Raw genomic sequence first — 72,089 nt, 5'->3', positions numbered from 1 at the left:
GGAAAACTGCCTGTGCTAAAGGATAAAAACAATCATCTTTACGTAAAATGTTTCCCTGTCTGTTTACTGTTGACACTGCCATAAATATGTGATTAACTTTTTCTTGAACTCCATTTGAACTCTCGACGTTAACAATATCATTTTATATACTTGAACGTTATGAAAATTTTACTGTTTACATACCCTTATTCTGAAAGTAAATGCTAAGCGAATTTAGTGCAAAACTACACTTTCTTAGGACCAGTTGTGTACCACGTCAGTGATTGACAATTAAATTGCACTATTTTTGGAGTTTTAAGTTTATGGCAATACGTATTATATACCTTGATGATGCACCAAACCACCTTAACATTTTTGAGCTTAAGAGCTTGCTAACATATATTTTAACATTGGAAATGTTTATAGTCTCGTATAGGTATGTGGTATATGGGTACAAAGTTACGAGTTCCGTTCAAATAGAAAAGACAACGGTGTCGCATCAAGTGCCGATTATACCGTACTCAACCGTGATCGGTAGGTGAACGAAAAGTCGCGGATATTGTCGACACGCGACTTACTTAGGACTAGGACTTAGGATTGAATAAGGTTATTTGTGTTTTACTGTACATATGGCGTTATACGGTTGGTATTTCCAATGTCTCCGATGGTTGCATGTATTGCGAAATATGTGAATTTTTTGTAGCTCTACTCCGTTGGAAAAATGGTTACGCGTGTTGTTTCTGTCACCACAAAATAAAGATTGATGCTTTTTCCGGTTGGTAGCTTGAGGTAGAGAGCAGCTATGGAATTTCTGAGGCAGACCTTCCCTGGGAGCCTCATTTCGTTGCGTGGAGATGTGGAGTGGCCTCCTCGGTCACCGGACCTGTCAGCTTATGACTATTTTTTATGGGGCTACCTAAAAGAACGTGTATACATAAACAAACCACATACACTTGAAGCCCTGAGTGAAATAATAACACAAGAAATTCGAGCGGTACCACGTGCAATGCTTCAGAGGAGTATGGACAACTTCTCACAACGTCTACAGGAGTGTATGGACAAAAACGGACAGCATTTAACAGATGTTATTTTTCGTACGTAATCAATGTTTTAATTTTTTCCTCTTTAATTTTTATAATGGCAACATCTAAGCTATTGTGGCCGGTGAACTTGAACTTGAAATAATATATTAAAATCTCGAACGCGTTTCTACAGCAAGGCTGTCATCATCAGCAAACCACTGAACTGTCCGCTACTCCGAATTAGGTTTTCCTGCAGTTTTCCTAATTCGTAAGGTAAAACCGGAGTAGTATAGAACATCTTAAGACCTTCTGCAGAGGCACCTCTAAAAAGCATTATCCGGGCCACTCTGTAATTGGGCACAAGCCTATTGAGGGCCCAGAACAAGAGAGGCGCAATAAATAAATAAGCTGAACAATAATGTACAAATAATACTAAAAAATAAGTTTACGAGCTCTGATTGACCTAAAGGACCTCCTTCATCATTATTCATTAGGAAGCATTTGTTTTTAAACTTTTTGTCGCTGTGCTGTGTTTTATATTCTTCGAGTACGCATGTTATTTATACCTACATGGTGGTTTATATAACAGGGACAGTAATCTATTTTAAACGTATCAGAATCTTCTACTCTACAAATTTCTTATCCAAACGATGCAACTTAACTGTACCTTTTTCTACCCAAACGAAGCGAATTTATTAGGTAAATAAACTAAACAAATATAGAAAACGAGCTCCTGGGTATGGCTATAGCATGTGCAAAACCAAATTTTAAACCTGATGTTAGTTTGGTTTTATTTAAAGTGTATATGTATGAAATTTCATTTAATTGCTTGCATAAATAAGAAAGTTAACACTGCACATCCTGCACAAAACCAAATTTGGAAAATGGCACTACATTTGCTTTTATTTCAAGTGGCTATGCATCAAATTTCATTTGAATGCCTCCATAAATAAGAAAGTTGGCACTGCACATACGTAAAACCAAATTTTGAGACTGGTGTTAAATTTGCTTTTTTGTACTCCGTGGACTAAATCAACGTGTTTTGTCATTCATTTAAGGGACTAAAGTGCAATTTTTTTCCCGGAGGGAGAAAAACATGACGCGGGACAAAAATTGACAGTATACACACATACAGTCAAACACAATTTAATGATTAATGGTTACCTGTATTTTACATATTTATTCTTGCACCATATTTTACACTTATTATACCGTTTTCCATATATCTTTTGAATTTGGAAGGAAGTAGGTTTCCTTATAGCTTGTTCATCAGAGTTTTAAACGATCATTTGTACGCCGTAGTTTTAAACTATATAGAATCTTTAAATCAAACTGACATTTATCGTTATACGATCACAATTTGACATTACCAGGTATATTGATCCTACAATCAATCAAATTTTTTCTTTCAAATTTGCACTTTAACATTGAAATTGCCGTAGCTGATTACCGGAGTACAAAAAATAGCGTAGGAGTAAAGTGCGTTCTAATCCCTCGGGTGCTTGTTGCCCTCAACTACGTTTCGGGCAACAATCTGCACCCTCGGGATTAAAACACACACTTTAGTCCCTCAGTATATAATATACTATTATTCCATGTGGTTATTTATCAAATTTCATTTAAATCCCTCTATAAATAAGAAAGTTGGCACTGCGCATGCGCAAAACAAAATTTTGAAACTGGCGTTAAATGTGCTTTTATTCAAAGTGCATATGTATCAAATTTCATTTAAGTACCTTCATAAATATAAGAAAGTTTGTTATCCGGTTTGTAAATGGTCGTGATGCGAAAAGGGCACTGTGAATGTTGATCGATTGGGCCCAATTTTTGGAATTGCGTTGTATATGGCTAAAGCTATGCGCATATTGAATTTCATGCAATTCGGATCATAACTCACGGAGATGTCAAAAGGCCCTTCCTTATTTTTTGGGCTACATTACCAATTCACGAACTGCGATCTACAAATTTGATAAAGAAGCCACCTGCAAAATGTCGGTCCATTCGTTTATGAGTTATCGTGCTAACGGACGGACAGACGGACAGACACCGCAAAATTATAAACTCGCTAGGAGCTCGTTAATAAAATAATAACCCATTATAGAGTCTCAGCTCTAAACATAATGTGTAAGGATAATAATTATTATTGAAAGTGAAGCATTCATAAGCTCGTTTTTGTGATCCGATTTTGATTTGAAATACTGATGTCCACGCGTTCTGTCCGCATTTTTTTATATGATTGGCATTGGCTTGCGGTCGTAAAATCACCTGGGCACCCCTAACAAGATACGCATCTTTCTCAACCTACGTCCATATTTCATGCTCTCGCACGGACACATATGCGATCGTCTTGATATGTTGTCCCATATGGTTTGTTGATTTGGTTTTTATACTGCACAGCGATCCCACGGGCGCTGAAGTTATACCTTCCCGGATTTACCTATTCATAAAGATGAGGCGATATCTCACGTATACCCCGAATTTATGCCGTGGTCTATGAATACGAGAATAAGCAAACTTGGGAGCATAAAAATAACACAAAAACCGCCTTTTGAGACTCGCTTGTTATTCTTTATATCCTACAGTTAAGTGGGGGAAAAACATAACAAATAAGTTTGAAGTTAAGCAGCGTGTACGATTATCCCACCATTCTGTGTTATATAAAGTAGTAATATTGAAATGATACTTACATTGGCTGCACTCCAACAGGCTGCATTTGGATCAACTTCTGACCCCAGCAGAAGCCTGTCGAGGAATTTGTTTTCTAACGTTACTTATGTATTGTGCACAAACAAGAGTTCTTTACGAATTTTCGCGATATAAATGCGTTATAAACCACGTGAAATTATACCCCCATTTTGCGGCTTCATAAGTCGTTTTCCGCTTGCTCTTTTATAACGCAGACATAGTTAAGAGCCAAAAATATAATAGAAACTTATAAATCCGCAGAAACATTCCCCTTCTTATTTGACATAGATAAACATAACTCAAATAATTTTTTGTATTCTTATACATCGCGTACGTTATCGTTAGATCGCTATATTTGTCGCGGGCTATCAGAAAATTGTCGTTCGATAAAAGTAGCAAATTACAGAAGTGTATAAAAATTACCGATTTATAAGGAATTTCTAACTTTTAGTTACTTTTAGATTACCGCGGGTTTGAAACAGGAAGTCCATTAATTAACCGTAAGAAAAGGAGCAAAAATATTTTATCAACTTAAAGTGTGGTATTGTCAGGGTAATTTTTAAGAGCTCTAGAATAAATGAAAAAGTTTTACGTAAATTAAAAGTTAGCGAGGTTCCTCTTCGTGATTTATTCTAGTCCGTTAATTGTTATTGACTCTAATTACCCACCTAAGCTTCGTATTTTTCTGCGTGTCTCGTCCATGGACAGCGTCTTAACAGACGGGGGAAATGGAACAGAAAATTGTCTTCTCTTCTACGGAGAAATGGTATGCATTTTTTTCTTGCGCGCGTTCTCAATCTTTGAGCATTCCCTATTCCAGCCAACATTTGTTCAACGGTAGACATGGACAAATCACAGTTATTTACAGTTGGCCATGATAAGAATACCGAAACGGGTTTACCTCTCCTAAAAAATTGTTATACTCGGCACAATCCGTTTAATGCATAACTAACTGGACGTATGTTTACATGCAGATGGTTAAAAATAATAGGAATTCATCAAAAGTAATTAATATCTTAACCACAACCAAGGGTTCAAAGCAAATGTTCAATAATAACGTTTACCGCGAATATTATACGTGTCTACCTTCGCCCCTTGTCGGAAAACATCCGGGTTGTAATTGCATATACATGAGCGAATTTCATATTAATTTCTGATTATACTGAAATGAACGACCACAAAGCTTTTATATTGCGATCGCACAGCCTTAATAAGACCTGTAATCCGGACACACATGCATATAATCAGTAATATTACACCGCGTGTTTAGTAAAATTGGTGTCATCCGTGACGTTAGTGTCATGTTAGGCTGGTAATTAACTTTACAAAATGTTCATTTTTTACTTCTTTTTTAATGCATTCATTTTACTTATGCTAGTAATTATAAGAAATTAATTATTCTGCTTTGTTTTTTTTTCATAAGTAATTAAGGTCAGATTATTTACTTTATACAAGGGCAAACCGACATAGGAAAGATGTCAGCTCAGCTACCAAATCTAAGTCACTCTGTTCAACTATACCAGCTGGTAGTAATCTTTCATGTTGTTCGAAGTGACTGACTACTGACTTACTTTTGCTTTGCAGTATAATTCCATAAAATAGTTTCATGGTACCATTCCATATCAAGACGTCCACGTTATTCCGCCAAAAAATTGGGGTTTTCCTTCATATTTCTTCTTATTGTTTAGTTTTTTATTCGATCGAACTGGTCTAGGCTTTTTTCTTTGGTTTCCATATTCTTATACAGACTTCATAATCCCCGGCAATTTTTTGTGAACATCCATGCGAGTAGCAGTTTTTTGCAATTATCTCGAAACGTTGAATTTTGACATGTCGCACATTGCATTTAAAAGCAACTCATATGCTTTCTGTGCCTGACTGAATGCGCTCTTAGTGTGTTTTGCGTGGTTGGTACGATTTAGTTTGTGGAAATGATGACTTTTGCCTTCGTAGTGGGAATGACAGGTTCGTCTTTGCGAATAATATTATATTGAATTGGAAAATGCAGAATCATCACGCTACCGTTCTTTAAATTAATTATTTACGCGTATTAACGCGAATAGGGTGTCGCTAATCTTAATCTAGGTAAGAGTCTTGTTGTACTGCTGTTGTTAAAATATTTTTCATTATTTATAGGTTAGTTTATATCACATGTTCCCGGCAAATTCGAAGTTGATTAATATATCATCTATTCTCTATTGTCTATACAGAGTGGCCCAAGGAGAAGTATACAGAGGGCATATTGTGTGATCAAATTGTGTGATCAAAACTCTCTAAACCTTCCCCATATAGTTTTATTCGTTGAAGTTTTTAAAAGTAAAAGCGACTATAGTTTCGGCGTACTGCCATCATCAGGCGACTAGAAGTGTATCACAATATAGCAAATTTGAAAACATTAAGAGCTAGTAAAAAAAAATATATATATACAGAGGGCTTTTAGGGTATTAAATTTATAAATTTCGAAAAATCCTCGAACACGTCAATTTTGTATTCGAGGGGGACAACTTTTGGCATACAAATCACGAACCCAAGTCTTCACTCCTCTACGTAGGGAGCTTAACCCCTAAAATTTTAAATGGAATCCTATGGCAAATGGCACATTATTTGAAAACCAATTTAATCGTGATTACTAATCTGCTTTGCTTTTTAAATTCTGTTGATTCGTTTCGGAGATATTCGCATTTGAAATGGTTTTTTCTAAAAAAACTAGAACAAATGCGATCTAAGTCACCTTGTATTAAAAAAGGTTTAAATTGTGCAAAAAATAACAAATAACTTTAAACAGACAACATTTATTTCAATAAATGCTCGAATTGTCTTCCGCCTGCTTCCATGCAATAATAAAGATTTGCTTCAAAACCCTGCCGTACATGTTGCAAGATTTCAGGGGTAAGCGCTCGAAATTATTGAGTTACCATAGTGTATTCTATTCTTACACTATGGTTATACGTGCTCGCAACCCTTGTAATGTTCCGGGCGGAGTAGCATAAACTTTATTCTTTAAATATCCCCACAAGAAGTAATCTAAAGGACTTAAATCAGGGGAAAAAAACATTTCAAATGCGAATATCTCCGAAACGAATCAATAGAATTTAAAAAGCAAAGCAGATTAGTAATCACGATTAAATTGGCTTTCAATAACGTGCCATTTGGCATAGGATTCCATTTAAAATTTTAGGGGTTAAGCTTCCTACGTAGAGGGATGAAGAGTTGGGTTCGTGATTTGTTGTCCCCCTCGAATACAAAATTGACGTGTTCGAGGATTTTTCGAAATTTCTAAATTTAATACCCTAAAAGCCCCCTGTATACTTCTCGTTGGGCCACTCTGTATATGGGAACCCAGTTATTGGGGTAAGCAGGGATTATGGTTTTAGCATATGTTTGATTTCCCCATTTTAGTTTCTTTCCCGGATATCTTATCTGCACCAAAACGGTATCGTTAACACCTGAGTAGTCGACAAATAAGTAGCTCGATCTTTTAAGACACCGTCAAATTGAGCAAATCCATCCATCCATCCATCTTATATGCGTTGGCCATTCAACATTAATTTAAGCTTACTTTCTTTATGTACTTTATTGCCTTGGTTGTATCGTTGCATGTAATTACTGTAGCGGGGATTCCGCTTGTCCCTATTAATTACTCGATAAAGAGTTATTACATTTATCGATTTGATTACAAAGCTACTTCCGTTACTATATTGGTTACTTTAATATTTTGTTATGGAAATTAAATATTTATATGTTAGGCGTTAGCTATTCCTAATTATTCAGACAAGAAGCCAGAACCCTCTTGTGCCAGAGCTTTGCAATCTCGTATGGTCCTTCATTTTTAGTTTCATTTTAGCAGGATTTTGTGCCTGTCTGGCGCCCACCCCATACAGGTTTGCATTCGCTCTGCAGTGTTTCACTGGGACACCTACTCTTCCCTGACTAGCGGGTCAGTCCCGTTTGCTATCCCTCAACGCCAACGTGGGGCCACACCACCCAATCTCAAAATTTTTTTATATTACTGAACTACTTCGTCATCATCGATGTCAGAGGGCTCAGAATCATATGAACATAAATCGGCTTTAAGATCTTTGACATGCCAAGCACCCAAATTATATTGTGATTATCTCGCAACTGATAAACTAAATAGAAATAACCTTAGTAAACGATACAGGGAATGTATTTTGGAGCTAGTTTAGAAGAATAATAGACAGCCGCATTAGATAACGTATAATTTCTCTTCCAGGCACGATCGCTAACTTTGAAAGTTAATGGCCTCTTACTCAAATTATAATATTTTCTACTTGTATTATAGGCTTTCTTAAGACGACACTGGCCATCATTAAATAGATCAGACATGCCTTCAACATCACCCACTCTTTGCAGTTTCTGATTAATATTCAAAACATCATCATTATCTCCCACTTCACCATAAAAATCACCTTGTATCGAAATTTAACGAGCAAACAGTAGAAAATTACGACTGTAACCAGTGGCATCGTGCTTAGATAACCGTAGAGCCTGAGCAATTTTAGAACACACCAGTCACGGTGGTTTGTTTGCAGATACGAAGATATGGCGGTAATAAGGTAATAAGAACCCGATTAACCCTTTCATTGTGATTCATTTGAGGGTGATAACGAGCTGTTAACCCATGTTTTTGCACTTTGTAATCCAAGAGGAATTGCTTAAACTGACTACCATTGTTCGATAAAAGTATTTGAGGTACAATATTTGGTTTTCAAGAAATCTAATAGCGACGGCCGAAGTGGCTTTCGGGCAAGGAAATACAAAGACACATTTAGTAAATCAATCGACCGCGACCAAAAGATACGAATTTCCTTTCTTAGATCTGGGAAAAGAGCCCAACCAATCGATACTCAACATTTGAAGTGGAAAATTACTATACTTATAACTTCCCATCAAACCAGGGCGAGAAGTATTAGGCCTCTTATACGCAGCACAAATTTTGCACTGCCACACAATTTATAAACATCCTGTTTCATGCGGGGCCATTAATATAATTCTGAGATACGATATAACGTTTTAACTATTCCACAATAAGCGGCAGTAGGGTCGGAATGGAATTGATTAATAATATTTAAACGATTCGCAGTAGAGACAACTAATTTCCATTCTATCAAATTGGGTCGTAACGGGACACGGTTTTTTGGTATGCTTATAGAGAATGTCATTGGAAAGGTTTGAAATCAGGATAATTTTCAGGGTTGGTCTTAACTTTGTCACGCATACTTGTGTACCATTCCTCAGGGTCAAGATCCTTCACGACTAAGACATCAGTCGAAGGGACGTCACGCGATAAATAGTCGGGTATGATCATTTGACTTCCGGGATGATGACGTATTTCCATATCATATTCAGATTATTACATGGTCCAACGAGCTAAACGACCCACAAGATCTTTCAAATTGTGCAGCCAAGATAATCTCGCATGATCAGTATAAACAATAAGTCGTGGTGCTCTTGGAACAGGACACTACCTACACGAGATTACTCGCATCACATTGAATAATAAAGGGTGTAGAAAAATTGGGACTATCCAAGACACGAGCAGAAGTTAAACGTTTCTTAAGTTCATTAAAAGCAGATTCAGTTTCCTTGTTCCAAGAAAGTAACATCGTTCTAAATGTTGTAATGATCTTAACGGTCCTCCATCCGGCACTGCAATTTGGTCATACTCTATAGCTATAGTTACAGTTGGCAACTCTGGGGAAATCTACGGACAGAGCCATCTAACTTTCAAGTCGATACGACGGACGTTTCGCGGCACTTTCGAATCTCAGTAGTAGTCAGTTCGGACTGGGTAGTACCATAGGCTACGTTGTGTTATATGTATACCTACTAGGGGTAGGTATGTGTTGGTACATGAGACACAATCGGCGAGAGAATCGAATAAAACTTAAAGTTTTGTGCATAAGAAAAGACAAGAACAAATGAAATATATTACGCAAACACGAAAACCTTCTCTGGATAAAAAATGTAGGATAGCTAAAAAAATACACGAAATAAATCAAATATATCCAGCGTCTTAAATAAACAAGTATGTAATAAAACGAGATACATGTGGCATAAATCGAGTATGGCCCCAAAATGCAAAAGAGAAATACAAAAATCAAACGTCCCAAATTGCACATAAAAATCAGGTATTCGACTCAAATGTAAAACAAATCAATATAAACAATCACAAAGACACTAGAAATGCAATGGGAAATAAATCAATTTAGTACGATTAAAATGGTAAATTGCATGTAGCACAAAAAACACATCAAAATGGCATGGCTGTACTCCAACCTCTGCTACCATTAATTTAACACGAACAGTACAGGTGAGAACCCAAGCAGTATTCATGTGAAAGTTGATTACCCTAACCAGAACCACATAGGAAACGGAATAAAAGTTAATTAGAGCGCCACCCTTCTCGTGCTGCCGTGCGCACGAGATAAGGAAGCAACGTATACAGCGGAGAATCGGAACTGTTTAGGTACTCCTTCCACGCAGGAAACGATTAGTCGAACATCCAGGGCAACATCATACAGTAAATACACTCCTACGTGAATAGAAGTCGGAGCTTTTAACCCCAAAATAATAATGACAGGAGTGGACGCCGGCTATACGGACGATATGTTAAAGGAGAGTTTGCTCACGCAAAACGAGGAAGTGTGTGAGAAAGGAGCTAGAAGCGACCGGGTGAAGATTGTAGGCAAAAGGCGATGTTCCCGAAATCCCCACCGTGAGAATTGGGTTATTGAGGTCAGATCCAAAGATTTTAAGGGAATACCAAAAAGCGGGCACTTATCAGAAAACGGCTTGAGAAGCATATCCATGTCAGGCGTTGCTACAGATGCCACAACTTCGGGCATGTAACGGTAAACTTCCCGGAAAAAGAGGACATACGTCCACGATATGCTGAATAACATCGACTGGAGAACTGCACCTCGGAGACCCGTAGAGCCAAAGATACGGCGCATACGGCTATGCACGGATGTGATGCCCAGCATACCAGAAACTAATTCAACTCGCCATAAATAAGGTTGACTAATGACTATATGGCAGAGCGCCTTAATAACAGCCTACGCTCAGGTACTTCTTGCACCCTCCCTCACCACAACAAATTATTTGCGATGACCTCTTCGACCTACTAAACGCAGTGAGAGCAATAATGTGGAATGACTCACACTCCAGTCCCACCTGACTAATGGGAGATCATGGGTGGACATAGCCGCCAGTCTAGGCGCATCGGGAGCAAAGGAATGGCGTATCCTGGATAAAGAGTCGTCAAGCGACCATAAGATTAATAGAATGGGCAATAAGGCAAATAATGGCCACAATCAAATTCCTACAATTCCAGAAGGATTACTTACACAAATTTTGATAACATCGGAAATGATACATAGGTAAGTACATATTATTAAAATTGATGTTATTGATTCTAAACAATAAACATTCTGAGTATTTATTGTTCCCCAAACTAATTCACGTTACATGGCCTTCATCTTCAGTTATCTTGATCTCGAAACCGTGAAAGCTATCGCCCATGAAACCAAACTTGATATTGTATTTCCAAACTTATTCTCCATCTTATTGAGCATAAGAAGTCACAAAAAAATCAGCTGCCTTACACACATAAAAAATACTATAATATATGCGATATAGTATACTATAAGCATTAACTGAACTAAACGCTGGTTGGCGAGTTTTTGAATAATGCATCAAAAAGACATTTTTGGCTTGTGTACTCTACAATACTTGATACTTTGGCATATGCCTGGCGCAGCCGCCTCTTATCTTAAAATTAAAATTGGTAAAAGACTCCGGCAAAAAAGTGGAGAGTTCCGCTCAACCCAGTTTATTTCCCAGCGAATCAGACTAGAAATCCAAAAAGGCAATGCCGAATGCATTTTAGGAACCTTACTTTTTTTGTAATTCTTTTGACGAAATTTTCTATGATTTAAAACCCCGTTCTTATAATGTAATTTGTTCCTGTTCTATTATTTTCATTAAACGTTTACTTATCTTAAAATTGGGATTTATAGGAATACATACATTAGTACCTAATGAAAATTACGAAATTTGACAACCAGTCGCCTAATATTCATACGAAAAGTACTTTCGTAACGTTGCGTCCATCAATTTTCAAAGATGTAGCTACTTGCCAGCTATAGCTATCAGCTATCAGATAGGTATAGGTACCTAGCTTGAAATTTGCACTGAAAACATTATAAAAACTTGTAACTAGAGGCTGCAGTAACTACATTTAAACTGTAGTATTTTTTTAAAGTCAAAATCGAAGTTTATTTTCTTCTTCCACAAAGAATCTAATAAAACGTTGTAGTTACGGTGAGTAATTTTGGAAAGTCATCAATTTTACTCTTTCGATAGATTAAACTCATAATTTAGGTAATATATAAATAATACAAAAATAAAAGGTTTTATGGTTGTTTAACGTTCCGCGGCAATTTCCGTAGAGTTAGTTGTTGGCAATGAGCGTTTGATGTTTTTCAATGCTCCACCATCAATTAAAAACTTATTCCTTGAAAGTTGATTGGTAAAACGTACTTGGGGACGGCCTGTTTTTTTATTCGTTGGATGTAAAACGAGCACGATTAATTATTGTGATGTAGTAAATTTGTACATAGACGAGTAACTGGAGCTGCATTACAAACACCAAAGCGCGCGCTTTTTTGCGGTAACATGAAGCAGCGAATAAGATTCACTTGTTAAACATGTCTACATTTATATAAAAGCTTCACCTGCTTTAATTTAAAATTGTACAACATTAGGTAGAGTTACATTATTTTGTCTCTTTTAATTTTGCCAAATTTCAACATGTGCATATTTCTACGTTTGTGTCTGCCGCTGATGTTGACACTGAGTTATTTGTACGTCTTTCATGAAATGCAAAAGTTACGAATGTACGGCGTGTTTTACAGGAACTCATGTTAGCTAATCCTTTCCTTCTTTATTAATATGACGTTTGGTTTTATTTACATACTTTGCATGCTATGGCAGTATTACATTCTGTTTGGAGTAATATTTTTCGACCTTCTCCAGAAGCGGTCGTTAAACTATTGGCTAAATTATACCTGGAAAAGCGCGTGGGTTGCAACATGCGTAGAGAAAGGGGGAGAAAGTTTCATAGTGAACAAAGTTACGTTTTCACTTAACGAAAAATTAGACGTTAATAATGCTCCCGAAGTTATTAATTTCTTTTGTATTATGGTAATAGCGCTGTAGTGACCTCTTATTATACGTGTCCAGGCAGCAGGATATGAAGCCAGGTTATTGAAACGTAACCCCCATGTTAATGAAAGAAGCAGGTTTAAGCTATCCACCCCCCTCGGTTGGCAAACAAAGCGGTGGTCAAATGAGTTTTTAGATCACGCCTCTTTTTACTACAAATCTTTGTCCAACCTTGTGTAAAGTGATTCATTATGTGTGGTTTCCTGTCAGATACTAATTATTTTTGTATTTTCTTTTCACTCGTGTTCTTTTAATGATAAATATTGTTTTAATGGAATTTAATAACAAAAACAAATTTAAACGACGATCGGACGGCGGAAATTTAAAAATTATCCTCAACGATTGCGTGGGTTCTATAAGGTAAACAGCAAGACCGCATTGTGTAGTGGCTTTTTGTATGCTACCGCTTTCATATCAATACCAACAACAGTGCATACTGTTTGATATCAGATTTTCGGCGTTATTTTTATTTGTTAGATTACTTCCAACATTTAATTTCGTCCTGGATCTATCCAATCCTTCATGCTTCTTTACAAAAAAAAGCATTCCAAGTTCCTTTCTTCAATGTTTTTACTGTGTTTCTAATACACCATTTGGTTAGTGTATTTAATAACACTATTTCAATTTTTTTCATGTTGTAGTGCGCTGCATCTTTGTTTACCTTACAAACACATGATCTCATACCTAAAACAAAAAGGTTTATTTTCAAACTGCACATACGGGCCGACATAACATTTTAAAAAGTGTCTAAATGTCTAATGTTACTGTCGGGTAAGATCCTTTCATTATGGATCTAGATACAGATCCAGATACATTTAAATATTGTGATCTAGATCCAGATAAAAGATCCACACTTAAGAAAGGATCTAGGTCAAGATTCAAGATCCACCCAAAATCTAGATCTTTTATAGATCCTTTATAGGTAAATCTGATTTACAAGGGGGGATTTGTCATTACTCCAAATACAGCAATTTTCACATTTTTCCATATTATAACAAGAATTTTGTAGCATTGTTATTGTTTTGTATTTTCACATTATTTTTAAAATGTGAATAATAAAAAGATTTAGATATTAACAATCTGCACCGCTAAATTGCAAATTCAAACAAATTTGCATTAAATGTATAGAAGACTTTATGTACGACTAATATATAATGTGAGTATTATAATTTTTTTTTTGTATAAAGCCATATATTATTCCCTTAGGGATTAATGACCAGGGATTAATAGCTCTTACGCCTTCTTGTACTCCAATTAGAAAATTTCCTTAAATTTAATATCATTCATGGAAACAAAACAAATGTCAAAAGTGTAAATGTCAAGTGGGTTGTGTATTGCTTGTGTATTTGTATTAATTAATATGGATAAAATCTCAAGTTATTAAATTAGTCGTAGATAAAGTAGAGTAACTCGGAATATTATTCTATCATTATTAACTCGTGATATAATCTATTCTTATACCTTCAGATTTCGCCTAAAATTCCCTGTTGACGTTAACGGTGTCTTTTATTCGAGAAGGGCAGTGTTGACACTGAGTTACTATTTTATTCTCACATTTTAAAATAATCTTATAAAATTTATCACTTAACATAAACGGAGCATCAATTGATTCATTTTTTTCATCTATGATTGTACCTACACTCAATTCTTACTTTCACCGGCTAGCCTCTGACTTAAAAAAAACCTTGAAAGTTTCAATTGACCCTCATTTGCGAGATAGAGATGTCTCTTCCAGACGATACATTTTGCCTTCATGAGTACACTCCTCCGGCACATCGCTTTCTAGATATGCGCGATATGCGCTTTGTGATTACCCTCCTCCGACACTCCACTCTTGAGACATGAGGGCCGAGGAGGAGAACTGTTATTAGTACCATGAAGGGTATGGTCAGTTTCCCTACCACAGCCTCTGGATTTTGATAAAAGATGAGGACGAAGGGCGGTAGTTTGTAAAAAGCAGTTCCTTTCGTTAATACCTTTAGAGTACTTGGAAAGATAAAACCAATTTATACCACTTCCCCCCTCCCTCCAGGCTACCCCGTGATATCGAAAAGGAGTGGCACAACAAAGTTAGTTTGTTGAAACCAATTCCATTGTGTTTACTCCCCCCTCCTCTAACCGAAATAAATTTTTCGCACAGAAGCAGAGCACAGAAGACACAAGCACTTTTTAATTTCACAAAACTACGACGACGTACATTTCAAAAACTGTGATACAACTCCTCCAGCGTACTTGGGGCATCCAGACCAGACCAGACCAAAGAAGATCTCCTTCACTTCTTTTATAAACGAGCGCTCACACGAATCACTGGTTTTTAAAAATGCAAATTTTCATCGTAAAACACTCAAATCAAATCACGCAAACAAAATGTTGTCAATTATTTTCTAATCCAAAATAAGTCAAAAATCATTTTTAAATGGCATATCTCCGTTATATTCTTTTCATTCAATCTAAAAAATATTGTCAGGCGCCTATTTCTTATATCTCAAGAACCTTTAACACACGTGCGGTGCCTAATCGGACTACAACGTATTTTCTAAGTTTTAAAGCTGTTTTGTGAAGAATTCGATTATGAGATGAGCCAATTATAAAATTTAGCCACATAGCCGTTATCTCTTTCCTTCCGAATTTTATGGTGAAATAACCATATTTTTCATCTACACCATTGATATCCTTACATATTGCTGACAAGGACATACGTAGGTACTAACGAATAATTTTTGCTGGGATTTGTTTTGTTCCTATTAATATAACGCATCAGTAAGTCCATTTAAATAAACAGTGGATATTCTCCAATAATTTTGATCGTGCTCCAAAGCACCCATCTCCATTTTATGCACAGCATTTCCTTTATTCACTATTTTCATGTTATGTATATTTCATTGTTCACTAATTTTCGCGTGTGCAAATGCAGATTCTCAAAGTTGTTTAGATGCTTAGAACATATTACGGTCTTGCGGTTCATACTAAGCGCATTTGAAATTCTTACTGGTCTTGTGTATTAACAAATGTGTTTTAAAATTGGATTTGGACTGACAAGTGCTGATGTCTTGACAAATGTAAGATGTGCTTTAAGACTGGGTTTATGTTTGGGGACGAAAGCACGCTGGACACAGTTTAAATTGTTGGTAGTCTTGTGTGGTAAAATGCTAGTAGTGTGTGTTTACACGGAATTACGTTTCCGATCATATCCCTGTGTGATGTTGCAGTGCGTTTGTATTATGATCACAAAGGACAAGCCGTCTGTTTGTATTCGAATAAATTGTAAATCAGCTATCAACAGTGTAAACGTGTATAAAAGTGACAAATGCCAATATTTTTGGGTTAGATCGTATATTTGCCTTTGTACCAAAATTGGTTTCTGCGCAATCATCTTTTAGTTTTGGAACGCTATCTGAACTGATTACCAACGAGTACTAGAAGTCAACCAATCACAAAAAATTTTTTGCTAACAGCATGAAGAAATTTTAAGCTTTTCTCTGTAGTAGAGGTGAAAAACTGTACTTCGACTCGCTAGGATTGTGTTGATCATGGTGTAAAACATTACACCTTGGTGTCGATGAACCAGGTAAGCATTTAATGAAATAAAAGCATTCTATGATAACGTTATATTATTCTAATAAAAGTATGTGTTGTTTACTATAAAGGAGTTAACCTCAAAATAATACTACATGAACCCTCAAGCAGAAAAGAGCAGTGGTCGCCAACACATTTGGAGTGAAAGCAACTTACAATAAATCATGCAACATATTTCTGTTTACACAGATTTGATTGCGAACAATTTTCCATGGGCATGAGGCCACTTTAAATATCTCTACGTCGACCTTCTTCATTATTTTCAGAAGCAGTTTTTCGTCATCAAACATGTAGGTACTATATCATAGATTTGAATGAATCAAAACGCAAACAGCCGATAACAAAAAATGAAACTACACCAATAGATATACTGATTGTTATAAACAACCTTAATATAATAATAAAAAGTTGACACTGGCCCCTTTGAGATAACCTCACGTTGTAAATACATGTATTTTTGATATCCTTATTAGTGCAATAAAGAATTTGTTTTTATTAGTTCGCATTGATTGATATCAGAACGTTAATCAAAGGACCGCTTCGAATGGATCGCGACGATTATAAATGGGAACATCAGAGTAGTACGGTTATTGTTATCAAATTTTACTAATACGGAAGCAAACTAATTCGCGGAGCGATGCTCTGTCGTTGACCCAAATGCGAATTTAACTTTGATCGCACGTTTTGTCCGATAATGTTCTTTTCTGGTCGTAAATGTTAAGAAAAGTAAAAAAGAAACGATAAGTTATGTTTGTTAATTTCTGTTACGTCAGGTATTTACCGTGTCAATGGCCAAAAACCGTGCGATGGTGTTATCTCGGAGGTCACGAAATTGGAGTGGAAGGCATAAAAAGTATTTAATATTGAGAATAAACCGATTTTATATCTAAAATTTAAATCGTACAAAACAGTTGTACACTTATCAATTTTTAATGACGTCTTTATGATTCGGTGTTGGAGTTTTGAGATTACAGTAGGTATTAATGTTTGTGTGGATTTTTATCGGCAACGGAAGTGTGTGTGTGACTAATTTCATTTGGCATGAAGAGTATACAATCCCCCTGGTGACTGTTAATTTAGTGATCCCATGGTTTCCAATCAGGTGAGCATCAATGCATGATTTTTCAATTGAACCATTCAAATGGACTCAATTTAGGTTGACGAGTAGTTCAAAGTATACTGTAGTTTAAGGTAAATTTATTGGTGCGCAAAACATCGATTAGCTACCGGGCAGGGAATTGGCTTTGACCCTAAATTCCGTTGAATCTGATTATCTCACTATTTAGTATCTTGTTTTGTAGAGACTGCCTCTATAAAAATTTCGAAATTGTTTACAAACTATTAACAATTACTGTACCAACTATGTTCCGGTTCGGTTGCTTAAGTTATAATATGGAATTATTGTTACCATAGTTGCCTCTTTAATTTGCATCCTTAATCGTTTAGGGCCATCTGTGCCGGCCTCGGATCATTTTCGCACCACAATTAGGACAAAATTGATAATAATATTGTACCTACCACTCTCACACAAATGGTTTGGCACAATTTTTCCATTGGACTGGAAGTGCTAGCAATGAATGCGTTTATCTTTCCATATGTAGATTTCGTTTTTTATTTGGCAAAACGTATCAAAACGTAATTAACGGAAGAAGAACTGACAGCACGATACAATAAATATCGAGACTTCGCTATGGCAGCGTTTGTGTACCCTATCGATACCCCGAACAACTATAACCAATCCGAACCAAGAAATTTCTTCGAAGATAACTGTGCCCAATCGAAGAGGAGATATTCAACATTTCCTTCATAATAATGGAGTTTAACCGAATTAGCAGATTTTGCTATGGTTACAATAACGCTATCACAATTGTGTCTAGTAAGATAAATTCACCACCTCGGTTTCCAGGTTAACTTCTACCAATTCAGTGTATTTGGCCCAACTACTAAAAAAAATAACCACCGTATGACCACACTGTCTCTATACTCTATAAGTCTATAGGGTCACTGTAGTACACAGAAAATATTACAGTCTGTTTTGTTTAAATTCATGTGTATTGTGCCTTAACTCTTAAATCTTGTCTGGTGAAGTCTAACACACTACCATTTTCAAATACAGTGTGTTCTAGATCGGGTGGGATTGCATGGGTAACTTTGTTATTATTAAGGATAGAGAATTGGTTAAATGGGCAATGTTTTGCAGTTTTAGATGCTTATTTAAAATTTCCTTTTGGAAATTCAAAATGTCGCATAGGTTCGACGTAAATTGAAAAAAACTAAAATTGGTCATTTCCTTGAATGTCTTATATCATCGAAAGTATAAGAGATATAAAAAAAGTTTTATATAAAAGTTACTGTCTTTGATACGTTTAATTTAGAATTGATGTCAAAAAAAATTCAAGATGGCTACTTTTGAGGAACATTTACCAACTTCCTAATGTTAAATAGGCGCCATATGGGATTTTTAGATTACTTGATAGATTTTTTAATTCTCTTTTCAACGAGCCATCATAACATATGATTGAAAATAAGATATCAGTTATAACAACGGTTTTTATATTTTAATCAAGTAGGCTATGATGAATTAAAAAAAACAAAACAAAATCTATTCGAGGCAACAAAACAATGAAAATAATTACATCAGATTTTTAAAAACTCAGGGACGCACTCATGAGAGGGGGGGTTTGGGCATTACAACTCCCTCCAAAATTTTATATAAGCATTAGGTCTAGAAAAATTTAATTTTTATAACATCACTTATTGACTTATTATCCATACTTACATACCTACAAATGGTGGTATAACTATAAACTATCCCCTCGAAAAAGTCATGCCATTATCCAGTTAAACACATTTCAAGACACTTCGCTTAATTTTACACAATGTATTACCATTGATGCATTGTCCCAGGTAACATTTTGTAGGTGGTTTATCCGCAAGAATATCGAAACTAATAGTTTTACCAGTCCAAGTATATGGACAGATGAATCTTATTCTTCTAACTGCGAAGTGTTCAAATCGACATTATGAACACTACTCATCACAGGAAAACCTACATGTTGTAGTTTCACACCAAAATCAAGTAATATTTTTTTTAATTAATGTATTTTATGGTATAATGGAAGTCATGTAATTGGACCGGTAATCTTCGATGGATCTGTAACTGCTCACCATTATTTACAAATTCTCCAATAAACTTCCTTAAAGGATTTTTCTCGACAACGTATGTTTCGAAGGAAGGGTTAGTTTATACTACCTACCAACAAACTGGCTGCTCAGGTCACAATTCACGAATTATGTACAGTACATTAAATTATAAAAGTAAGTACTTAATTAAAAAATAAAAGTAAAGTGGAAGTAGCTACCATTACAATAATAATAATAATCATCAATAGCAACACGTTGCCTAAACTAAACTGTCTTGAAGTGTGTTTCACTAATATAATGGCCAGTATTTTAAACATCTGGTGTAATTATTTTCATTGTTTTGTTGCCTCGAATAGATTTGTTTTGTTTTTTTTTATTCGTCACAGACTACTTGATTAAAATACAAAAACCGTTAATATGACTGGTATCTTATTTTCAATCTTATGTTATAATAGCTCGTTGAAAAGAGAATTTAAAAATCTATCAAGTAATCTAAAAATCCAATATGGCGCCCATTTAACTTTAGGAAGTTGGTAAATGTTCCTCAAAAGTGGCCATCTTGAATTTTTTTTGACATCAATTCTAAATTAAGCGTATCAAAGACAGTCACTTTTATATAAAACTTTTTTTTATATCTCTTATACTTTCGGTGATATCAGACATTCAAGGAAATGACCAATTTTAGTTTTTTTCAATTTACGTCGAACCTATGCGACATTTTGAATTTCCATAAGGAAATTTTAAAAAAGCATCCAAAACTGCCAAACATTGCCCATTTAACCAATTCTCTATCTTTAATAATAACAAAGTTACCCATGCAATCCCACCCGATTTGGGACACACTGTATATGCTCCAAGAAAGGAATCAAGCGGAGTCCATTCGCCAAATGCTAAAATTAAAGTCACTTTGTTTTTGCAATTTTTGTTTTCAAATGAAAAAGCTCTGTATGAGTCCCAAATTATTTTGTTTGATAATTAATTTATAGTAATTTTTCAGGAAGTTATCGGCAATCAAACATTGTTATCATATACATAAACAAAGTGTAAATTTGAAATCATTCACACATAAAACTTGAGATAAGATTTTATCCGTTCTTCTTATTTACAATTAAAATAGCATGCAAAAAATGAATCTTACATAAACAAACAAGGGTACTTAAACTCAAGGGGTCGGTGTACCACACTGGTTCAAGCGGAATGCAGAAATTTAATTGGTATAAATTCAAAAATTATCTAATCAAGGTTATGTCAACTGAATTGACTTTGAACTAACGTGGTCTAAGTGACCTTAAATTATTAACAATTGTCTAAAGAATAAATGAAGATTAAAGAAAGGTATCCATTAGGCAAATAGCAGAGATATTATAATCAAAAAGATATTATTGCGTTTATATTGCCCAAATTAAAGTTACCATATACGTGTAGCAACATTATTGTTAAAGTAGATAAATCCTCTGATAAATCAAACCAGTTCGCGCGCTATGCCTGGGGATCGCACTAGTATTTTATGCGGCTGAAGGGATGTTACTGAAAAACAGTTTATTGAAGTTAAAGCGATACGAACTGGTTTCAAGCGGATAAACCTTTCCTGGAAGGTAGATCAAATGTCTCCGATCTGGCTGTCGTGACTTTAATATATTGACATCTCACGTGAAACTTAACCAGCTCTCAAAATAAAGAAGCTGGAAAATATGTGAATTTAGGTCCCAAATTAGGTACCTATATGAAATTATAAAAATAATAATTTTGTTACCTGCAACCCAATTTACCTCCTATACGTAACAAGAGGCAGAGAGCAGCGCATTTTCAGACTGCCAAAAGTAAATAAATCATTTTTTAGACAATCGCTTCAATATATAGGGCCTAAGTATTTCAATCAACTGCCCAGTGATATAAAATCCTCCCATAATATTACCGCTTTTTTGTAATAAGGTTAAATCATGGCTATTATCCCAAGAAAACATCAATGTACTGAATTATGTGTTGTCCCAATGCTGTTATATTCAGTGTTATCTTTTGTTTAGAAATTATTCAGTTTTTCAAATCCAGAAGCCAAATTAATATCTTTTGTTGTTGTGATTTGTTAAATACATAAAATATGCATGTACCTCATTTTTTATAGCATAAGATTAGCTTAATCTCTGTTAGACGCCATGTGGAGAGGCATTTTGTTTTCTGTTTTTTACCTTAGTGAACTGGACTCTGTACTTTTTATTTTTATATACTTAAATATTATTTAGCGTCGGTCACTTACTACTGGTATCTGTGACCAACGTAATTCCGAATTTCTATACCTTTATATATTTTGTAAACGATTAATGGCGGAATAAATTCATTATTTCATTATTAAATATTTCATTTCATTTGGTTTTTTTGCAAAATAGCTAGTGTGTAACAGCCTTGTTTCTTAAACTGTATGTGTTCGGTCATTGTAATGAAAAAAATTCACAGATTTCGAAATCCTTGCAGTTAAATTAATTCTCTTGAATGCGGTCTTAAAGCACTCGCTCATTAAAATTTTTACGTTCCAATTAGAGCTTCTCAAATAGATACCTATAACATTTAATGGATAAAAGGTAAACGAAAAGAATGTTTGAAAACCTGTGACGCTGACGCACTAAATTACTCCACTCACAATGGAAATACACATGTAATTTCAATTAGCCTGCACAATTTGAATCGAGGCGAAACCAACCTACAAGCAACATTCAAAACTTTGGTAGTTTTGTTACAAATTGCATTGCAGGTACCAATAAAAGTGTCGCCTATACTAACAAATATTGGTTTGCTCTAGAATCCGAGCAATATGAATATGTAAACCATATTATTACGAATTGTTTTTGTACACTAATAAAATTTTAATATTAGTACCGTGAACGACATTAGTTTGTCTTAATGAATATTGCGGGCATGAGATCTGTCTAACGATAAACTTATCGACTGATCATTTAAAACATAAGAGTAATAATATATGACTTATTGACCTTGCTATTTCATTGAAATAATAGTAATGAAGGAACAGAATAATAACAAGAATATACTTTACTCAATCATGGAACTAGAAATTATGTTTGGAAAAATATGTTTGACCATTTCCAATTCTATTATAAAACAGCATTTGTGTGTTGACTAAATTTTGCAAGGCATATTACCTTAAGTGTACATTTAATAGCGGATGACATGATGGCTTGTGCAGGCGGTGAGAAAAACAGCAATATATATGATCACACGCGGGCCCGATATCAATGTCGAAATAATGACGATTATATAGGAAAAGTAATTTTCCCCTTCATTTGCATACTTGATGAAAATCTCATAGCCCCTGCCTGCGTGCGGTAATAAGCATACTGAAAGAACTATTTAGTCGACAACGAAATAATTTGTTAGGGGTTTACATGCGGAGCGTTTAAAATAAAATGGTATTCATTGAATAATACACATGAAAAAAACCTCTTGTTTGGCTACTCTAATGACTTACGACTCTTAAATTCAATCAAGGAACAGGAGACATTTCTTGACGTAGTTTAATTTTTTCATCTAATTTCTTACAAATCAAAATGGTACATTTTAGTCGGAACCTTTTATAGCTTGTCATAAAATTATGATTTTTATTATCAAGCTGGCCGCCTTATCTCGGTTGCTTTCATCGTTAAGTCCCTGCGTCACGTATCTAAGGATATTTCCTAGCAGTTGGTAGTTGTTTGGGTCATTAGTGTGTCTTGGGATGGGGTGGAAGGATAGATATCGTTATTTATCTTAAGTCTGTCTTGCTCCTCTGACCGCAAGTGGGCCGTGATCTGTGTGGTCTGCTAACGGATGTCCCCTTTTCCTAAGTCAACTCTGTTTGTCTTCGACAAGTTCCCGCAACCGGATCTGATATGAGGGATGAAGGGTTGTTCTTAGTTTCATCAATTTCTCTCCGACTTCTGTAACTTATCTTTATTGTTATAGTAATGACTTCTGTATCTTGTGAAACGTTTAAGATGACGGACGTGTTACAAACTATTTCCGTTTTCACTGAATGAAAACATATTTAGCGAAAAGGAGTTAAGCAAAGTAATTCACCACTAAAATCTTTTATTACTCGTCCTCATTTTCTTCCTAGAAATCACGAACCGGACTAATCTTTTAGTACTTACGCTTTTAAGAAACCTATTCGATCGTTTATATTCCAATTAAGGACGGACAACGTGTTGGTTTGCGTTATAGTTAATAATATTCAGTCATATACAGTGAATTTTTTTAAAATCGAACATAGGAGTTTGCATACAATGTAGTTTCCCTATGTTCGATTTTAAAAAAAAACACATCAATCTATTGAGTAGTTCAAATGAGTAGTAGATACAATTGACAGCTGTCACATTTTTAAAAATATCGCCGTCCAATTTAATTTCGAAATCGATTAGGTGATTGCTTAGAATGTCAAGGAGGACACTTTGAACATTTATTGTAGTTGTTTTCGTTATTTATTTTCGTCATTTATGTATTGAATAGATCAAATTAGTAGAATACCAGGTGCACATGACCTACAAATAATTGAAGGTTGGTTCACAATGAATTGTGGTGACAGCGCTTGTTCTGTGAGGTCAAGTTATCGTAAGTTTAAGAAAAATTTATCCTAAAGTTACTATGGCCTCACATGGCTTCTTTAAAAAAAATGTTCCAAAACCCACTCGTGGGTATTGCCGCGTAACACAAAGTATTGAAACGACGCATCGTCACCAAAAGCACACAAAATGTCGAATCTGCATATTGAAGCACGTCCGAGAAAGAGAGGAGTTAAATAAGTAAAATAAAGTTTCAAAGAAATATCTCCATAAATAAGACAGTTAGCATTGCGCAGTCACTGCGCATGCCCAAATAATTTTTACTATATGCGAAATGTTTACCTTTACTAGAAGCGCCTGTGATTAAAATTTCAAACAAATATCTCCATAAATAAGAAATTTGGCATTGCGCAGTATGCCCACACATCACTGCGCATGCCCACACATTCTTTTTACTATGTGCGAAATGTTTGCCTTTACTAGAAGCGCCTGTGGTTAAAATTTCAAAGCAATATCTCCATAAATAAGAAAGTTGGCATTGCGCAGTCACTGCGCATGCCCACATAATTTTTACTATGCGCGAAATGTTTATCTTTACTAGAAGCGTCTGTGGTTAAAATTTCAAAGAAATATCCCCATAAATATGAAAGTTGGCATTGCGCAGTCTGCGCAAAATATGGAGTTAAATGAAACTGATCGAATTGGGCAAATATAGACCATAACAGCTATCAATTAGCGAAAACCCGAAGTCTCTAGGTGGCCCAGGGACCGAGATCTCGATGGAACGGACGGACGGACGGAAACACGAGCACATAAGCTTTATCCTCAACTTCCTTGTTTACGCTAAAAAATCTTATCGAGTGCTCTTCATCATGAAGACTATAGAAACCGTTGTTGTTTAGTCATGCAAGTTGCGCGTTTTGGTGGTGGGAATGTGAACCGCGCACACTACATAGATAATGCGTTTTTTTAAATCGAACATAGGGAAATTACATTGCATACAAAAGCGTATGTTCGCATTTAAAGAAAACTCACTGTATAGTATCCAATATACATACATCTTCAGCTTCAATCAATTAATATAATAATAGATTGTTTAGAACGACTGACATTCGTTCGTTCGTCTGTCGAAGTGTCGACATCTCGACATTCTCGAAAATTACAGTATTTATAGTTTCTGCCTTAGATGTTATTTTCTGAAAGTATTGATTTGTACGAAAATAAGTTATATCTATATCAAAAACGAAGAAAAGGGATTGTTCCAGTAGACTAGGAGAATTCCGCTCGCTCATTCGTTCAATGACTTATTAATACTATAACATTCATTATCCGAAGAATGGATTGTTGTTACCCCCCCCCCCCCCCCCCCCCCCCATACCCCTTTTAAATATTGATCCGAGCGAAAAAATGTATTGAACCTTTTGTGTGGAGGATTTTATGTAGATTGCATTAGTATAAGAACATTTTTTATGGGCCAACATTTATGAGTGATTTACGAAAAACTAAACTAAACTTGTTGTTTAAGACCCTTCACCTACAACTGTACCAAAATCACCACGTTAGTATATCACGCTCGGGAATGGCGCCCGGATGTCGCCGACCCCACGTCATGTAGCCCAGTCCCTAAAGTTGTTAATTACACGGCTCCGGTAAGTACATGTACACTCCTCGTCTTTCTACAAGCGTTATTCTACCGACCCGCATTTGCTGCCAGCCCGCCAGCCGGCCAAAGTGAAATTAAAAGCTACCTTTTACAAATAAATTTGGGCAAAAAAACTGTTCTATTCGATTTGCGCATCACAGGCATTATCACATCATTATCGAAGAGTTTTAGGTATTAAAAAAATCGCCAAGTTCATTTTCGTATCATCTTTCTGATATGAGCTCGTAGAAACTTTGCTTTGGTGTCAATTACACTGCTTCGAATTTCATGCCATCCAATTTCAGTTCTACTTAGGTAATGCAATATGCTAATATTCATCTCGTTTAAATTTTATAAAATGGAATGCTGCTACCACTTTACGATAGCTTTAGCACCTATTTCTTCATATGCTGCCTACCTACACCATTGAAATGAATTTTTTAATAATTCCACATTCGAGTAGTCACGTTTTTAATACTAATGAACAGTATAACACCTTCGCGCAAAACAGAATTAAATTTTTATTATGAAAAATACCTCTAAAGCGCTAAACTACGTGAACTGCAAATTTATTAAAGTACCTTTAATAGGATATAGGAAAAGCAGTAAAATGAGTCGTAAACTGGTAGGTCGAGGATAATCGAGAGAACGTACAGAATAACTGGTGTAGAAAAATTCCCAGCATATATTCACCAGTATAGACAAGTCCTACTTTAATTTTTAATTTTTATGATGGTTGGGACTAACCCAACTTGAAACGAATTATACAGGGGGTGATCAAGCACGATCTAAGTACTTAATATGGATTTCTCAAAAATTGAGGATTATATCAAAAGTGAAAAGAATATGTTTCAGTTAATAAAATACGGCTTCTGATTGTACCGAAAAATTGATCCGCATTTCATTATTGTATATTTGAATTAAATTAGGCATAAGTCACAATGTGCTTAAATCGGATAATTTTTTGATTGTATGAGCTTTTAATTTTTAGCATTTTACCGCACCCCCTTAGGTCTTATGTATAAAAAATTTAGCGGTGATTTCCCGTGTAATAATGGAACTGGTCGTTGGATCTTGGACATTCTATGTATATTGTATACAGTGCGCCCCCCGATTGTTTGGTCGCCTCTTGTAAAAGCCAAAAAATTCGAATTGAATCTTGAGCTTCTGGGGATAGCCCTGCTTGGTTAGAGACTAATATGTTACATAATTTTAGTTTCGAAAAATCAAGGGCGCCTTTGAAATTTTCAAAAAGGTTTTAAGCATACCAGCAAAGTGCTATGAGCAAAATTTCAAAGTCCGAAGCCTACTTTGATTTTTGTTGTTTTTATTTTTTAGCTGGATTTGTGTAGGAAATTCGAAAAAATGTTACTTAAAAAAACTGTTCAAAATAGAATATAATGACCGTGTAGCAAATGTGAACACTTTTATATTTTATGTACAATATTGAAGGTAAGCATTTAAATATAAAAATGCTACAAGGTCATTACATTTTAATTGAACAGTTTTTAAGTAAGTAACATTTTTTGGGATTTCCTAAAAAAAATTTTTTTAATGTCAAAAGACACTCTTGATTTTTCGAAACTAAAATTATGTTACAAATTAGCTTGCAACCAAGCATGGCCGATCCCCAGAAGATCAAAATTCAATTTGAAAATGTTTGTTTTACAAGAGACGACCAAACAATCAGGGGACACTTCCTAAACAGCAACTACGAAAAAAAGACGTTTTTTCCATACTTCGAAAGTTGGAAACTTCATATTTTAAAACTTGTCGTATATGTCGCTTACAGTCAAGTTAAAAGTTTCTCTCAATTAGGTCACTTCGACGAACGACATACCTGACAATGATAGATAATTAAAACTAACTTGATATTGATCTCACACTTCGCAGTGCAATTCTACGGGCGTAAAGTTTCGTATTTTTACTTTAATAATATGTAGTTCCAATACATTAAACAACATCCGTTAGACTCACAGCATCCATCAACTAAAACGATTTGATGCGTAACTGTTATCGTATAGACGCCGGTGTTTTTTCAAGAATGCGTGTTTGTTTTAAGCCCATCAAAACTTGTGTTTTGACATAAAAGAAATGTATTGTTTCCTTCTGAAAGGTATAATTTAATGTAATGGAACGAAACCATATTTTTGAAACATCAAACCGTAACCCCATTTCCTAGCTAGGAAACGCGTTTCCTTCGGTGTCTACTATTGCAAGTGGCGCTAATGCAGTTCTTTCTCTGCAGCCATTCTTCATCTCCTTTGTTCGTCCGAGGTGATAATGACACAGCACCGACGTATCCGGCCAACTTTGCGCCAATGTTGTTTTCAGAAGCTTTCAGAGCTCGCTGACCAGTCGTTGATTTAATATAATAGGGATATTGTGGCCGCTGCTCGAGGTAACTTGAGCAACTTTTGATTCACACTTATGTGGCGCCTTGAGCTACTTCTATTGTTGCCTTACCGGGTATAATTCACCGGATTACCCTCATTACAGTTTCATTGCAACTGTATCATACTGAACGTAACGAATCTTATTTTATTGTTATAACTTTTAATTGTTATTAATTTGTAGACATTTATTGTGTAAACGCTACACGAAATGTCTACAATTAATCTCAGTTCCGAAATCGCATTATACTTCAGTTCAGTTCATCAGAAGGTACGATTGACAATATGCAAGATTTTCACCTACGGATACAGGTTATGAAGCGCACTTCAATGCCCTCGATCTTAAAATGACAAAATCATACGCGATCACCGACAGAATAAAAATTAAGGAATATGAGTAAATACTAAAAATCTAACTGAAACACTTTCTTTAACTCAGACGTCATACATATCGCATATTTTTATTGAAAACTACACGTAAAAATCGATTCGAATTAATTTCAGCTCTCATGTACAATGCAATATTTGATCAACCGGAGTGTTTCATATTTCCCTTCCAAATTTTAAGGAAATATCCGAATAGGTACAATAAGCTATAGCCTAGAGGCCTAATGGGTTACTGATGCTATTGCAGTAATGTAGACAGAAATTAGCTTGCTCCACAAACGGGTGGGTGACAGTGTACATTTTATTAACGAATTATTTATAGGTACATTCACTTAAATGTTTAAGTTTTTGTCAAAGTTTCATCAAATGTCGTTTTAGATCATTTAAAGCAATGTTTAAAGAGTACATTTTTTTTACTCTGATGCATATACGTACGTTGGTAATTTTCCGAGATAACGGCTCGACGGATTTTGTTAAAATTTTGGATATAAGTATTGGGCATACGGAAACGAAAAATAACGGGTCGGATTTTTGAGCAAATTTTTGGAGCGCTGCAACGTCATCGAACTTTTTGTTTCAAAATGTAACTCAACATTTGTAATTATTCGAAAAACTTAATTTTTCTGTGTACAACCTACAAAAATTGTGCCAGGTTTTATTACAAAAACAAAATAGAAAACTAAAGGTCATATATTTTTTTTCTGCAAAACATTAATTTTGATTTCGTTAATATTTTGCAAATGTACATCAGGCTCAGGCATAAAGGATGTAGGACTGTTAAAAACGTTTTAGCATTGGAAATGCTTATGTTTTGTGTATTAAGTTTCAAACTCCAAAATGTACAGCCTGATTCGTATGAAAAAATGTAATTTGGGATCGTATAAAAAAACCAAACACTGTGTGTGTATACATAAAAAAGTGCTCCAAGAAAGATTTTGCCAAAATCAATTACCTTTAATAATAAGAAACAATGGACATTAAAGAAATCGACTAAATTCGAGAAACGTCCCCTAGTGGCCAAACGATTGGAGAAGCAGAATTCTGTTTGCGCCAGTGATTGTCTCTTTAAAATAGAGCGTCAGATACCTAGATCCTTTTTTCTATCTTTTAAATGAAGGGTGTTTCCATAAGAAAGTGTCCAATTTGGACCACCCTGTACAATTCTAAATTTCACAAATGTCGCGCTAAAAAAACAATTAATTTGAAGTGTATATCAGGGGCGTTTTTGTTTCGTCCTCCTCTTCGGCAACTCCCTAATCAGCGATTAAACAATTTCATTAAAAAATATGAATCTGAAATATTGGCTTATTTTAATTTTTTATATAGGTACGTCGAATAAGAAATCTAGCGTCTACATTCTAGTCCTTTTGCTACCGCTAAACGTTTTTAGTATTCAAATCCCGTAAATCGGTATATTCACCGAGTAGTTTTATATTGAACTAAAAAGATAGAAAAAAATGTAATTGATAAATACAATCGAAACAATTGAGCGTAAATGGATTTATTTTTTAAACCCTCTGGTGTGTATGAAATAATACCAAATCTAATTACAAAAATAAATTGCACACTGATGCGTTTATCACAAAAGCCAACCGTGTTTCAACCCCACGTAGGATCTGTGGGAATCAGAACGTAAATATAAATGAATCATTGTGCAAGGATTTCGCGCCACGTGTACGTTGAATTAGACTGCAATCGCCACGTGCTTCAAGGTACGCGATTAGTGCAACTTCAACGACATCAATCAACGGTAAAATGCAGATAAGCGACCAAAGCTGCGATTTACTCACTTTCATTTGTGAGTTGGCAACCGTGGCATTTTACGTGTACATTTAATCGATTGTTTCTTATTATTCGGACCTCCTTCCCTTTTGGCAACTGCTTAGGCGTTTAATAATGAAATTATATGCCTGATACGGCCCTATTTTTTTTTGGTTTGAACACTATTTCATATTCTCAATGTCAATTTTTTTATAGCACTTCGAGATATTATATATAAATCTAACATTTATTGTTTGAAAGTGTCCCAGTTTCTTTTTCTATATATACTCTTACGCCTTATAAAAACATAGTACCTATACGAATGAACAGAACTAGCTTATTCAACTCCATTTGAAATCCTACATTTTTATCTCGTAAAACTTATTTTCTGAACGGACAATACAAAAAAAAAGAACTTTGCGGAACTTATTTTCTGTCTTCAAAATAAGATCGTCAAACGTATACTATTTGTAGCAAAACACTATTTTTTGCTGAATGTTATGCTGCAGCAATTGAAAATGTGTGTACAGCAAAAAAATACATCCCCAATATATATGCTTATCTAGATTCTTAAACGAAATTGTAAATGTCCTACAAATAAATCAGATCCGTTACGCATTTGATGATAATGGTGCGTGTTGTCTGAAAGGTAATGCATCGATTCACATGCATAAATTTTCAAACGCGTTTAGTAATTCGGCCCCCATTTTATACGTTCTGGAAGTTGCATTTCGTTTAATGTAAGAATATTTAAAATGAAACTCGTACGATAAATCTAAATAAATTGATAAATCCATAAATTCTCCTACGCCTTTTACACTCAGATAAAACAACCCTAACCCCTGCATGACATGTCACACGCATCCACCCCCTGATGGTGTGCTTATCGGACCACGTGCACTAGAATACTCCTTAATTGTTCACCTATTCTTCCTAGGAGCACATGATCAACATTTACCGTTCTAACTATATGCACCCTTCGATATTATTTTTAGGGATCTCTCTATCCTCTTTCGATTATTTTTTATAAACTCATGTACGTGTATCGTGTGGTTTGGCTTTAACCCGTTTCACACGTAGGTAAGTTGGGCATTACCTACGTTCACTTATTGTGTTGGTTATATTAAGCGTTGGGGAAAGATAACGATCAATAAAATAAAACATTCTCAATCGTGGTATACACATCTCTTTTAATTTATTCTTTGTATCAATGCAAGAATCAAAATTTACCTTTTCAATTTCGCCAAACCTAACTACTATTAAGAGGTTTGACGAAATTTGTCGTATTTTATAATATGCCCGATCATGTACAGTCATGGTAATGTCTTCCCTCAGGCAGGTACCTCAACTTTAGAAAAAGTACTAATATGTCCGCGATTTAGTTCAATCTCATTTCAATCTTAGGGATTTTGAAAAGAAGCTCACAACTCATAGGAGATCTGGTATATTAATCAAGTGTACATGTAAATAATAATATAAATAATAAATAATGTAAATCGAGGGACATTACTTCTGACTTGAACTGTACCTACAGGGTAAAAAAAACAATTCGTAGGGACCTGTATCAGAAAGTAAGAAAGATTTTCATTTCCCTATGTGAATGCTACTGCCCTCTCTTGTACCAATTGTACTACATGAACCACCTTTTCGAGCGGCGGAATACATGTTGCTGCTTCGTTGATGCAGTTTAAAGGATTGAGATCGAGAACTGTCAGTGAAATAACTAAGCGCAAGGCCAAGATTTGAGAACAATTTGCAGAATGTAAATTTCCCTATGGTCTATTTTAAATAACTCAACGCATTTACATTGTATTACGCTAGGTGTGTACTTTCTATGGCCCATCTTTAAAAAAACACCCTGTATAAGCTATGTTAAACCTCGGTGGTTGTTACACTGGAAGACCCGTTTCCCCTCGCTAGCCTTGGCCAATTCCCTTTTCCTTCTCGGGGTTCGCTGAAAAATACACAAACATATAAGCGTCCGTTTTTATTGAAAAACAAAAACTTATCATAACGGAAAATAAAATTAATCAAGTACGATTAGGATCGCTTCAAAAATGCGAAAATATTGCACTCAATTCAATTCAATTCAATTTTATTGTTACCTTTTGACAATGGATTAACATTGTGTAAGGGCTAGTCAGGACAGTAAAAAAAATAAGATTACATAGTAACATAGCAATTTACAAAGTTTAAATTAAAAAGTAAATAAATTTATTTGCAGATGTTTACGAATTCGTCGATTTTATAGATTGCATTTTGAACTAATAATTTTTTTAAATTTGAACCTGAATTCCCTGAAAGTCTTTATATTTTTCATGGTGCTGGGGAGGTTGTTGAAGAGCTTAATGCTATTGGGTGACTGTTGGGATACTTTGAGTTTTGATACCGGCACAGAGAAATCTCGTTGCCTTCTTGTGTTGTAATGGTGTAAGTCCCCATTTATGCTGATTTTTATATATGTACAGTAAAACCTCCAGTACGAAAATAGACGGCAGAGTGAGAAGACCAAGCTGAATAAAGTGGGTTTTGCATGATTCCCATTTCTTAATACCCACCAAGCAGCGCAGTATTCTTTTCTATAATGATTAATGAACATTTTTTGGTAAGCAGCACCTAAACTTCAATTTTCGTCCTTTCCAAGCACCAATAATATTTGAAGAAGCGTAAAGACGCATGCCGAATGAGCAAATGACCTAGAAAAATTAATTCCTTGGCGCGGGCCAATCTAAGAACGTACTTTTATATCTTTTGAGATACACATGTGATGGGCGGATAGCTGGACAATCGAATAAACCAACTCCATTTAATTTTTGAAAATGTACTAAAGACTAAAACTAAAAATTGTTCGCTCCCGTCGCGGCCGTCCGGAAAACGGACCGTGACATGGATAAAATATGCATCTGTATAGGGGGAACATTTCTCGCTGGTTTAATTAATTTGAATTTATATTACTTTTTCATAAAGAGTACGTTCATCCAATGCCTTTAGAATTTAGAATTATGAAATTCTGATTGAAAAAATCACGAAATCTGTATTTTGTGGGAATTTTCTACCTCTACTTTGACCTCCCCTCCACCTCCTCTCTCAGAAGCTGCTTCATTGTAAAGAGGATATTCGTCACTGGACATTTTTCGTGTGATCTAATTTTCTTTTGTGGGAAATCGGAGAAATTTTGGTAAAAATCACTCTTTCCGTGAAATTATTGAAACAAAAATTCGTCCATCCCAGCGCACTAGAAAATTACAAAGCAAATACTAAATTCTAATTTAATTTTTCCGGTTTCTCGAATTGAAAAATAATAAATGTCCAGGACATGGGCAGACGAAGAATTTTTCAAGCTACCAGAAACTTATTTCCAACTTTGCTCTAAATGAACTAGGGGACAAAATATTTCGATGGATCTAAAGGAATTAGCATTGAAATCCCCATGGTGCGTAAACCGTTTCTACACCCTGTATGTTTAATTGGACCGTGTCAAAATTTGGTTGAAATGCGATAAAAAGTACCATCCTATCACCTTTATAAATTGATTTCTCAACTGAGAATTATGCACACATTATTGTGGTAGCCCTTTCGAGACAAAGTACCTATACTTGAAAAAGGGCACAAACGCAATGCAGTCCACATATTGTGTATATATTATTTATAAAATATAGATTCAAAGTATTCATTCTTAATAGTAAATATTACTTCATAAGGTTGTAATAGGGCGTATTACAGGTGAGTAGAAAAATTGCAATTGTACGAACTTGTAATACGCAAACTACAAACCGAATTACGTACCATACTTTTTCTACGACCCCCGTGAATTTAGAAATGAAAATAAGGCAAACCCCAAAACGACGTATGTTGACCGTTACCGTTTTGTAATTTGTAGACCACCACCATAAAATGTGGTAGTCAACTACCATTGAAATTCTTTAATTTTTTTCCTTTGCTGATAAAATGACGAACTGCCGATCGAAATTTTTCTTTGGGTGCGTTTAGTATTTACCAGTACCAGTGGTATGCCATGCCAAAAATCATCTCATAGTTTAGAGCTGATTCTATTTTACATAAATTACATAAATCACTTGAAAAACGTAGTTTTACTTGTGTACTCTTCCCAAATAACTTGAGCATCGTTTCAAAGAATAGTTACAAATAAAACCAACGGTGTTACTGTGATTTTTTTGCCATTTGTACAAACACACATAATCTCGTATTGTTAGCATTAGGTGAGCATGCTATTGAAATCTGTTTATAAAGGGACCATTCATATCAACTCAACTGTACTCGCCGTGACAGCACGCGCGTGCACTCGTCCATTGCAAACATATAAAATAAACCAGTTTCTTTAGGCACCCCATCTGATTTAATTGTGATTTATGACAAAATGCTTAGAAATATTAATTGCCGTAGGTGCTCTAATTGTCTACAATATCATTGTGCCACTGTACCTATCTTTTATAAATTACCCTATCCTATATTTAAACTGACCCACATTTTTAAACACGAAACGGAAGTATTTTTATTAGCTTTAATTAAACCCGACTTTACTATCGAAAAATCTACCCCAAATTGAATTTCGAGAGAGACATTCTCTTATATCACGTGAACTAAGGTGCTGTTTGTCACCCGATCCTCTCTATATGAACGTGATGCTATCGAGGTGCCCCTATACAGCATACGGGCACAGGAGCTAATAGAACTTAAATTGATTCTGATTAGTTCACATACCTGCAGCTGTCGTTTTGGTGTCTTCATTGTCCTCTTTACCTCCGTTGATTGCCTCAATTGCTACGCATACGGGTCGCCTCGTCATTTCTGGCATTCTCTAGGTAATTTGTTTTGTTCTTTTCAGCTTTTAACGGTCGAATTTAGTCTAGCGTGTAGTTTTCGCATCTTAATTACGCAAAAATTGATCAATTCAAACGCACACGAACGATCAATGCAAAATAGACCGTAACCACGTAAAGGTGCAGGTGCTTAATTACCGTAGAATGCGCGTTTAATTGTCGGTAATATAAAGTCAATATAATTTGACTAAAATATCACTTCTGTATCTCGGTTGGGGTTGTTTTCACCGTCGCGCCGGTATCAGCACGCGTCCCGACGACCTGCAGAGAGCGTCACCAGTAATTAATTGATTGTATTGTCTGGAAAGTAATTACCTGGCTCTGGAACGGGCTTTCTGCTTTACTGCTCGCCCTGGGATATATTTCATCCTTCTGTTTCTGGTCACTGGGCAACTGAACAATGACCGTGTTTATCTTTTTGTAAAACTACTCTTGAACTAGACGCTATTCCAACTAGTCCTTAAAATGCGCTTTTTTTTACTAAGGTTTCCTGTTCATTTCTTATATTGCCAGTGCCTTTTAAATTCTAAATAAGCCGTAAAATCGATCTAAAAAAATAGAAAAAATACCTCTGTCGTAATTATATTCCTAATCTTAACAGTAAGGAAACATTCGTACAAAAGAGTTCTACCATACTAAATTGTTATCTACTGTCGTCCACTATACTTATTTGGGTTAATTAAATTTCTTTGCAGTTTTACTTCATAGCGATATAAATAGAAAACTAAGTACACTCGCAGAATGATACAGAGACACAGAATATATCTTTATAACTACGTTTCTTTAAAAGAACCTTTTTATTATATCCACAATTATAAAAAGTTTGCTACCAATGTACTTACTTTCGTACGTCAATCAAGGGGGCATATTTTTTAATAGCCGCCATCTTTTATGACATATACTGCTATATCCAAAAAAGTGTACTCTTTAATAATATGTAATGAAAACTAGTAGTTTCCATTGAAAAAGTGTCCTCCTTTACCATGCTGAAGTACGCTACTCACCATACATTTAAATGTAGATTGGTAGCAAACTTTTTTATAATTTTGTTGTTTGTTGTTGTGTTTTCCTAGAAGTTGTACAATATTTTTCTTCAGTTTAAAAGATCTTCAAGGTCACGTCCGGTTATCACTTCCGGTCATACATTCCATATTTGGAACACCAAATTTGGATTTATGAGAAAATTCTAAGGCAAGTTTCATCAGGTTTGCCTTGATTTTTTTAACATAACATTTTCGCTGTAGAACTAAAATTAAACTCAAAAATTTTTACAAGTTCTGAAATAAAGTTGAAAACTTCAACATTATTGTTTTTGCTTGAACGCTTTGCTTTTAAAATTTGAAATGCATAATTTGTCAATTTTAAAAATAGCTTAGGTTTGCAATATGGCCTCTATTTTTTTTAGTTGAACGCTTTGCTTTTGCTTGTTGGACTCCATCGTGTAGATTGAATAATAGTAATAGGAATTGACCCCGATCCTAGAATGTTATTTAAATCGCGTGCCAGAATTAATTATTTGATCAAAATCAAAGTGTAATTTCAAAGAAATAAAAAAATTAAATGTATTAAATTTCCGCGAAACGGCCAAAATAATCGATCAATCAAAGCGCAAGTCCGCGAATTATTTCCATCTATTAAAAGCACAATCGCTATTTCAATTAAAAACCGCCAATAAATCCACCAATGTTATATGATTGAATTAATCAATTAAAATCTCAACGAAAATAGTTACATTAATTTAATTAAAGCCATTAATCAAGTTATGCGAATAAATCCATCAATAAATTAAATGGACAAAAATCCTTTATATAATATCAAAAATTAAATCAAACAAGTTCTGAAATAAAGTTGAAAACGTCAACCTTTCTGTTTTTGCTTGAACGCTTTGCTTTTAAAATTTGAAATGCATAATTTGTCAATTTTAAAAATATCTTCAATATGCCCCATGTAATAAGGCTATTGAAAATGGGTTAAATCCAATGACCTCGTGGAGTCACGCTTCTCTGTCCCTCCCAAACGCTTGAACCTATTCGGTTCTAAACTTTGCACAGTTAACATACATCGGATGGTGCACGGTAAGTGCATCTATATTCTCGAGGCTGTTTGCTATGCAAAACGTAACATTTCAAAAAATCTACGTCAATGTGAAATACATGCACATAACACCCGAAATAAAACAAGTATTCGAAATGAATTTTACAGATTATGCAAATCCCAAGATGGTGTCCAGTACCAATCGAATTTTATTTATTGTAAAAGTAATCTGTGATATTTTTCTGTTTGTATATTTTGTATTTTTTATTTGTATTATCTATTCAGTGTAAGTGAAGCATCGCATGAGCACAATAAAATTGTTATTAGTAGCAGTTCATAAAACAACAAAAGTCATAGCTATTGCTACTAATAACAGAAATGTTGAAATTTCTTTTATTTTTCATTTGACTATTATATGCCAATTACCTCTGTCATATGAGACATATAAAGCAATCTATGACCCCCGAGGGCATAATGAGAGGGCATAATGAGATGACAATCCATTATGCATTCTCATTATGCCCTCAAACTGCCTGTCAAATATATTGATGGAGTTATGTAATAAAAAAAGATGCTACTTGATTCGTATGAGGCACTAACAATGATCATTACATTTGTATATTGGAAATACATTATTTGGAACGATGAAAAATAAAATTTTGTATGCACCTCAGGCATTACTCGATATTTAACCCTCGGGCGACTTACAATCCCTCGGGCCAGAGGCCCTCGGGCTCTGTCGCGCTCGGCATAAATATCGCCTTAATGCCCTTGATCAGGGCCGGACTGGCCTAGGCCGCTAGGCTGCCCGAGCGACCGGGGCCCCGCGCCAGCGGGGATCCTGGACGGGGCCCTCTTTGGGTCAGGCAATTTTTGAAGCATTAATGTTTGTAAATGTTGAGCGTATTGTTAGTTTAAATTTGGAGAAGGATAAATTAATTGATAAATTTGCCAATACGTCATTGTAATTACAGCACCTTCTCCTTTAATTTAATGTTCAATACTGTTCAGCAAGTTATTTGAAATGCAATTTAAAAAATCTGCAAATCCCTTGTCTTTTTTTCGGGGGGGGGCATGAGTTTGGGGGCCTCTTGCTCATGGAGCGCCCGGGGCCCTTACCCACCCAGTCCGGCCCTGCCCTTCATACATAAATAACTATTTAAATTTGCGAGTATACCAAAAGCTTAATAAAACATGTAAAAACAGTTTTGCATGCACCTTTTAATTCTGAACAACTTTAAACTCGACAGTTTTTTCTGTAAAATGTACAGGAGGGCATGATATTGCGTAAAACTAATTTCCCATGTTAAATCCTTATGTTCCTACTTACCGCGCACCAAAAATCGGTTAGCTGATCCAATTTTTTTAAAACATGCAAATTTGAGGAGTGTTGATACATGCGTCAACTGCCCATCAATAAAGTGTGACGCTTTCCACATGATATTTGGATGTCCAAATACATTACGTGTTTGGGACCTAGTATCAAAAATGGTGAAAGGGTTGCTAAAGATTAATACCGTCGAGGACACTTTTTTTTTATGCGGAATAAAAGGTCGCACGAGCGCTCATACGGTAGCAAATTACATAATAAATTTGTCGAAGTTTACTATATACCACCTGACCATTGATGCCATGAAAAATGTACCACCCGGTATAATAGGTACCACATGTAACAAGCCAATTGAAAATGGCTCAAATCCAATGACCCCGTACGGTCACGTCGAGGTGCTCTGTCGCTTTTTTAGATGCTCTTTAGGAGTTGATTGCAACAACCCTCAACCATATCATTTGATACGATGGTATAATTATTTGTAAAACTTTAATTTATTCACACTTTTCTAAAACTAACCTCTACCTGTTTTTTTGCCTTTCCCTTTTAGGTTCTATTTGTCTTTGGAAAACTGTAACTTGCGTATCTAATATGAAAATGCCGAAAATTGAATTATCGAGTAGACATTATTACTACTAATACGATCCAATGAAGAAGTAATTAGGTTTAGATATAAACGTACGCACATCCTGGATAGAGTTAGTTACAAGAGCAACTCGGAAAGCAGTCAGAATCTACGTTTCATGTCACTAGTGTGTAGCATGTCAGGGTACATAATGTCAGATGGGGATGCGGTGACAGTGTTTACAGACCAATGCACATTGCATCGAATGGACATTGCCGATGCCGTGTCAAACTGTGTGTCATAACGCACTCTGCAGAGCTATGAGCTCTTGATAATATTACATTTGTATATTCATATTCTGTTTATTGTACACCACTTACCTTATTACACGTCATAAATAGATACGAAGAATCGAAACCGTAACGTATACATTTTCATGGAATTTCCCTTTTTTGTGAGAAGGAAAACTTGTTTTTCTCCGTTTCTATACAATTTTTTGGTATTTACTGTCAACGTATTATAATGTATGTTTGAGAAAGGTGACGTAGATCAATGAATGCATCATGGGTTGCCATTAGGCCATCACTGACCAACCATTCAGGAAGGAAATCTCAATATGCCGGTCATTATGTGCCGGACACAAGCAAGATAGGAGCATCATCAATCAGAACTATCTTACCCAAACACACATCAATTTTATATCTGACTACTCACTACTTTCTTGTCGTATTTCCCCTATTATTCTCTAAACTAAACCGAAGATAACAATTAGGATTTCTGTAATAGGAGATTGATTTATTTAGAAACCTTAAAATTGGTTTATCGATTAAATTTTAAACGTAATTAACACGAAAATTTTCGTGTATTACGTATTTGGCCAGATCTACCTCTTGTGAGAAATATGGGGAAAGATTCTTTTTCGTGTTCGAAAATTGATTAAAAGTTTGAGACGCTTCGGCGTATTTAAGAGCATAAATTTTATGCATACTTCGGTATTGAATTAAAGTGTTGTAATCAAACTCGGGCGTATTTTCATTCGACTGGGAAATTTATTTATGTGTTGTTCTTCCCTTCTGAAAGAGATATAAAAGTGCAATTGACATAGCGCTTTCTTGCACGTCCGTGTTACTTCTCCACTACAAAATAGGATTTGCTAAAGTTTAGCGATACCTTACATTTTTGTTTTGGTAGCTTTCCGTTTATCTACGACGTGTGTGTTTAGGTTTAAGTATATAATATAGGGACATATATCCAAAAATGTCGCCAAAATTTGATGGTTTGTAGGTGTAGGTGCGGTTATGAGATGATCGCAGGAGGCCGGTGAGTTATGGTTATGGACTTGGGGATATCGGGAGAGCTCGTATGCGGGGAAGTGGCGCAATGTAGTTTTATTGGAGTTTTCGACGGGAAGTGGGTGCGAACGGGACGCACCGGGACGCTTTTACAATCACAGATCTATATTTCACATTTATGCCTTCTTACTGATTCACAACTGTCATATTTGAAACTCCTATTTCTTATTTCGTCTGTTGCGGGTAAATTCAGATTTCACCGCCATAAAAATAATTTGACTCTAGAAACGCATTTTCCAATAAATCAGATTTGAAATATTTTACGACGATTTTCTCTGCGTGGAAAAATTTAATAGTAGTCTAAATGGCTAATAGTTAGCTTGATGGATCGATTTTATATCAATTCCAGGAAGAAGTTGGAATATAATATTGATAACTGTATGAGTGTGATTGATTTTTTACTCGTAACTATTACAAGCGGCGTCGGTTATTTGATCTTTTTTCGGACGTTTCCCTGCACGCATGCCGTCGCATAATCAAATAGGATTCGGAACGACTCTACGGTGCATTCGGACAAAAGGTTTAGCGGCGATTCCCTCGCCATCATATAGATCTGACATAAAGGTTATTAAGCTTCAAAATTGGGGGGAAAATCTTTATACTTACTGCAACCCAAATTTTGTATTATACCCACTTACTGAATTACTTATGCGCATCATTTCATTCCAGTGGACGTGGATGTGCTTGGTTCGTCAAATACAGAACAATTCACAACTACACTGACTGAAATTGCCGCAACCGCTTCTTCCATGAGTCCTGACACGAATTCAAACGAAACATCCGAAGAAATTCACAAGAGGATGAACGGAATTCACAAACAAGGCGCCGTCCCAGAAGAAGTTCTTAGTAATAACGGCCTAAGTTTGCACAGTTTGCAACGAATTGTTAAGACTGGAGGAACAGCTGACGATGTACTGAACGACTCCACTTCAGCTAAAGCGGCAATTGGAGAGCCATCTGAAGATGACAAATTACGAGAGCTTCTTCAACGGAGAGATACCGCTGTAATATACGCCGTACCTGTTGGACGTACAGATAGTGGTAAGCTAGATTTGATTTTATTTCGATATATCGCGATGTGGCGTTTTATCGGAGCGCTTTTCGGATATAATTACTCATTTTAATGGTTTGTTAGAGTGTATAGATGTTCTTGATTAAGACCCTTGTGCGATTACCCCAAGTAAACTGAGTTTAATCATGTACAATTTATTAAAGTGTGTAATCCCTGAATGACCATCGGGATATTTCTTGCGTCCTTTGAGATGGTCATTCACGAATTTCTCCCTAAAGGCTTCTCAATTTACACGCACTTAATGACGTTAATTCGACATAAATTTTAATTATTCTATATTGCATTTGACACCGAAATCTAGCATTTATACGACGACGCTTTTTCATGTGTTTTATACCGTGTTTAGATACGCAAACGAGAATATCTTTATGGTCGATTAGCTATTGTTTATTGGGTCCTATAGAATTTTTAAGTGCAGTACTGACTTCCATTTGCCAAGTCGAGCTATGAAACATAAGGTTACTAGCTGGATTTCAACCAAATACATGGTCGTTTATCAGGACTAATGTTTGCTAGGCCGCCGCTTGTATCAGTCGTCTGGGACGCGTTAGCCTTCTGCATATACAAACTGACATGCAAGATACATGCATATTAAATTTATTGTGGAGTATTTCAAGAGTGAATGGCTTAACGTAGCTATAAGCTAATATTACCAGCACGCCTACGTTACAATACTGCACATACGACATTTTATTGGCAATACATAAATTTTCTTTTAAAAATATATAGACTAGACTGGAAGAGAATCTCGTAAGTAGTTTACATCGTGAATTTTCATTCATTTATATAATGTGTTTGGAAATTACTACTATTATTATTACTTTAGTGTGGGATATCACTTTGTACAGAATTAATCTGAGTGGGCCCAAGAAATGCATTACAATAATTTAGCCATCTGAAGTATGTAGCAAATTAATTAAGAAACTGAATAATCTATCTGAGGGTATGACGTCATATAAGTTTTAAAAAAATGAAAAGGTGAGTAACTAGCGCATTTTCCATGAATTAATCAGTACTCCCGAACGGTCATGTAAGGGACTATTTATGTGTACAAAGGAATAAGTTATGGCGCAAATATCCTTGTAAATAAGTAACTTAGTATTGCGCAGTCTGCGCATGCGCCCACCGGATGTTTATGATATGCGCTATTTTTTTCCTTTTGTAAAATCATCTGTGGTTAAAATTTGAAAAAAAAATATCTCCATAAATAACAAAGATAACAGTGCTCAGTGTGCGCACGCGCACATTTTATTAGTGCAACAAATATGTTTGTCTTTACTAGAAGAATCTTTGGTTAACATTAAAAAAAATCTATAAATAAGAAAGGACGGACGGACGGACGGAAAAAGTGGCAATAATAGAATATAGCGCCTTCCATCTTCAAATGGAAAATGCGCTAAAAACACAGGTCATATCAACAAACTCTTTAGATAGTTTATCTAAACATTGTCTAGCTAGGGTTCTGCAACTATTCTGACGGCCGTATTATAGGGTATAGTGAGTTAGGTAGGTACAGCAGCGTTAGCTGAAACCCCGCCCACCCAAAAATAAAGGCGAAAAAATAAAATAAAATAAAACCTCAATAAATAAAGAACGATAAATATTTTTAGCGCATTTTCCAACGAAGTTGGGTGCGCTATTGCAGTCACTTTCGCTGTCCGTCCGTCTGTCGGTCCGCCCGAGACCAACTACTTCTACAGTTTGCGATTTATTTAGTTCGATCTTTTTGAATTCGATAGCTTAAGTCTCTGGCACCTGAACCAAGAAAAATCTTGACGATTAATGTGCGCATGCGCAGGCTGCCCAATATCAACTTTCTTATTTATTAATATATTTTGTTGAAATTTTAATAACAGATGTTTCTAATAAAGGCAAACATATCGCATATTGGAAAAATAAGATACGCTAATGCGTAGATTGCCCAATATCAACTTTTTTCTTCGCCCGGAAGGAAACAGAAGTCCGTATTATTATAATTAGGGTTTGTAGTTTTTTACTTTTTTTTTCTTGGGCACGAATAGAAAAAACTTCAACATGACATGGATCCCACAAAGGATGCGAATAAACACATAAAACAAGATCCCTACATGAATGAAAAGCTCATAATTGTTTGGGCATAATACCTCTCACGTAGGTGGTCGGCAGATAACATAAAAAAATCTTAAAATTACTTAGTTTTTTTAAGAATCCAAATAATTTGACCGTGAGAGATTTGCGATATTTAGGCACACTTATTTACGAGCCTCGACATCGTTTATAATTTTGTACTGCTGCCTGTCTGTCCGTCTCTCCCTCTGTCTGTTCGTGTGTACGATAACTTTGTTTAGAAACGCCCGATCGCTTTGAAAATTGGCGCAGATGTTCCTAAGTTACCTAGACTAACGGACCAAAAAGTTACAGCCCAAAACTGCCCGAACTTCCAAAAAAGGGCATCTTTTATAATTCTTGTAACAAAGAACATATGAATGCCCGGTTTTATAATATTCCTTAAACCTCAAGCAACTATTAGATGCAAAAAAATATTGCGCATGCGGATTCCAATTCCTCAAGTAAAAGAAAAACGAATATCGAATCAAAAATTTTGTTTTGTTTTTATTAGGTTATTTAAATAAAAGTATATAGGCCTTGAATAAAAGTAAAACTAATGCCTATTCAAAAAATATGTTTTAAGAGCTATGCTGATTTGGTGCGACAGAATCAACCCCTTAATGTATTGTAAAAAAAAATGATAGATGCGTGAAGATCTCGAGGGTCGTTCTGTATTCAGTTGTATCGGATTTTTAAATAAACTTTTAACGGTTAATAATAAACAAACAGTCTTTAAAAGCATTCCACAAACTTTACTACTTGACCATAACGTAACTTTTTCTGCACACCATTTCCAAACCGATGAACTGCGTCTTCCACAAAGCAACTAGGGCGAACTACCCGCAATTCAGCGTAAACAAATTTACACGCTCTTAAACTTTCGCGAAAACTAACAGCCGCAGCAGCCGCATTTTTACGTATATTCCCGTATTTAACGGAACACTATCCGCTATTCTTCAAGTGTTTCAAAAAACACCGCCAAACACAATTACACTTGATACCGCCAGCTTCAAAGGGTACGCGCCAAACGTCCCCACTTACGCCGATATAATGCGCACATCGAAAACACCTACAGCACCTACAACACGTACCGTTAATTAAATTTCGTCTCTCCTCCGTATCGGAAACGACCAGATGTATCTTACATTTTAACACGCAAATTTCATGTTTTACCATTACATACACAAATCTAAATAAACCATTTACAGAAACGATAAAATGTAAACAAAAAATTACGCAATTACACTGACACACTGACTGACACCGAGACACAAATTCAAATACAATAAACCAGCTCTGTGCTTATTCGTAGATAATCCCCCAGATTTACTTAATAAATAGAAACGTTCTCATATACAGGCTGTCCCGTTCAAATTTTGTTGGTCGCACCTCATTCGTCGGTATTTGAAATATAAATCTTATTTTGCCTGTCTGGCTACCATACTAACTTTTTCATATTTTGTGAAAAGATTTTCTGTACTATGGACACTACGTAACGCCAGATAAAAAAATGCATATGACATAAGTCAAGTCCTATGCGCAAAATCATGTTTTAATTAGTATAACAATATACTATTTTCTGATATGTTGACTGATGGTTCTTCAAATAATAGCAAACCGAGTAGCAAACAGATCGCATATCTCAACAGTCGAAATGATACGAAAGTTAAACCGCGAAAGCAAAGCTGGTGGTGGTTTAAACATACTTCACAATTTTAATGTTGGCAATCTGTTTGTTAACACTTTACGACCATGCTAATACTTTGTGTTTATAATATTTATAAAATGAGCAGAAAGGGTTAAAGTTGTTGCGGGTAACATACAATTAGCACCTGGTACCTACAAGGTAGGTAGTTTTTCTAATATGTATTTTGAAATGGACTTATTCCTCGTATCCATAATAACAGACTATACAAGTAATCCCAAATAAAAATACCGATTTTTGCGAAGTGTAGTGAGTGTAGGAAATTGAAAAGATGCGATGTACCAAAGTGCTATCTCTACAAAATAAAAAATTAAAAACGTTCAGTATAAAAAAAAGTACTTTGCGGAAAAATTATTCTTTAGTTTTCACTTCTTATCTCTTATTAATCTGTAACAGCTTACACGATGGAAAATCCCGGAGTACTTTATTACTTAAAAATCCGGGAAAACTTTTCAGGCCTTACAAAGTTAGTACAGCATGCAGGTTACCCATGTAAGTGCTATAAATATTGCAGACTTATCTCAATTTACACTCATAATCAGCTTAAGAAAAGTGGGCGCTTTAAAATGTACTCGCTTGGATTACGACGGAGTTTTTATTATCAGCGGGATCAGAACTCGGGTCCGTATATCATGTTTAACTGGCGTTTTTAACGTGAAAAACTTCTTTAACGTAATCCTCTTGCATAACACAAAGGTATTTGCTGGGGAATTGCTTAACTACAGATTTTAAATTAAAAAAGCGATCTATACTTTGTTGTAGTTGTGAGTTGTTGTGCGCCCTTTATTTATTGCTTGCTACCTCGAATTATCTGTATCGGAGGACGCCCTAAATCACAATATTATGTTTAACTGACTATATTTTCATTTCGTTTGTTGTCGTAAAATTTTAGTGAACATATCAAACTTATCGTTAATCCTTTATTACTTCCAAATGCCTTTCTCTTTTACCGAGTGACTAAGTTTAACGTCGTGGGGAAGCGAGCATAGTTTGTGGAAAGATATTATGATACACAGCCGCAACAATTTCTTCGTCGGTCGAGTGGACATTAATCTGCATCTTGGCAAAAGGGCGTAATCCGCACGGAAGGGAATCACCTTCAGGAATATGCTCGAATAACCGAGGTCCGACACATAAGGAAATGAGACAGTGCTGTCCCCGAATTCCTCAAGCGTTTAATTTTCCAGTAAAGGGATGTTACGTTATGGGTCTTAGCTGTAGAGAATGTCATATTAAAATTAATTACACAACTCATTGTCGTTGCGGATGTAATCTGATTGTACTAAACGGTATCTAATAAATCTATACGCAAATACCATGGAACTTATGGGAAATGTTAGCTGCAATTTTTTGCCGAACTATATGAATTTAAGGCATGGAACGTAATATATAAGTGATAGTTGCTGCGATGAAAGGAGTTTTGCATGTATCTAGAACCCTAAGTTGGAGGGTCAACCACATAAACTTTCAAAGCTGGCAGATAGCCGGGACTTGCTCACCGAAGGCATTTCGCTGTTGTGTAGTTGGTTGTTGGAACTCGCCGAACTCTGCATCTTAGAAGTGGAGCCTCCAGCAATTGTAAGCAACTATGTTAAACATTTTATTACTTTTAGTATCCTGCATCTTCAGGTTTACAGAGAACTTGCGCGATAGTGGTAAAATATTTATGATATCTACCCTTACGAGGATGGACCGCCATTAATTTGTACGGAGGTGGATTATTTCAAAATTGGCCACGGCCACAGTAGTCACAAATACGTGTTTATTGTGTGTTTCCCATTTTTGTTCAACCGTCCTCCGTAGGATAATGCTCTAAATAAGAGCCTTCCAACTTCATAATACGCATTATATCCAAATGTCTAAAGGCAAGGATAATACATTACAATTTCTAACAATCCGAAGATGTTTGAATTTAATAGCGGCATACATCATGAGCGCGAAGTTCACGTAACAAACTGTAAGTTGTGAGAAGTTGGGGGTGGATATGAAGCGGAATGGATGTTGTGGCGACCGCAGACCTCTCGGGACGGTCTAGAGACTGCAACACGGCCCAAGAATTTCTCCTGTAGCAATATTACGCCCGTGTTATAAACTTCCTATTCCTTAATAATACAGAACCGTAATGTCTAAATGCCGATCCGAAAAGCGGATTACGCCAGAAAAAAGCAATTGAAATTATTGCAACAGTGAAGCTTATGCAAATGCCTACCGTTCGAGCATCACATAAACCACCACGATCCGGAAATAGCTAACGTGTAAGAGAATAAACGTGCTCAACTTCGCACCAACATCGTACACTTTGAAAATACATAAAGATGAAACAAAGCGATATGTGAAACTGAGTCCGCACGTTATCATTCCATTTGTCGCGTTTCCTCCGGGAAGATGCTACCGAGGTTTCCGGAGGGTTTCTTGCGAATGTTTGCAAGTACGGTTTGTAATGGTTTTGTTCATCATTTGGATTGGCTACTGTTATACTATTATCCTTTACGAAGAACCTACATATTTGCAATTAATTCTGTTGCCGCAGCGCGCCTCATAATCAAATTAAAGCAAAATTTAATTTTGGAAATTAGAAAGTAAAGTTTATATAAAGTGAATTATGTCCACTGGATTACAACACATGACAATTATTGTTTTAGATTCTATCTGCTTAAAAAGCATTATAAAGTTTGCTAATATCCTTAACGGTGTCGTCACGAAAATTATAGCCGCCGTATATCGTATAAATTACTGCGTTAACGCCGTTCATCGATTAATTATTCAAATTATAAATTTTCTCTTCTCTTATCACCAAGTTTTCCTTAATTTTTTGCAAGTTTTATGCCGTTTGTGGAACTCGTATGCATATACTCGTAGATACGCATCATATCAATTGAGTTATTGTTTAATGCCCTGTACGTATGAGAATTGTATTAACGTCAATCAGAGTTTGTATATATAAACAACATTTGTGGTAACGCTTGTATGTTTTCCCAACGAAATTGATGCTTACACATAAATATTTTGGTCACAATAAACTTTCAGACTAATCGATGAACGGAATAGCAACCTGTCTCAGATCGACCGGGAAACTGTTCTCTTATAGATTTTGCTCTGGGGAACAAAAAAACGGTTACCGTAAAAAGACCGATTTTAAAAAGATTATAGAGCCTTGGTTGGAAATTTGTTCTGAAATTGAGCTGAATAAGTACATATGGATCGAAGAAGACAGACATTTTGTTTTTGTTTTGTTAACAAAGTCTGTGGCTGGGAACAAAATTCAACTTTCCTCTAACTGTTTCGGTTGTTTCGGATGGCTGGTAAGAATTAGAAAGGATAGCGTCTCCACCCATTGGTTCCATTGCCTGGGCCGAGCAGACATAGCCAAACAAAATTTGGTGGATAAAACAAAATTACGGAAGAACTCCATAGGAGAATGGAACAACAAGACACAAATCAGCGAAAAGAAATGCGGGAAAGTAAAACAAAGCTTACCTGAAATTAACGGAGCGGTAAAACAAAAAAAATTCACTAAAAAGCAATTCCAATAAATACGGTGCGGTAACTAATGGCAAAGGCAAAAAGATTTGAATATGTTTAAATACCAAAAGCAAAAGCTAATGACTAAAGAGGTACGGTTGCAAAAATTAAATTTCACGGCAAAGCTCAAAATTTCGTAAGTACTTACCAAGAATTTAGCTTGGCGGAAATTCAGAGGCAAAAAGGATCACTATTTCATAGTGCGTTTTTCTATTTAAAGCGCCATCTTGATGCATGAACTCGATTCCTTATCTAAAATCAACCATTTCTACTAAGAATACAATTTTTTCTTAATCATTAAAATATCCCGTTATCTCTAACAATTACCTTTATCTTTGTCAATAAACGAAAAAGTTTAATAAATCATAATTGGAACTTCACATTCGCTTTAAAGAGTACCTAGATTAACAGTAGCCATATATAGCCGATACTAACTCAACTCCATGTAAAATCCCATAAGACGATTTTCAAATCTCCTGAAGGTCATCTTCCTCTGGCGGCGATTTTGAAAACTAGAGCTCTCAAAGGGTAACGACCTTAATGGAGCCTCTGGTAGTCACTTTGAGGTCAGCGATTTACCAGAGGGAGGGGATGTCTTAAGAGGGCGTGGTTAACTACTTGGGGGAATATAAAGTGGTCGGTTGTTAGACGTAATTGATAGACAGCAAGATGACAAAAACCACTGAATCAGTTGCGAGAAAAGCAAAGGTATCGCCAGTGTATATATCACAAAAGAAGAGGCTTGAGAAGTTACTCATAAATTTGAAAAAATTAAAGTGGGATATTGAAGTATTTCAATGCCAACGACAAATTAATAAGTTAAATTTAAAATGATTGATGTGTTGGAAGAAATTTCGCTTATGGAGTTTTCGGGCTGGAAGACCTTCTGTAGAGATTAATGGAAACTAAGGAGCTACCTATCTATAATTGAATATGTTTTGTGAAAAGTTACTCGCTAAACAAAGAATTTGTTACAATTTTTGTAAACATGCAACCAATAAATTTTGTTTGAATGCATCTAATTTAATTTGCCAAATCCATTAGGTATCTAAACCCACCTACCAAGTAAATATTAAGAAAATTAAGTAGTTTGAGAGTAAGTAGGAGTAAATGTGTTCCGGTTAAAGTACTTATTAATGGAAAGGCATAATGGTTAATGCACGGTGGATAATTTTTGAAGCCCTTTGTAATTTAGGGGAAGGAAAAAGCCGTCCCTACACTCAATGGAATTAACGAATTTAAACGAATCGTTCCAGATGTTATTGTGCACTTTTTGACCTTATTATCATAAATGTAGGTACTATGTAAAAATAGACATTTTATCTCCGCCTATAAGAATGTATTCTCAATCTTCTTTTCACCTTTATATTGGGAATATTAGAGTAGGTACTTAATTTTCATTAACGAGTTACATCTTTAAAACGTAATCCTAGTAAAAGTATATTTTGTCGTATTATAAGAAATTTTGATAAGGTACACGAACTTAATTGTACATTTATTCAGAAAAGTGGTACCTACTTTAAGTAAAGCACAATGTTAAACAATATTTTGTTTAAAAACTTTAAAAAAATTGCTCTGATGCCGTAAGTAAATTCAGCGGGATTTATTGCGGTGGTTTTCCATACAGCGAAAGCGAATGATATCACAATGCGAGAGCGGCTTCTAATGAGACAATGTACCACGGTCTATCGCTGTAAGCCGCCGAGTTCCCCTGAAACATACTCGTCTATTATAGGGAATGATGTTTAGCGCGGGCGACCGTAAAAGCGCGGTGTATTAAAAGTATACGGTCGGTACCTTATTAGAGAATGTATTAAGTCAATCTCATTAAGATCCGCCGTGTTCCCCAGCTACTCTCATTCTTCACATTTATGCAAAGATCGTGGAAGTTACACTTCTTTCTATGCGATCACCTACGTATTATGAACTGGTAAATCGAACTCTCATACCCAAACGAATTGAGTTGCTCGTTTTATCATTCTCAACATATGCAAGATCGTGGAAGTTAGCAGACTTTCTCTATGCGATCACTAATAAACTTACGATATTATGTACTGGTAAAATCGAACTCTCATATTCAGACGAATTATGAGTTGCTCGTTTTACTATGCTCCAGGTCCAGAGATTGTGGAAGTACGCTTTACGCTTCTTTCTATACGATTAACGTTAAATGGAACTATTTACTCTCATAGTTAATACTCAAGGAGGGAAGTTATGGGTTGCTCGTTTTACCATTTTAAATAAAATTATCCATCTAAACTACATTTATTATTTACAATTTGTTATTTCAAAAAATTAATAAATTTGTTCATATAAGTCATTTCTTCGCCCAGCCGTCGTTCGGTGAGGCGCGCTGCATCGAGCTCCTCTTCCAGCCTCCTCGTTGCCTTTTGCGCGTCTTCGTACCGCTGCATGTATTCAGGAGCCTTCTGTTGCAACCATGCAAGCGACGCCTTCGCCAATTCACGGGGTGTTGCAGGTTCAATCCATGAGGGAACGACGGCTGTTGGAAGTTGGATCGGTGGAATTATTTCTCCAGTTTCTGAAGGAGGCTGGGAGATCGTCTCATAGAAGCTTTGTTCGAACACCTCCCTCAGAAGCTTCATGTCCTTTTGTGCATGCCTGTAACAAAGAGAATAGGAATGTTAGAACTTTCTTTTCATTACACTTTCAAAATAACTTACTGAGATTGACCGACGGTACTCGTCTGTTGTTGTGCTCCTTGTAGTCTGAAAGCAAAATAAATTCATAGAAGTCGTTTTTCTTTTAAGAGAATGCAACTTACTGCGGCTCTGCCGGTGGTGGTGGCGGTGGTATTATAATATGTTGTAGCACACGGGCGGTCCCCTCTGGAATACTGAAATAAATATTAAAGTTAGGTTAATTACACTTCTTTAATGCAACTTACTGTAACTGGTAACTTGTCGATTGCGGTGCTGTTTGAGCAGGCTGTAGGCTGGTGGTGGTTTGATAATGTCTGCAAATATAAGTTAAAGGTATTAAAAGTTTCTTCGGTGCGCTTTTAACTTACTGCATGTTATTGATGGTACCTTTTATGTTGTTGTCCACTCTAAAAGGAAAAAAATATTAATTTCATGTTATTTTGACAAAGTTAGGTTAATTACTCTTCTTCAATGCAACTTACTGTAACTGGTAACTTGTCGATTGCGGTGCTGTTTGAGCCGGCTGTAGGCTGGTGGTGGTTTGATAATGTCTGCAAATATAAGTTAAAGGTATAAAAAAATACTTCGGTGCGCTTTTAACTTACTGCATGTTATTGACGGTGCCTTTTATGTTGTTGTCCACTCTAAAAGGAAAAAAAATATTAATTTCATGTTATTTTGGTATTGCGAATGTTTTACCTTTGGGGAGCGTACACGTGGTGGATGTTTCCATCCAACTGATCCAGCAACTCATCCAAGGTATTAAACGCGCTGTTTCTTAGATGAGTCGTTGTTGTTGTTATTCTAAAAAATAAAAGTTCATTTTAGTATCTTCATGAAATAATTGCACAAAAATCATATTTACCTCTCAGTTGGACCATCCTCGTCCACTAAATTAATGATAGCTTCTTGCGGAAGAGGTTTTTCGGCAGTTTTTGTATTTTTCGGTACTGTCGTTGTTGAAGAACTACCACTCGCTTTTGGTGCACTCTTTTTCGTAGATAATTTTACACGTTTTGCCGCCGACATGATAGCGATTTGCATCGAACTCTAAACTGATTCATGTAAGACATGTACGGGTATATACCGAGAATATTTTGTTAACGTTAGCATAAACTCTCCCGCGGGAACGTAAACTTTGCTCAGACGGGTTGACAGTCAAAGTCCACATCTGCCGATGAGAAAATTCTAAGTAACAGTAGGGCATGCACCTGAAGTAACCTTTCCATCTTTTTATGAAAGGGAATCCGTTTCTGTTCTCAGGTTTACACTTACGAGAAAATGTTAACGTTATCATAAACTCTCGTGGGAACGTAGACTTTTTCTCAGGCAGGTTGACGGTCAAAGCGCACACCTGCCGATAAGAAAATTCTAAGTAACAGAAAAAGTGGAGCATTCACCTGCAATAACATTTGCAATACACCTTATAAAGAGAATTTGTTCCTGTTCTCAGGTTCACTTACGTATACAGTATCATTCGAGCAGTATCTCAGTTGTGACATCTAGGATCGTGGTCAGCTAATCGCACTAGTGTCGGATAACTTATGAGTGCAACATTTCTAGGATTTACACAGATTAAAATCTTGGATAATTAAAACCCTTTGATCAGCATAGTAAGTATGGAATCTGTTTCGAGTATAAGCAGTGAGATCGTTAACCTAACCCGACATTCGGCAAATCTCTTAAAAAAGAAATCTGAAATTGTTAAACACATTTCAATCGCGAAAACCAACATTCGAATATTGCAAAGAGCTATTGTCAATCAAGTTCATTTCAATAATCCGAATGAAAATTCTTCGAGACTTGAATCTAATTTGGCGCTCTTGAAAAGCTATTTGGCTACGTTACAAGAGCGATTAAAGAATTTTTCCACGAAAAAAAGGGGTTGTGGGATCGATGTCATCAATAAAAGTCGATCACGTAAACTAGCGTGGTACACATTAGACTCCTGCTTCAATGGCCGTTTAATTACTGGTGTTATTGTTAATTTTGGTTATAAGGATCCCCTAATTTTTCTAAATCATGCGTACGATAGTTTTTTACGCCAAATTAAGATAGCGTTAGCAAGATCCATGTTAAAAGTAAACGTCATTTTAACTTGCAATTTTATTCATCCTCAAACTAGCATTATAGACTTGAAAACATTCCAGACCAAAAATGCTCCGATTGACATCGGTACTAATCTTAGGGAATGGTACAATGAAAACGTTTTCGATAAAATTCAAACAAAGTTGGAGAATTTCTCCGAAAAGAACTCTGGGTGGGCCTTATCGGATATAGTAAATCTGAAAATCAATATTAATCAGTACGTACCCATTAAGGGAGGGTTTTCAACATACGTCAAAGTTCCTCCTTTTATAGCCGCTAAGAGAGCAGTTATTAACGTAAAGAATAATGATCAGTTTTGTTTTCTGTGGTCAATAGTCGCAGCATTGCATCCCGTTAATAAAAATGCCGATAGAGTAAGTAGTTATCCTCATTTTGACCAAGTATTAAATCGTGGATCTATCAAATTCCCCATTAAACTAACAGATATTAAAAAATTTGAGAACATGAATGATATCTCCATTAACTTATATTGCATAGTTAAGAGAAATATATTTCCTTTTATGTTAAGTGGTAAAGTTGATAATAGAAAAACTATCAATTTATTGGTGTTGGTTTCTGATCAAAGGAATAAAGTCCTCAATACCAATAACTGTTACTATCATTTTGCATGGATTAAAAATATGTCAGCGTTGTTATCTTCCCAACTATCTCGTAGAGGACATAAGAAATTCTTCTGCAATATTTGTCTGAACCACTTTTCAACGAGTGATTTATTAGAAAAGCATACGCTTAAATGTCATCAAGTCAATAAGTGCTCCATTCGACTGCCTAATGACTCGGAAAGGATTCTAAAATTCACACATTATTCTAACATGGAGAAGGTGGCATTTACTATTTATTCAGACCTTGAGTGCATCTTGGAAAAATGTGATAAAGTCAATCTTCCAAATGCTAACACAACATTTTACCAAAAGCATACTCCCTTTAGTATTGCCTTTTACCTTAAGTGTTCGTATGATGAGTCGCTTTCGAAATTGTTTTCATACAGAGGACCTGATTGTATTCAATGGTTTATTAAACGATTGCGCGAGATTGCCGATTGGGCAAATGAAATTGTGAATACTATTGTTCCCATGGAAGTTCTTAGTCCTCATCAGATGCAAAACTATTTGAACGCTATAGTGTGTCACATTTGCGAGAAACCTTTTACCGAAGATCAAATTAAAGTACGCGATCACCATCATATGACGGGGCGGTACAGAGGGGCGGCTCACCAGGCATGTAATTTGAACTTTAACCACTCCCATGTTATACCAGTCGTTTTCCATAACTTAAGCGGATACGATGCCCATTTTTTTATTCGAGAACTCGCTATCGGCTTTCCTGGCGGAATTAAACTCTTACCTTTAAACAAAGAAAAATATATTTCTTTCACGAAGCATGTGCAGAACACTAACATAGATTTTCGATTTATCGATTCCTTTAGATTTATGAGCAGTAGTATAGATAAGCTATCTTCGTATTTAGATAATGAGCAGAAAACTATTACTAGAGCGCATTGTCGTAATGCAAATGAATTCCATTTGTTAACTCGAAAGGGAGTGTTTCCATATGATTACGTTGATTCGTGGGAGAAATTAAATGAGACAGTGTTACCAACTCGAGATGCATTTTTTAGTCAATTAAAAAATGAAGCTGTGAGCGAAGCGGACTATGAACATGCGAATCACATTTGGAACGCGTTCGAAATTAAAACCTTAGGTCAATATTCTGATCTCTATTTGATGACGGACGTTCTCCTTTTGGCGGATATCTTTGAAAATTTTAGGGAGACTTGTTTGCGTACCTATCGCTTAGATCCGTTACATTATTACACCGCCCCGGGTTTGGCATTTGACGCAATGCTTAAAGTCACCGACGTTAAATTAGAACTTTTAAGTGACATTGATCAAATGATGTTTATTGAAAGTGGTATAAGAGGAGGTGTAGCACAATGTTCAATGAGATACGCGAAGGCCAATAACCCGTACATGAAAGAAAAATATAATCCTAACCTGGAGACGACCTATTTAATGTATTATGATATTAATAACCTTTATGGTGCCTCAATGTGTGAATTCTTGCCTTGCAGCGATTTTTCCTTTGTAGATGACATTCAAAATTTAGATATTCTAAACCATCCTGATGATTCAGACGTTGGTTATATTGTAGACTGTGATTTAGAGTATCCTTTGGAATGCCACAGATTACATTCTGATTTACCTTTGGCCCCAGAGCATCTAGTGCCAAATAACTCAAAATTAAAGAAACTAATGCTTACCTTGTACCCAAAGCACAACTACGTAGTTCATTATAGAAATTTAAAGATGTACGTACAACATGGGTTAAAGTTGATAAAAATAAATAGAGTATTACAGTTTAAGCAATCACCGTGGCTGAAAAAGTATATTGAATTAAACACTCGCATGAGGCAACAAGCGAAAAATATGTTTGAAATAGAATTTTACAAATTAATGATTAATTGCGTCTATGGTAAACTTATGGAGAACGTGCGAAAATACAAAGATGTGAAACTATTAACCAAATGGGAGGGAAGGTATGGAGCCCGTGCGTATATAGCGAAGCCAAACTTTAGCAGTTGTACCATTTTTGATAAGGATATGGTTATAATAGAGATGGATAGGTTAGAGATATTTTTCAATAAACCAATATACGCGGGATTTGCCGTTTTAGATATATCAAAAACGTTTCTCTATGACTTTCATTATAACTACATTCTCAAACAGTTTAAAGATAAAACAAAACTTCTGTATACAGATACCGATAGCCTAATATACTATTTTACAGTTCCCAATATATACGAGAATATAAAAGATGATATACATCGATTTGATACCTCAAATTATGATATCAATAATGAATATGGGATTCCATTAGTCAATAAAAAAATCCCCGGTCTAATGAAAGATGAAAATCATGGACACATTATGACCGAATTCGTAGGACTTCGTGCTAAGATGTACGCTTATGAAGTAGAGGGAAAACTGACCAAAAAATCTAAAGGCTCGACATCGACTAGCATCAGAGAAATTACTCTAAATGATTACAAGAACGCTTTGTTTAACGTTCTAATTATAAAACGAAGTCAGCATCTTATTCGTTCAAAAAAACATACAGTATTTACGTTGAAGCAGGAGAAAGTAGTATTGAGTCCTCACGATGACAAACGTGTTATCTGTGCTAATAACATTGATACCCGTCCTTGGGGATTCAAATGTCATTGACAATGTCTCACAGCCCCTTTTTTACATTTCAGAATACATCCGCCACATCATGAACCATGAAAATTTGAAAATTCAGTTGGAGCATGAATTACATTACACTTCTGTTCCAGTTTATAAAAAATTCTTGAAACGAGCTCTTTTGGAAATTCCGTCCGTGCAAAATTATGCTTTAATTAATGAAATTTTACAGAACCTGGTCTTACCGGACGAATGTTTCAGTTGGTGTGCTACTTTTAGAAATATAAGTCCAGACAGTATTAGATTACTTGTAGATAGGAAGCTTGAACTAGATAAGTTAGTTGACTCTGTTATAAGTTCATCAAAAATTAGTGGCAATCAAATAGTAGATAGCTTACCATTAAATATCAAAATCTATATAACCAATTTACTTAATTCAAAGGCTGTTCATAGAAATATTATTTGTGTGATAAACGAAAGTATATGTGAATCTGCACAGTACGCTAATGTCAATGCTCTAGAAATGTTTATCGATATATGTATAGAGAAAAGTATCGAATGCAAATTTAACCCTTATGAAGATACTCGTCATAAACAAATTTACCGATGGATAATGGGAAATATACAAAAAGGAGAAGGTGATTCAAACGCAATTCTTGGCTGGACTTGTGGGCCAGATTCTGCAATCTGGCCATCCACCCAATTAATGGATTATAAGAAGACGTATGAGTTACTTTTAAAAATAATGAGTACAGATGATAGTGATAGGAAAAAAAAACCTGTAAAAAAATATGTTGTATGGTAAATAAAAGACTAAATGTTTTTATTGACTTTTTATTTTACAACCAATAAGCTCACAATACAATGTTATTCTTATCAATCCAAGATCTTTCGTCTAATCCCCACCATTTGACATACACTTTATCTTTCTTCCGTCGTAGTACCTTTTCTACCAAGTATACGTCGGAATATTTTGCGCTTTGGAGTTCCTGCTCGTAGAATCCTCCAAGTATAGGTTTCCCGTTCATGTCTTCCAACAAATATGTCACAGGGTTGGTTATTTGTACTTTTACAATTTTGAATAGTTCACTAGACCAGTTGGATGTGTAGCCTTTAGCAAATATAGATTTAAACTTGCTAATTCGAACTACATCGCCAACATTAAATCGATATCTTTTGTTGAAAAGCTTGATGTGGTTGTAGACATTCAGCTGCGTGTCGACCTTTACTTCGATCGGCTTCATCCCCGTTGTTCGATGTTTACGATTATTGTATCCATTTGTGATCAATTCGATTGCATCAATCCATACATACTTTCCACGGAGACTAAACTGTCTGTATAAATAATTTTTGATCGTCCTAATTGTTCTTTCGGCTATGGCAGCCTTTTTTGTACTGTACGTGGAGTAGTGATTAATGCGTTCTTCCGTCATCAATTTGGCGAATGATTTGTTATAGAATTCCTTCCCAGCATCGGTCTGTAGATTTTGCGGTCTACGCCTGGTAGTTTTGAAAATATCTTGCATGGCTTTTGTTAACTCCTCGCCCGTTTTGGTCTTCAATCCTCTTGTCCACAAATATTTTGAGAAGCAATCGATAACTACCAGTATGTATTTGTAGCCTTTATTCTGTTTAGCGTAGGGTATGAATTCGGCCAAATCTGCTTGCCAAAGATCATCATACCCTTTAATAACGGTACGTCTACGTGGAAAGTTTTTGCGCGCAGCTTTATGTAGCTCATTTACCACCTGCTGCATCCTTTATTACTTTATGCAATGTTTCTTTGACCGCTTTCAGCTCTTCCTCTAGTACCTCCACGTAATTGCGAAGACCGTCTACAGGTGCTTTCGCAATCTGCATATAATATGTGAAGAATCCCTTATTTATGGCATCGCCGTCGTCTATTGGTTCGCCTACATTCATTAACCGGTTTTCGTTGAGATTTAGTCTTGTTGATAGGTAGTGTTGTAAGGTTAGGGCATCATGTCGTTCAATAGGATCCGCAACATTACTTAGTCTCTTATTTTCCACATTTATCGTATCGTCAGTAATGGAAAATTTTGTCTTTAGCAGTTTTCCAAATTGAGCATGGGTATGCGAACGTCCGAATTTATCCATGGTGAATGTAATCAAAAAGACTGAAAAGGGGTATTTATACTAGTTGACGTAAAAATCGCTGCGTGGGCTTTTGTATGTAACCCTCCTCGTACATCTCTTCCACGATTGATATTATGTCATTTTTTACATCAGTGTTGCCGGCCATTTTTTCACCCCATAAAACCTCTAAATCACGAATCAATTCATGTACGCTATTCCAGTATTTGTATTCGATCGGTCGATCGACTTCCTTGAATAGAGTAATACCGCTTCCGGATTTCGTACGCCCCCTCTTCGCATCTTCCTCCTCCTTTAATAGAGGCTTTATTATGAGCGTATACTTTTTGCTCTTATTGCCACGAATCTGCTCGGTGGGATCGTAATTGCGCCGTGCGACATGAGTTGCTATTATTATCTGCTTATAGTTACTTCTATCCTGATTGGATACTAGCGATTCATCCGGCTCATTCATAATGATAAGTTCGTATAGACCTGCTGTACCCTTATATCGAACGCCATTAATCATTAAATCGTCACCATTAATCATCACCGGTGTGTTGCCCATTGTCCACTTATCAGTCTCAACATTATAATGAATTCCAAAGGTTGTGTCAATTGCATTACTCGTATCTCTTATCATGCGCTCGACGTATATACGCGGTAGTAGCCGTGGCGCGAAAAGGTCTAACCATTGGGCTAATATCGGTTGGTGGATATTTTTGGAAGTAGGGAAGTCTAGCCAGAGGACTAATCTCGGTAAGTGAAGAGGGCCTTCGTCTCACACGCGAGTAATAAGGTATCGCAGGCGTCGTGCGCTGTGATGGTGACTTTCTTTTTGCGGGTGATAGACGTTTGGGAGGTGATGTAAATACTTCATCCTCTGGCTCTTCCTTTTTCGTTACCACCGATGGCAGTGGTTCGATTTTATTTACGATCTGGGATAGCGGTTGGATAAGCGGTTTATACGTTCGTACAAATTCCATTTCTCTAAAAGAACGATCTGCTTTGAGACGATTGTACTTTTGTTGTATCGCTTTACGAGCCTGAACTATTCGTCTTTTCAACGCCATCTCCTTATTATCCATGATGCGATCAAGGGAACAGGTAACAGATAAACAGGGGGAACAGGGACCTATTTTTTAATAAGTTGTTTATTTGAAAGCTGTTTATTTTGGAAGCTGTTGACTTGATAGCCGTTTATTTCCAACTAAACAATAAACACTCTTTCATGGTATTATATAGTGATCGAAACCTTTCCTGAAGCGGCCGTTTTGCACATCCGCATCCTTATTGATTACCATAAAGCCATACGGAGTTCGCCAACTTTCCGAGCACATCTCTCGGAACAGCTGCATAGTTATAATGGGAGCGACGTGATCTTCATAAATGTGTCGCAAATTCAAGTCGTCCTGCTCGAATAGGACAATTAAGTTGGCATTATCTCTAATCAATTGTTTAGGAATTTTAGAATACGTCTGACCCAAGTAGAAACAATCGATAGCGTTATGTCTACCCATTGAAAAGTACGCTCTAATGTTATCCTGTTTTTCACAAGCGATATCGTCAAAGATAAAAATCGAATTAGGCCTGGCCGCATTGGGTTCCATAATGTCGGCATTCTCGCTAAATGTGAAGAAGCCAATATCCTTCATCGGCTGCAGAATTTCTCCCAAAAGTCTATATTTCTCTTGATTCAATGATTTGGAATAGACGTACACGTGTTTGAAGCGTAGACCATTGGGTTCAGTTAGCAGACTGAGCATCGCATTTGTTTTACCACAATTGGACGGTCCGCAGATTAAGCATCTTACGCTATTTGGAAGCAACTCGCCATGTTTTTTGCGCTCCACATTTGTCGTTATAAAGGTATCCAGATTTTGAATGGACAGCTTATGCGTCTGCGTCACAACCTTCATTTTAGTCGGTTGAAATAAAACTACGAACATTTTCATTACTACATTTTATTTATACATTTGAAAAATACAGATTATAGTTTTTTCACTTCCCCGGTCAGAGGATTGTATTGAACTAGTGCATCGTGCAGGATCAGACAATAAGCAACAGTTCCTGCCTCGAAGGCCTCCAACGACTCCATTTCCAGCTTAACATCTACCGTTGAATGCTTCAGAGATTCGTTTTGTTTTGAACAGTCTAGCACAAAGATTGGACAACTTTTAAAATACAAATAGTCAAACAGAGCGTCTTGCTCATCCTTGGCATAATAATCTCGTCGAAAGTTTACATAGTTTTGATATGCCGTTATGTACTTATTTGCATTAAAATCTAAATGCATCGCTTCGTACGGATAACTTTCAGAGTTGAGATGCAATTTTAGGTTTCGAATTTTGACGTTATCGAAGTCGCCCGCTCTTGTCTCATGCGAAAACTTCTTCCCGCTACGTTGAAATGCCACAATTGCCCATCGCGGTTTTTCTAATTGAGTTGAGGTCTTGATTGGCCATATATCCGACTGTGCCTGTTTCAGTGCGGGTAATTCGTACAGTTCCCACTGTCGAAAAGGTATTGTAATTGTTGCACCCTTATTAATCCGTTCGTATAGACCGATTTTGGCACTGTCGCTAACTGTCACGTGCGGAACTTTCCATTGAATTTTGGTTAACGATATTACTGCATCGTTGGCGGTTCCCATGTAACAATCGGTATCGCTTCTAGCTCGAATTAGCACCAATTCTTGTCGCATGTTTACAATAACTTGACGATAATCCTCCATGCTTCCGAATAAATGTTTTAGCGGTATACAGACAGCGAAATGTTTTTCTTTGTTGCTTTTGTTGTAATCTACTTGAACGGATTCGTTTGTGGGTGACCATCCCAAATGCTGCATTCCTTTGCTTTCAGTAGACGTATACGATATGTATCCTTTCAGAGAGGATGTAATTCCAGGATTCCTACACACATCTACTTTTTGTCCTCCCAACTCGTAGCGAATTTCCTCGAAAAGGAATGGAGCGAAATTATTTGTTAGGTTGCATGTTTTTGCAATGGCACCCTCTTCTTGTGACTGACTCCATTCAATTTTTCCTTCTATGTACAAGAAGCTATCGTACGTGGCGGTTATCAGTTCTTGATTTTGAATTAATATACGGATTTCACTGGAAAGCCCAAAATTCGAAGATCCTCCGTATGGGAGATAGGTGTGAATATCGGACTTGATTATGGTCTCATCAAAACGTGCGTTTTGAAAGACGTTTAACGAGTCTGCAGCCGCCGCCATTTTGCACTTTTAGACCAATGGATTCCAAGAAATATTTTTCTGCAGGCGTTAATGTGCCCGGGCCCTGTCCCGATTGAGAATAAGTCGATTTCCGGTTACCTCGGTTATTTATAGTATTGAGGAAAGATGGCAGTGGACCTTGATTAATACGTAACCCCATATTCTTTTAACTCTAATCGTACTGTAAAAGGCTCACTTGCACCGAAATCAATTGGTTCACCCTTTTGATTTGTCAGCTTTATAGTTATATTGCTAATTCTACTGGTATTTACTTGCAAATATTGAGTATTACTGGGAATTTTATCTAAGCGGTAACCCGGTGGAACAGAAACGTCTATTTCATAAAGTACTTTAGCGGGATTTCCGTTGCGATAGGATAGGATAAGATTGCACTCTATGTGAATGTTGGTATGTTTAATGATTTGTATATCTAAAGCAGATGTATGTAGAACGTTCGCTTCCAATATCTTCGATTCGAAACCGATCATGCGTCCTATGCAGTCTCTTGGAGTAAAATCTATATCAAAGTCGCAGCTAAGTTCGCACTTGAGCGTATTGTTATTTGTACGTAAACTAAAGCGATTTGGAATGCGAGCTTTTATATACGCGCTTAGCTCTTCCAACTCGTATGCACCGTGAGGAATTCCTATTCCGTGGGAATTATCACCTCTCCTAATATAGAATTTATCGTTTCCCGCGTGAATATTTCTAATACTGTTACAGCCATAGAAACCGACCACCCCTATTACGTACAATTTCTCGGATGGAAGTTCTATGGGTGGATAAAAATCATGACTGGCTGTATTTCCAACGCCCTCTATGCTGAAGGTTGTCGACATTATGACTACAGGTACCGAGATAAAATGCGTGTTATTTATACAGAAATTTTAAGCACAGATGACCGCAATTCGTTGTTCCAAATTGTTGCTCTTGCCCGTAATTATAATAAATTTTACAGTCGCGGAAATACTCAATCACTTCTCGTGGTGGTGGAATATTACCGAAACTATCATAGTACCACACTCGTTCACCACGTTTTTTATAAGACACCCAATGAGTGCCACGCCCTCGTTGGTTATCTAAATTAATAACACCGGATTCATTTTTCCATGGCGATATAGGCATACTATCTCGCATAAACACATCCCTAAAGTATGGTACACACCCTCTTGCATGCTTACGTAGATCTACATCTGTCAACGGCCGCTTGGGCAATTTTTGAAGTTTTTTTTTTTTCGTAAATGCAAGGCTAAACTGCCTCCCGATTTGTAAGGTTTCAAGTACAGCGCCCCGCCACTTTTATTTCCTATAGCGATCGATTCCATCGTGCGATTATGGCGTGATGTTTCATCTAGCATTTTACGAGCGTCACGGGATGCATTAACTGCTTTAGCAATGCCTGCAGCACCGCCGGCTAAAGCTCCAACTGCTGACAGACCAGCAAATAGGGGTATCAGGAATGGTAAAAACCCTCCCTGTTTTGGTATGGGAATTACTCTAGGCACGCTTACATTTTTCCTACCACCTAAACTTTTTACTGCCATATTTGCTGCCGTAACAGCTGACTTTATTATATCCACAGTATTGCCGCTTTTCCTCATTTTCTTAGCAATCTTCCTACGCAAGTTCAATAAACTGCTCTTCTTCCCCTTAACTCCCATCCCCAACTTTCGTTTCACTTTCATAATGGTGCCTACTGTAAGAGCGGCAGCTCGTTCTCCTAACTTTGCGTTGGAAGCTTTTAACCGTTCCCAAGCTTTCCGTTCTAAAACGCGATCTGCTTGATGTCGTCTTTCCAAGTCTTGGTTATCCCTATAGCTAATGTCGTGCTCTTTGCACTGAGCGTCTAGCGGGTTTATTCCGGGATCGCCTCGCTTTAACCTTTTATTTAATTTAGTGCCAGGTCCGCAATACTGATAGCCTGGAATATGTAGCTCAACTGGAAGTTTGTTTATGAGAGTATTAACCAAGCCACTCCCACCCGTACACTTCCGCTTCCGATTCAACATTGTTGACGTGTAGCAATTGGTTGCGATATTTATAGGAAACCATCCATCAAAAGAAAATGCTCAAATAAAGTAATAACGTTTACTGAGGTCTATATATGTGATACATTAAATAAGTAGGTCGATAGTGTAGGATTTCCATCATGCAAACTGTATTATGAGAATTTACATTGTACTTATAATTTAACACATTCTCAATATCGCGATAGATGTCATCGTTGTCCCCATCGTCACCAAATTCCATTTTCCGAAAGTGTCGATAGTTATTCACCTCTTCAATGATGTTTTGATAGAAAGAGGGCAGCGCGTAAGATTCCAATAATTCTAGTCGATAATTGATAATATCTTTTAGGTTGAAAAACTCTTCAATGTCGTTCTTGTTCATTGTGCAGGAATGGTTCCCGCGTCGAATTGTCACACTCTTTAACATTCTCTCAGCATCCTTCACCGATTGCCAATTATAAAAAATTGTAATATTGTTAGTAAGTGATTCAGAACTTTCCTCATATTCGATATCTTCCTCTTCTTTAACATTAGACCAATTAATACGACCTTCAATTTCATGCGATCGAAGAAATTTCATTTCAAGGTATGTTTGCCACCTTAGAAGCGTTTCCCAATCCTCCTTCACCATCACTATAGCATCGTCGGAGGAGCAAGCGATTCGTAGAACTGGTGTAAGGTTAAGGTGTGTACTGTAACCTACTTCAGCGAACTGACCATCGAGGAGATCGTACGAAGTACAATCGATTAAACGTTCTTCGATCACTTTATTATGTATATTTTCAATGTGGGGAGGCGAGGGAGTATCATCATCATCATCATCTCCGTTGCGATTACAACACCAACACGAACACGTAAAGTAGTTATTATTGAAGCTATTTTTGGTATCCATGTTCACTGATTTCATAAGAACCACACACCTAGACGACTATGACGAAACTGAGGTATTTCATGATGAAGTGCATACTTTATTATGAAATGAAAAACTATTTCGTATATTATGTTTATTTTTAGACTTCCTTATTTACACAATTTCTATATTTACATAAACTTTAAATTAGTCGTTTGCCCAGCAGATCCAGCACTCGCTATGTATATATCCTTATTGGCTATAGAGGCTCTGAATGTTCCAAGACGATTGTCCTCTTTAAAGTAGTTGTAGAAACGCAAGGGTAGAACACATTTGAAATTTGCAGTCTCCACCACTATCCGGTCACCAAACTTTGTGTTTATTGTATCTATGCTTACGATTCTGTATTTCTCGCCCTCCTCCATGTCCTTCACGTTTTTGAACGGTTTACAGAAAGTCGTATTGTTTAGCGCATCAAGATCCATTTTAACTACTTCGCGTACACTTTTGGAATGATTTCAAGCACTACTACAGTCTCACTTATATCGCTAAAATTATGGAGGGGAGAGTCTGTTATGATAAACTTTATCACGATGACTCTGCTCTAATACAGGAGACAGAACTCGACTAATTTGTTCGATTTTACTCCGGAAACGAAATCTATCGAGCGCTGCGGTTTCCCATGGTCCTTTTCGCGCTTCACGGTAAGCAAACGACCACGTTAGCATCTTATACACACAATTCAGTGATTCATCAATTGCAACCGTCTTCTTCATTGTCAGGAGGATTTATCCACTCACTTAGTTCATTACTAAATTGCTCCAACTGAGCGTCCTTCAATCTGCGTATAACACATCTCTCACATATTTTAAAGTTTAAATAACTGTCACAAATCTTTTCACCTAACTCATACTTGTTAGCGATGGCCAGACACTCTTCTACACTGTATTCCCCGTTCCCGTACACGGATTCATGTTCAGCGTCAAATACTAACGCTGAGAAGAGTTGCCTGAGGCGTTCAACTGCCGTTACAAAGTCGCTTGCTTTGGTCCATGCCTGTTCAGCATACGCTATCCATGCCATGATTACTATTATTCAATACACCTGAATGTCGGAAATTTATAATCGCTACTCCCCTCCAAAGTCCGGAGATCAATGATTCACCCTCCCCCCCACCGTTCAACGTTGTAGGGTCCGTTAACCTCTCCACATTGAATCGTATGATATTTACTTGATTTTCAATGCATAGGTTCGTTAACCTTCGTAATTAAGGTCATTAACCTTTGTGACCTCTATTTAGTTTTCAAAGTCACCGCTAGAGAGCGAGGCAGATGACCTTCAGGAGATTTGAAAATCGTCTTATGGGATTTTACATGGAGTTGAGTTAGTATCGGCTATATATGGCTACTGACAAACGTTCCCGGTTCTTACATGCTTGCAATCCATGAACACAAGGATTAGCTGTCCTAAAAAACTACACCTAGAGCTTTTAATTTCGCTGGAGGATTTTTTACCGTGCGTCAGTAGATTTCAATCTGCAGCTTCAGGATTTATTTTCTCCCTATCATTGTAAGGAGGGCGTTCCGACCTTATTATTATGTCTTAGAGATATCATACACAAATGTTGATTGCTAATGACTAGGCCATTTTTTTCCGAGGTTGTCTACCCACTTTGGCGCTAACTAGCCATTTCTACATGTGTTTCACGGCCAGTTGCACAAAAAAATAATCCAGGATTATTGTTTAATCCGGTATTAAGACATTTGATTGGCTTTATATTGCAATAGGCAGCCAATCAAATGTCAAAATTCTCGTTTAAACTCAGATTTGGCAAATAATCTAGGATTTTGATTATAATTCGCGTTCCTGCAATCGGGTGTTTTAGCTCCAGTTGTATAATTAGCTACAAGGAATTAAATCACATAACGTTTTAATGGCACTCAGGAATCCCTTAAGTGCCCTTTGAGTGTTGCTAAGCGGGTATGTCATCTACGATTTATATGACTGGACTATTTAGCTTCTCGCCATGCGCAAGACGGACAAATAATGGTTAGCTTTCTAATTTAAAGGATAAAAGGGAAGGTGGGATTAACCCCGGGACTTATTAACTCCACTCCATTCTCGCGCTTCCGATACCCACACAAAGTCCAATTTCTGGCTTATTTCTGACCTTTTATTTAGTCGCTGATCGGATGCTAGCTGTGTAACCGATTTTATCTTTTTTGGGAGAGGGGCAGGTAATTAATTAGAGTTTTTGACCCTAAAATATGCACAACTGTGATCAATTTCCAATTGGACGCCCATATTGCATTAGGGGGGGTAGTGGAGTGTAGGGTTAACAACACGCGTGGTTAATCAACCCCCCCCCCCCTCACCACGCCTATTTTATCGCCAGTCAAAGAGCATATGTACCAATTTTCATAGCTTTACTCAAATCTCCCAGATTAGAAGCCGTATACAAGAGGGAATTTTTTTTAAATATTGATTTATGAAAAAAATTTATTCTTCATGATATTTTTTGCTTGCTTTGAAAGTAACAATTACGTTTCGATAATCTATAATTTATTTATAGAAATCTGGAAAAATAATAAAATTAATTTTTTTTATTGAAAGTTATCATTCTACATTATAATTAAGATAGCGTATTGCTATCAAACCACAAACAATCGAAACGTTATTGGTACTTTCAAAGCAAGCAAAACATATTATGAAGAATAAATTTTTTTCATAAATCAATATTTACAAAAAAAATCCCACTTGTATACCCCATGGCTTTACAACACACTGTATATAACATTTGATGGAAAATCAGTTTTTCGTTTAAAATGCGCTATTAAAGTGTGTTATTAAAGTTGATTTCTTACAAGTTCAAGGTAAAAAATCTCCAAATTCATGGGCCCATCATTACATAAGAATAAATTATGCATAAATGATCGTTCTTTATATTGTATTAAAATTTTAGTGGATTAGGTATATTTAAGTGGTCTACAAGCAACCCTCCAATTCTCAGATAAAAGTAAAATCTTTTCTCGCTTTGAAATATCGCATTTTTTAAGAAACTTTGCTCTTAACTGCATAGAAAAATTTAATCTCTTTCATAGATTATCCTTTTTTGATCTACATGCAACCTTTTAATTACCACAGAAAAATAAAATACCTTCTCGCTTTTAAATTTTGTAATTTTTTAAAAAAATTCGCTCTTATCCAGAATAAGAAAATACATGCTTATTATAAAACGTCCTTATAATTTATACTACAGTGAGGAAGAGAGGGATGTAACGCATGCTTACTAAGGTACAATGTGCCCCTTTCTATAACCGTTGTTTTACATGTTCTGGAGTTATGTGAATCGATACTCTATATCCTGTTGTAGGCGTTTTTGAAGATTTACTTTCAACTAGCCAATAATAGCTCTGGTTAGATTTGAGCCTGGATTTGAATGAAAGAGCTTTCCTATATTTCATTTATTTTTGTACACACATGCAAAAGTACTGCAAAAATGATGAATTAGAAAACTATGCATATAGTTGTTTCGTATATCTTTTGAGTTGGTTCGCTTACGTAAAGGAGGCTACGCGTTTCCATGATTAAATCATCCTTATTGGAATTTTGAAATTAAGCGCTTTAAATTACCGGCAGACAAAGAAAGTTTGTTGAATAATAAATATGTAAAATTGAATCGCTGAAATGACAATTACCAATTTTACACTTTTTTTGAATTGTCCCCGATTGCGAGTAAAACATGTAATTTCACATGCAATCACCTTCTGTAAGTAGATCAGTAGCACCTACTCAAATTAGCGAAATGGTAAAAAGTTGCTCACAATTTGCGAAACTCTACTATCAATTAGTGCACTAAAATCCAGTTTATTGATGCTATCCTTCACTCATTAAACGGTTCATAATTAGGAATACCTTACGTTTATGTGGTGACTGGATCTACTTCGGTGGTCTTCCTGTTCAAATCATCTACTTAATTAGTTCCGATTATAACGAAAAGCTTTATTGATATATTTTTTTCGTATTCACTTTATTGGTGTGTTAATTATCTTTATGCGTATAACAACTACCACTTATTAATCACGCCAAATCACTCACGATATATAAGCTGGGAAGTTAGAAAGGTACCGTTCCAAAAGGTAATTATGTCAAAAAGTAGTTTCGTTTTTATCATCTAAAAGGATATTTTAGTTTAGTTTTCTAACAAGACTTTGTGCTTTGCATTATGGATCATCCCAGCTAATTGTACGAATTAATTGCTGTCCGTTTCGTAGTTTTTTTCTCATTTCAATTTGGAGGCCTAACCCTAAACTTTCAAGTCAATGTAAAACAAAAAGCCCTTCTCTATACGTGCATGTAAAAATTGATCATGAAGTAATTGCGGCTAAATACAAGTTAATTTAAATTACGACGGCTATAAACTTTTCGGAAATTAATTTGATGGCGATACAAGTAAACTGCTTTTGAAACGACTAATTAGCATCATTCGATTAATTTATCACATTTCAAAGTCATTAAAAGATAGGAATTACGTCGTATATGCATTTACGTAAGGGCGCCTTCATGTACCGTTAATAATGACGATAGGTGGGTACACCTGCCACTATAAAAAAATATTTCGCTCGTGGACAAACTGGTGCGCATTTTTTATGGGAAGAGAAATGTGAATTGGGACCCCCGAGAGTTTCTATTCAGCTTAATATTATGAATCCTGCACTAATGCGAAGCTTTTAATTTTTGTGTTGTAAACGTAAAAGATTATGTTGTTTGGGAAATTAATTCCTAATCAAAGGTGGCGTATTTACAATTTCTAGCAATAAAATTAGGTACGTGCCCGTGGACCAATAGAAAATGACTTAACCGCACCTGCTTTTACAAAATACACCTGCCATAAGTTGATCTCGATTTCGATTTTCTTTTTAATTCCACACATTAATTCCTACGCATACAATTCTTGAAATTGTTAATGTTTAAGCATTGTATTAAAGTGCAAGTGTCGTTTTACAAAAAGCAGAAGAGGATATTATTTGTAACAGAAATATTTCAATATCTCACAGCAGGACTAAAAGCAATGCGAAAAAGTCTTAATAATCATTAATATATTATTATAGTTATTATATGCAATAAACCATACAGATGACGTTCAATAAATGAGAGACAATAAACTGAAATTTGGCAAGGTACTTTGTTTCAAGGTACTAAATACACCTTGAAACCCCAGCGACGAGGCGTTGAGCCCGTCACCACAAAACCACCCCCTAAGTGGACTAAAATCCACCTTTTTTAAAATTTTTCTTAACTCTAAAACTAAGCATTTTAACGAAAAAATCTCAAGAGAGGAAAATTGCGGAGAAAAACATTTCCTACAAAATAGGTGCACATCAAACGTTTTAGATGTTAAAGTTAAAATCGACCCCAAAATGTTTATACCGTGTGTCCTAGCTTGCCGCACCATATAGGCAAAACAGAATGAATATATTTTTTCGCGAAGGCCAGTAAATGAACGTGGAATACGGCGATACTGTGTAATTTTCCGCGTCTTCACCGAATCGCATGAAAATTTGGATTTAGGTTCTACTTACCCTCCACTTCAAAGTTGAACTTGAGCCCAGGGTTGCTTTTTATTTTTTAGGGGAAAAAACTACCCCTATTAGAAAAAAATTGTGTAATTGCAAATTTAATCTTTTAAAGGAGTGAAGAAATATCAATTAACATTAAACAACATAACTTAAGATTTTATCACAGTTTAATCCCTAAATCTTATCTCTAAAATAGTAATATTTAAAACAATGTCATAGAATACTTTGACTCCACTGATTTGCATGAAAATTTGGATTTAGGTTATTCTTACCCTCCACTTCAAAATTGGACTTGTGCCGTTGGTTGCTGTTTATTTTTTAGGGGTGGAAACTACCCCTATTAATCATATAATTGTAAATTCGAGCAATTTGGGATTATTTAATTATACAATAACATTAAATTTAGATTTCTTTCCTATTTTTATTTTTTACCAGATAATTTATACCCTTATAAAAACCAACCTTTGCGAAGAAATTCGAATAGTTGTAGTAATTTTTTTTCTTCGTTGATACTAGATATATATACAGTAATTTTTCTAATTAAAATTTTACGAATTTATTTTATTTCAATTAAAAAAACAACCCTTATTGTTTCAAATATAAATCTTAGATCTCTAGATTTTAAATAACAAATAGAAAAAAATAAAATTAATTTTTATACGAATGTTAATTACTAATACTTTTGAAGTTATTTTGAAAAAAAAGGCAATTTTTCAAAATTTCAAAATTTTTTTTACTTCAAAACTACATTTTTCAAAAATAAGCACTTTGCACCGGTCAAACTTACAGATCATATAAACAATACATAAATAAAGTAAACTGTAAAGCGGTAACGCTTAATACAATTGGGGTGCTAATTAGGGGGCGATTTTCTCGATTTTTTTTTACCTAAAAAAAGGACCAACTTTATTTTGAGCGTAACTCACTTAGTTTTGATGCTAGGAACTTTTCTTAAAAACAAAAAGAAAGGTGTTTTCAAAGTATAAGTATTAAGTATTCATAAGTTTTCCCCGAAAAGTGCTTCATTTTTTTGTTATTTCACGTTGAAGTACTCGATTTGGAATTTGACGAATGAGAACCTATACTTTTCATGAGCTACAACTTTGCTTCTACTGGGTCTACAGACTTCATATATAGACAGTTTCCTAGCGTGTTGTTCACTCTATATCCTTGATTTTAAAGATATATAAGAACTGGCAATTCTTGCTATGGGTTTTCAGAAGCGTAAATTGTTCATTAAATTAAAGGTGATGTCCAAAATATAATTGTCCGATAGATTTTCTGGTACGATTATGGCGCCGTTCGTAATTAAAAATGCTACTCAATACAGTATGTACTTTTTTTACGGCACAATTAAGTTGATGATTTCTCCGAAACGAAACGTGGTATTGAAATTATCTCAACAGTGTCTAGTAGAACTCTTGTAATGAGAAAGTGTTTTTTCTAGCATATCTTCGGAAGTAATGGGAAT

The 72,089-nt window shown here is 35.9% G+C and overlaps 3 protein-coding genes across 5 annotated transcripts; 1 reads left to right on the top strand and 2 right to left on the bottom strand.

Annotated features, from left to right (window-relative positions):
- Window positions 1-51,152: 51,152 nt before the first annotated feature.
- Window positions 51,153-53,155, bottom strand: LOC116164308. 3 transcript variants are annotated; one of them, XM_031478462.1, is made up of 10 exons: window positions 52,779-53,155; window positions 52,423-52,728; window positions 52,257-52,361; window positions 52,163-52,201; window positions 52,040-52,108; window positions 51,926-51,964; window positions 51,803-51,871; window positions 51,680-51,751; window positions 51,579-51,623; window positions 51,153-51,516 (listed from the first exon to the last, which is right to left on the bottom strand). In XM_031478462.1, exons 2-10 carry the CDS (start codon window positions 52,599-52,601, stop codon window positions 51,177-51,179), a joined length of 957 nt encoding a protein of 318 aa, XP_031334322.1. In that variant the 5' UTR covers window positions 52,602-52,728; window positions 52,779-53,155; the 3' UTR covers window positions 51,153-51,176. The 3 variants fall into 3 exon arrangements, with proteins under 3 accessions (XP_031334322.1, XP_031334321.1, XP_031334320.1); XM_031478461.1 differs by having other exon boundaries at window positions 52,423-52,957; window positions 53,021-53,155; XM_031478460.1 differs by having other exon boundaries at window positions 52,423-53,155.
- A 1,323-nt stretch (window positions 53,156-54,478) lies between these two features.
- Window positions 54,479-56,890, top strand: LOC116163971. Its single transcript, XM_031478097.1, has one exon. The coding sequence runs from the start codon at window positions 54,479-54,481 to the stop codon at window positions 56,888-56,890; it is 2,412 nt and encodes an 803-aa protein (XP_031333957.1).
- A 4,042-nt stretch (window positions 56,891-60,932) lies between these two features.
- On the bottom strand, window positions 60,933-62,180 carry LOC116163969. The gene has a single exon (XM_031478096.1). The coding sequence runs from the start codon at window positions 62,178-62,180 to the stop codon at window positions 60,933-60,935; it is 1,248 nt and encodes a 415-aa protein (XP_031333956.1).
- Between the last annotated feature and the right edge of the window lie 9,909 nt (window positions 62,181-72,089).

This window comes from Photinus pyralis, unplaced genomic scaffold (genome assembly GCF_008802855.1).
Source record: "Photinus pyralis isolate 1611_PpyrPB1 unplaced genomic scaffold, Ppyr1.3 Ppyr1.4_LG2, whole genome shotgun sequence".
NCBI lineage: Eukaryota > Metazoa > Arthropoda > Insecta > Coleoptera > Lampyridae > Photinus > Photinus pyralis.
Note: the sequence above shows the minus strand (reverse complement) of the source record. Positions and strands in the feature narration are given on the sequence as shown.

Excerpts from the sequence above, each read along its gene's own strand:
- LOC116164308 (XM_031478460.1), bottom strand. The coding sequence starts at position 52,601 with ATGCAAATCGCTATCATGTCGGCGGCAAAACGTGTAAAATTATCTACG. Across the intron at positions 52,362-52,422 it reads GAGGATGGTCCAACTGAGAG|AATAACAACAACAACGACTC; the intron begins GTAAATATGATT and ends TTTATTTTTTAG. Across the intron at positions 51,965-52,039 it reads TCGACAAGTTACCAGTTACA|AGTGGACAACAACATAAAAG; the intron begins GTAAGTTGCATT and ends TTTTCCTTTTAG.
- LOC116163971 (XM_031478097.1), top strand. The coding sequence starts at position 54,479 with ATGGAGAAGGTGGCATTTACTATTTATTCAGACCTTGAGTGCATCTTG.
- LOC116163969 (XM_031478096.1), bottom strand. The coding sequence starts at position 62,180 with ATGGCGGCGGCTGCAGACTCGTTAAACGTCTTTCAAAACGCACGTTTT.